At 42.5% G+C, this 52,915-nt stretch overlaps 6 protein-coding genes across 17 annotated transcripts; 2 read left to right on the forward strand and 4 right to left on the reverse strand.

The window, feature by feature from the left end:
* The first annotated feature begins 3,395 nt into the window (after nucleotides 1-3,395).
* Nucleotides 3,396-7,834, forward strand: LOC115691738 (uncharacterized). Of its 2 annotated transcripts, XM_030618448.2 has the most exons (5): nucleotides 3,397-5,061; nucleotides 5,694-5,752; nucleotides 6,025-6,153; nucleotides 6,237-6,372; nucleotides 7,407-7,834. In XM_030618448.2, the coding sequence occupies exons 1-5, from the start codon at nucleotides 4,357-4,359 to the stop codon at nucleotides 7,713-7,715; spliced, it is 1,338 nt and encodes a 445-aa protein (XP_030474308.1). In that variant the 5' UTR covers nucleotides 3,397-4,356; the 3' UTR covers nucleotides 7,716-7,834. The 2 variants fall into 2 exon arrangements, with proteins under 2 accessions (XP_056160389.1, XP_030474308.1); XM_056304414.1 differs by lacking the exon at nucleotides 5,694-5,752 and having other exon boundaries at nucleotides 3,396-5,061; nucleotides 6,059-6,153.
* A 402-nt stretch (nucleotides 7,835-8,236) lies between these two features.
* Nucleotides 8,237-15,433, reverse strand: LOC115691735 (beta-amylase 7). 3 transcript variants are annotated; one of them, XM_030618445.2, is made up of 11 exons: nucleotides 15,154-15,433; nucleotides 13,890-14,549; nucleotides 13,116-13,403; nucleotides 12,663-12,740; nucleotides 12,219-12,422; nucleotides 11,183-11,377; nucleotides 10,902-11,066; nucleotides 10,203-10,463; nucleotides 9,507-9,725; nucleotides 8,711-8,930; nucleotides 8,237-8,479 (listed from the first exon to the last, which is right to left on the reverse strand). In XM_030618445.2, the coding sequence occupies exons 2-11, from the start codon at nucleotides 14,328-14,330 to the stop codon at nucleotides 8,451-8,453; spliced, it is 2,100 nt and encodes a 699-aa protein (XP_030474305.2). In that variant the 5' UTR covers nucleotides 14,331-14,549; nucleotides 15,154-15,433; the 3' UTR covers nucleotides 8,237-8,450. The 3 variants fall into 3 exon arrangements, with proteins under 3 accessions (XP_030474305.2, XP_056160387.1, XP_056160388.1); XM_056304412.1 differs by lacking the exon at nucleotides 12,663-12,740; XM_056304413.1 differs by lacking the exon at nucleotides 8,237-8,479 and having other exon boundaries at nucleotides 8,729-8,930; nucleotides 9,511-9,725.
* Nucleotides 15,434-16,718: 1,285 nt separating this feature from the next.
* On the reverse strand, nucleotides 16,719-20,972 carry LOC115691736 (beta-amylase 2, chloroplastic). Of its 3 annotated transcripts, none has more exons than XM_030618446.2 (8): nucleotides 20,434-20,971; nucleotides 19,817-19,894; nucleotides 19,424-19,627; nucleotides 18,700-18,894; nucleotides 18,031-18,195; nucleotides 17,527-17,787; nucleotides 17,216-17,434; nucleotides 16,719-17,011 (listed from the first exon to the last, which is right to left on the reverse strand). In XM_030618446.2, the coding sequence occupies exons 1-8, from the start codon at nucleotides 20,680-20,682 to the stop codon at nucleotides 16,751-16,753; spliced, it is 1,632 nt and encodes a 543-aa protein (XP_030474306.1). In that variant the 5' UTR covers nucleotides 20,683-20,971; the 3' UTR covers nucleotides 16,719-16,750. The 3 variants fall into 3 exon arrangements, with proteins under 3 accessions (XP_030474306.1, XP_056160629.1, XP_056160628.1); XM_056304654.1 differs by lacking the exon at nucleotides 20,434-20,971 and adding an exon at nucleotides 20,391-20,421; XM_056304653.1 differs by lacking the exon at nucleotides 19,817-19,894 and having other exon boundaries at nucleotides 20,434-20,972.
* A 2,445-nt stretch (nucleotides 20,973-23,417) lies between these two features.
* Nucleotides 23,418-26,702, forward strand: LOC115691737 (rop guanine nucleotide exchange factor 2-like). The gene is made up of 8 exons (XM_056304656.1): nucleotides 23,418-23,968; nucleotides 24,066-24,182; nucleotides 24,293-24,447; nucleotides 24,540-24,614; nucleotides 24,706-24,996; nucleotides 25,121-25,465; nucleotides 25,746-26,027; nucleotides 26,594-26,702. Exons 1-7 carry the CDS (start codon nucleotides 23,665-23,667, stop codon nucleotides 25,848-25,850), a joined length of 1,392 nt encoding a protein of 463 aa, XP_056160631.1. The 5' UTR covers nucleotides 23,418-23,664; the 3' UTR covers nucleotides 25,851-26,027; nucleotides 26,594-26,702.
* Nucleotides 26,703-28,842: 2,140 nt separating this feature from the next.
* On the reverse strand, nucleotides 28,843-42,794 carry LOC115691734 (mediator of RNA polymerase II transcription subunit 12). Of its 4 annotated transcripts, XM_056304604.1 has the most exons (14): nucleotides 42,721-42,794; nucleotides 41,230-41,293; nucleotides 40,708-40,885; nucleotides 40,100-40,159; nucleotides 39,732-39,837; nucleotides 39,015-39,083; nucleotides 38,828-38,881; nucleotides 38,529-38,636; nucleotides 37,240-37,389; nucleotides 36,812-37,156; nucleotides 34,326-36,721; nucleotides 31,094-33,697; nucleotides 30,032-30,368; nucleotides 28,843-29,902 (listed from the first exon to the last, which is right to left on the reverse strand). In XM_056304604.1, the coding sequence occupies exons 3-14, from the start codon at nucleotides 40,827-40,829 to the stop codon at nucleotides 29,447-29,449; spliced, it is 6,807 nt and encodes a 2,268-aa protein (XP_056160579.1). In that variant the 5' UTR covers nucleotides 40,830-40,885; nucleotides 41,230-41,293; nucleotides 42,721-42,794; the 3' UTR covers nucleotides 28,843-29,446. The 4 variants fall into 4 exon arrangements, with proteins under 4 accessions (XP_056160579.1, XP_030474300.2, XP_056160580.1 ...); XM_030618440.2 differs by lacking the exon at nucleotides 41,230-41,293 and having other exon boundaries at nucleotides 42,721-42,791; XM_056304605.1 differs by lacking the exons at nucleotides 41,230-41,293; nucleotides 42,721-42,794 and adding an exon at nucleotides 40,970-41,054.
* Nucleotides 42,795-44,668: 1,874 nt separating this feature from the next.
* LOC115691753 (uncharacterized) lies at nucleotides 44,669-49,452 on the reverse strand. 4 transcript variants are annotated; one of them, XM_030618477.2, is made up of 7 exons: nucleotides 49,311-49,452; nucleotides 48,545-48,720; nucleotides 48,202-48,269; nucleotides 46,615-48,079; nucleotides 46,385-46,518; nucleotides 45,765-45,945; nucleotides 44,669-45,669 (listed from the first exon to the last, which is right to left on the reverse strand). In XM_030618477.2, exons 2-7 carry the CDS (start codon nucleotides 48,684-48,686, stop codon nucleotides 45,038-45,040), a joined length of 2,622 nt encoding a protein of 873 aa, XP_030474337.2. In that variant the 5' UTR covers nucleotides 48,687-48,720; nucleotides 49,311-49,452; the 3' UTR covers nucleotides 44,669-45,037. The 4 variants fall into 4 exon arrangements, with proteins under 4 accessions (XP_030474337.2, XP_056160476.1, XP_056160477.1 ...); XM_056304501.1 differs by having other exon boundaries at nucleotides 48,545-48,780; XM_056304502.1 differs by having other exon boundaries at nucleotides 49,221-49,364.
* Nucleotides 49,453-52,915: the final 3,463 nt, after the last annotated feature.

Raw genomic sequence — 52,915 nt, forward strand, 5'->3', positions numbered from 1 at the left:
CCTCATTAATTAATACTAAGCATAATTAACTTAGTCTAATATAACCCTAAGCAAGATTAACGTACTAATCAAGGGAGAGCGTTAACTCATCCGGAAACGATTCCGACAAAATAAATGCGACGGCGGCGGTGAGGGCTACACGTGGCTCGGTCCGAAACGGCACGGGGTGGCGGCACAGGAAATGGGTCTCACGAGCTGTTGTTGAACAGCAGCAAGGACGACTCGGCAAGGGGTGAGGCGTGGCTCACGGCGGTCCGGCATGAGGCGGACGGTGGCGCACGGCTAGGCATGGCTCGGGGACAGCAAGGGCCCACGGTGGTGGCGGCGGTACAAGAAAAGGCAAGAGGAAAAAGGGAGAGGGAGGGGGCAGTGAAGAGAGAGAGAGAGAGAGAGAGAGAGAGAGAGAGAGAGAGACAAGACCAACTTGTCTTGCAAGACACACCCAAAGATAGATGGCCAAGATCAACACTTGCCCAATAAGCCAAGATTAATGGCTAGAAATTGATCTTGCAAGACAAGCTAATGATGGCTTCTAGAAGACTTATGGGCAAAATGGTAATTTCAACCCTTGTCACTATTCACGGCACTATTCGCATGGGCTTGGGCTTGAATGGGCCCAATTTAAAGAGAAATGGGCTTTAGAAGGTTAATGGGCTTGAAAGGCTTAATGGGTTTTCCTTGGGCTCATTGGGCTTTGGCCTTGGGCATGAGGCCCATCTCGGCCCACTTGTGGGCATTTATTCTTTGTCCAATAATTCTTTTGTTCAAAGTTTCGGGGCCCAAAACTATTCCCAGGGTCTACCTCTACTAACTCGGAAAGGAAAGTCTCTGAACTATCCTTAATCGAAAACCTATAATCGGACGAAGACTCGTGGCTAAACTTCAATGGAAAGTGCTCTTAATACGGCCTATTCGAGTTAGGTGGCCTCTTGGGTGTTGCTAGCATGACTTATGGTTGATTCGTCAATCAATCCATATTCGAGTCTCGTCAATCCATGGATCATTATCGATTGTCATGTAATCGTGCAGAATTAACTTATCTACCTGGGGCACGTGGTCTTGTGAAATTAGCTTAGGATCGTTCGGGTTTAGTATAATGATCGTGCGGAATCACTCGCAATCCAACTACATATACTTCCATCGAATCGATTCCTAACCTTTCACTAATTGACCCGTGACGTCATAAGGTCGTCCCACATCGATCCTTATGGTTGAGCTATTTTTCATGGTCGAGTACTCTAGTCGAGCGTATTTCTCAACCCTTAATTACCCTTCCTAATCGAATAGTTGACCCCTATACGATTCTTGAATCGACCCATGGTCTAATATTGCTATTAGTGCATTGACAGTTTAAGCCACTTCTCTTATCAAAATAGGGTCCGAGCGAGGATGTCACACATACACTTGTTACCATTTTATTGTCAAATATAATGGAACAAGTATGTTCCTCCTGCAATGACTTAATCTGGAATGACCCGCTTTTCCTATTCAGTGCACCATAGATCTTCCACAAACGATTTGGTTGCGAACACTTAACTCTCACAAATTCTTTCGTATTTTTAATAAATTCGACATTCCTTTGTTTAGCAATGGAGTTCTTGACAATAGTTTTTTTAAACAGTTTTGTATTGTCAAATTTCATTCCTACAGACAAAACAGAACATGCAGCAGTCGAATCATAGGAAGGATACTTACTTTTCCTTCTACGGACAGGTACTTCATCATCTTCAAGCTCGTTTTCGAAGCTAGCACTCTCATCTTCATCGCCACTCTATTCATATTCAGTCTAATTACCATCAGCTAAAGCTTTTTCATTCCTATTTACTGGTTGTGGTTCATGTGATTCTCTAAATGATGCTAATTTATTTCTCAGAAAGTCTCTCCGCTTTTGCCTTAATTGTGCAAGTTCTTCATTATCATCGTCATCACTTAGGAAATTTACATTTGCCAAAATATCATCATCCGATTCACTAAATTGAGCAACTTCCCAATTTAATCCGGTCAATTCTTCATCAGGTATTTCTTCACTAGAAACTTGGGGATATCTTCCCATTTGCTCAACTCTCTCTATATGACTTGCCTCCATCTTCGGCTTCAGTTGTTGCCCTTGTCCCCAACCTAAGTACATTCTCCTACTTTTCCTATTTTGGTGCTCTTATCATCTTTATCATCTTCACAGTCACTGTAATACTCAATATAAACTTTAGCTTTCTCACCATGAAGATAATGGTAAATAATGTCCTTAACATCATTATCATCATTAAAGAATCTCAAGCCGTCCTTCAAGCTTTTCTCAGGAACACAATAATGCAATTTATGTACTTTGGATCGTAAATAATGCACTATGCCTCTCATCAATTCAATATATGATGGCCTCCTTACATCGAAAAAGATAGTACCTTCATTTTCACCGGCCTATTCCCATTCCTCGATGCCAATGACAAATTCCCCACCATAGCAAACAATGATGGCGACAACATTGTCCCCTATGCCCAAGCTGCACCGAAAGAAAACAAAATAATCAGCTTTTGGGACTACAACGCACAAAAACCAACAAGTTCACATGGAGGATCCCACAATCGCAATTAAATGATTAAACAAATTACCATTGTCGAAATAAAATAACTTCAGTCTCTATCGTTTAGTAGAAACGAAGTAACACAGCGAGCATCGATGTCCCCACAATCACTATGTCGCAATTCCTTCTCTATTACTGTCATGCCTAATTTATCTTTCCCCCCAAGCCTTAGTTTTGCCCTCGGAGCCATAATTGTGCCCTCGAAGCCCTAATTTTTTTTATCCAATTGAGCCATGAAGAGAATATGAGAAACCTGAATGACTGAGGGTAAGAGTCGACATGCGAGCGGTGGCCAACCACGACGGCGACGGAGCAAGTGACGACGGCGACAAAGCACAGTGTCGACGGGGAGCACAGCGACGACGGCGATGGACGATGGTAACTTTCTTCGCCTGAACGACGACCATATGAGCCCTAATTTCACTCTCAATGTGCGACGTCGTTTAATTAACCAGGGGGAAACGATGTCGCATTGGACGTCCGAGCCACGCAGGCAATGCGACGTCGTTTTTGAAGTCCACGTGGATTTTATTTTTTAAAAAATTTGCCAAGTCATTTACAAGATTTAATTAAAAAAGTCACGTATTATTTTTTATCGGAATATCTGGCCATTGACACTTAAGTGATCGTTTTTCTTCCAAATTTATACTTAAGTGAATCGGCAAAAAATTTTGGCACTAAACCGAGCATCGTATATAAATTGACACTGTTAGTGTTCCCCTCTCACTTTTACCCACATGTTTCGACTCGAACTCGTGATGACAAGGAGCAGAGGCAGGCCAAGACGAGACTCCTCAACCAACCGCTCGCGGCGGTTTTGTCGGACATTTGACTAGGTTGCCGCATTGATCAGCAAGTTAATGATGGCGCAAGCACGGGGAAGCCGCCATTGACGTGAGGTCGACTTCTTGGAATCTAAAGCGCATATTGGCGAGTAGATTCCCGAAGCCGAACAGCTTCGCGAAGGAACGACAATGGTTTTGACTCGTGGGTGCGCACGCAAACTGTTTGCACCCTCTTCTTCGCCATTTCCTCCCTGTATTCGCTGTTGATGAATACATGCAACTTTCCCTTTTCTTTTCTTTTCTTCCTTCTAGAAATTACTGTTCGCTCCCCCTTCTGTGATATGCTCGATCTTCCAGGCCAAGATCAAGAGTTTGGTCGAAAGAAATTCATCCCTCCTCTGTTTCTTTTAATGGGTTCTTCTTCTTCTTCTTCGGGTTCTTGTTGATCGTCTCTACTGATTGCCCTTGCGACATCGCTCGAGATACGCGCGCGGATGGAGTGGAGTTCGTGGGGAAGGCTTTTTTGGCGAGTTTATGGGTTGAGAACTTCGAGCTAGCGTTGCGTGTCTTTGTTGTTGATCGGTTGAATTGTATGTGTTTTGTGGGAAGTCAAGCACGTGGGGATTCCAGTTTCTCTCGATTGCTGGTCTTGGTCAATCCATCGGTCTTCTTCGGCTCCTATCTTTCATGGGTATTGATCAATTAGAGTTTTTTAATTGTTAGACGTCTGCCGTAAGCAACTTCTTTGAAGTCCTTGGACGAAGCTTCGAGCTTTAATTGCTGTTTTTGCGAGCGTCTTCTAGTCAAGGCGCAGCCCCGTTTGGACAGACAGATGTTTCTTGCGCGACGACACTGAGTACTTCCATGTATAAAGAAATTGCATCTTTCCCGAGTCTGTCAGTGAATTTGACCCCATTTCAAGCTTGTAAAGCCCTTTTAGTATGCACTCATGTTAACTCCCGTTGGGTTGTCATGCTTTCTCCATAGTCATCTATGTCGATCACCTGCTGCCTTCCCATTGTCGAATCAGTGTACTGTCTGGCGTGTGCCCGTTGGGTGTGGAAGAAATGCCTCTACTCAGCAGGCCACGAAAGCGAGAACTGGGGGCTTGCTACAGCGGAGGAATTTGCTGCTGTGCCTCGCCTTTGTCGCTATCTTTTAGCTGAATACGAGGATGATCTTCGTAATCCAATATGGGCACCCCCTGGAGGGTATGGAATGAATCCTGATTGGGTCGTACATCGTAAGGACTACGACGAGACACTAGGCCGTGCTCCTCCTTACATGCTGTATATGGATCACAAAAATAGGGATATTGTGTTGATCATTAGGGGACTCAATTTAGCGAAGGAAAGTGATTATGCAGTTTTGCTGGATAATAAACTGGGGCAGACAAAATTAGACGGTGGGTATGTACATAATGGGTTGTTAAAGGCAGCTGGGTGTGTATTCGATGCTGAGTGCGATGTTCTAAAGGAATTACTCGAGAGTTTTCCAGAGTATACCCTGACTTTTGCTGGACACTCCCTTGGGGCAGGGGTGGTGGCCCTGTTGACTATTGTGGCGGTCCAGAATCGAGAGAAGTTGGGAAATTTTGACAGGAAGAGGATTAGATGTTATGCTATTGCTCCTGCTAGGTGCACATCACTGAATTTGGCTGTGAGATATGCAGATGTAATCAATTCCGTTGTTTTGCAGGTATAGTACTACTGCTTAACGTTCTATGTTCTGTCTGAAGTAGTGGATTAGACTGTCATAAGTGTGACCCATATGAAGTGCGGCTCAGTGCCATCAGTTTCAGATAGTATTTGCCTATCTACATTTTGCAATAATATGTAGTTTTCATACCATAATAAACTACTTAACTATTTAGGCACTTTGAAAGTGTGGTCACTTCTTACGGATCTATATATCATTTTCTTTTTCAGGATGCAAGCTAGATATTAATTCCCTTTTAAAGAAGTTACTCTAATGGACAGGTTTCATTGGTAATATATAGTGCATCTGTGGCAATTGTGAGATTATTGTGAAAAGATGCATGCCGTTGATTTTAGCCTACCGAGCATATTAGGATAATAAATGCATGATTCATGACAATGAAGTAGCTTAAAGTGAATGATAGCATAAAAAAGTAGCTAAGAACGAGATATAGGGCTTTACATCAAGTTTGATACATAACGTCTCTGAAAAATGCTTGTTCTTACTTGAAAGACCAGCGTCATGGGTTGGATTAATCTCTTCTGTCTGGATCAAGATTTTTGTCTCTGTAAAGTCCACTGGTGCATTGTTTTATGTTCATATTTATTAATTGATTTACGGCGATGGAACAGGATGATTTTTTGCCTCGGACAACAACTGCCTTGGAGGATGTTTTCAAATCCGTTCTCTGGTAATAGATCTTATGATTATTTACCTCTTCAGTACTATATTATCTTGGATCCAGAATTAGTTATTCAGAGAAGTGCACATGTAGATCCAGTATTAGTTTGTTTCCGATCAGCGAAAGGCCAAATTCCATACTTACGTATCCTAGAAAAGAAAAAAAGTCCAGATGTAGTGTTAGGTGTTGTCACATGGCTAGTCGGATAGGGTGTCCACTAAAATTTAAGTATGAAAGAGAAAATCAAGATACTAACCTTGCTGGCTTTTGCCATTTGACAGTTTGCCATGCTTATTATGCCTTATGTGCTTGAAGGATACGTGCATCCTGGAAGAAAAGATGCTTAGAGATCCGAGGAGATTGTATGCTCCTGGACGACTATATCACATCGTTGAGAGAAAGCCCATGAGGTACAATTACAACTTTTAGCATGCTGCTGGATTCTGCTCAAATTTGGAAAGGGTTATGCAAACCTGTTCTATCTTGATTGTAGGTTAGGAAGGTTTCCTCCTGTTGTGAGGACAGCAGTTCCTGTGGATGGGAGGTTTGAGCATACGGTCCTTTCTTGCAATGCAATTTCTGACCATGCTGTCATTTGGATCGAAAGAGAATCTCAAAGGGCTTTTGATGTACGTATCAGCTTCTAATTTATCGAGCAATACACAAATTATCAATTTTACACTGGCATTAATTTCCTTCTTAGAATCTGGTGATATGTTCTTCATGTTATGGTTGCTATATAAACTATGAGTGCTGCGAAACCATTTCAAAAGCCTGCATTGGCAGCAAGGCATACTGATGAAAACAGTTCGACTTTGTGTAAATTTGTGAGTTATGTGAACTGGTCATAGCATCAATGACCACCATAGTCATCAATTGGGAATCCCATTTAGGGGATGTTGAAATAAAAAACTTCGTCATCTTTTCTAGTCAAAAACAGGGGGGGAGATTTTCATGCTTCCAGGTAAATTTGTGTTCTTTAATATGGTTGGTTGAATGTTTAATCTTTTAATGCACGTTGAACTATATATGACCTAACTACTATTATTATGTTACTAGACACGATCCCTTGGAGTGTTCCTTTTCATGTACTTACTTATTAGGGTTAATACCATAAAAAATCCCAAATTGGTACACTTGAGAGAAATTTACCCTAGACTAATTTTTTGACCACAAAAACCTCAAATTACAACATCTGTGACAAATTTACTCTAAACTAATTTTTTGACCGCCAAAAACCCTAAACTGGTACATTTGTGACAAATTTACCTTCTATTAAATTGGATTGATATCATGAAAAATTACAAACTGGTCTATCTATGACAAACAGAGGATAAAACATCAAACCGGTACACTCGTCAATTGCCACGTGTCATCCAATTCAGAAATATGACGGTAAAATTTAATGGAAACTAGCAAAGGGTAAAATTGTCATAGGTATACTAGTTTGAGGTTTTTTGTGGTTAAAAAATTAGTTTTGGGTAAATTTGCCACAAGTGTACTAGTTTAGAGTTTTTGGGGATATTAACCCTACTTATTAAGCTGGACAAGACTATGATAGTGAATGAAACTCTTGTGGTGACTGTGAATTGAATCATCATGCTTGTAAGGGATTTGAGACGGCAATTTACTCCTACGTCTTCATGTTTTCTCTTAATTTTAGTTAATGCTGGAGAGAGATAAGACCATGGACATCCCAGTGAGCCAGAGAATGGAGCGGCAAGAGTCCGTCGTGCGAGAACACGATGAGGAATATAAAGCCGCACTTCAGAGGGCCATTGATTTGGATATTCCTTTGGCTTACCCACCTACTTATGGCACATTTGATGAAGTTGAAGCAGAGAGTTCCAGTAGATCCAGTGAGGAACCTCCGTTGATGTCATCCAGGAACAGGAGAGAAAGGTGGGACGGTTTTGTAAAGCGCCTCTTTCATGTAAATGACTCTGGCCAAATGGTGTTCAAGATATCATAGTTTTGTACATTCGAATTGCGAGTGTCTCAGACGGCAAAACCCATTCTTTCATTCAAATTGATGTCCCTTTCCTAGGCATTTAGAGAACTGTATGATAGAAGGTTAATTTCGGTCTTTAATCCCACCTGTGCTTATTGCAAATGCAGCTTTAGGTGCTTCAGTAATTGTTTTTTTTCATCCATGAGAATCAAGCAGGCCAGCTACGACTTTGGTACTATTTCTTCAACCAGCCAAAGCTAACCCAACTGTTAGCAAATTTGAATCAATCAGATGCAAGAATGTTAGGATTTCATTTCCTGAAAGAAGTAATGTTGGTGCACAGGCGATGATATTCATGTTGTGCAACTTGCACACTTCTTCCTTCCAAGATTAGGATTGAATTTGATTTTGTGAAGGAGCTAAATTCTAGGAAACAACGGATATTTTATCCTTGTTAAAAAATATTCAATAAAAGACTATGAAACGAAGATGTCGCGTTAAGTGAAGTCTTGACAACGAGCAAGGACCTTGAGCTTAGCAAGTTTGCGAAAGATTGGAGTTGTGATATGACGGATCACTGTTCTTTAATAACCATATAAACTAACCGCTTCTATTTGCGGCTTCATTTACAGGAATACAGTTAAAGCTACAGTAAAATGCTATTTTTCTACAATGCTAGATAGTAATTCCCCGTAATTCTGGGGAAAGAAGAATAATAAACATTCAAGTGCACTAAGCACACTTTCTTCTCTAGTGCTATTGCTGTAGATCGCGAACTGCTTCACCTGCAGCAACAAATAAGAAGTAGAGTTTAATCATATGCTTTAACACACCTCACATTCTTCCAGTAGTTGCACATGGAATCAATCAAGACATCACGATGTATAGCCTTATTTCATTAAGCAACATCTGCTATAGACCCTCTTACAAAATCGCCTTTTTTGTTGCATCAACTGTAATTTAGAGAACATTGCATAATAACGGCAACTTCTATATGGTTAAGGTAAGGGATTTACCATGCATTCTCTTCACAAATCGTTCAAATTCTAATAAGTTCTGTCTTTCCATGAGGATGGAGTTTAGCCTCAGGTAGGTGAAGGATAAAAAGTGCCTCCCATCCGGATCATTCAACAGTTTGGCACCATCCAGCATCTTGTTGTATGCTACACGATTGTGACAAGGAAGAAAATTCTCACTAGTAATTGGGATGCCGTAATCCCAAGCAGCATTCAGCACCTAAAACACAAAACACGGTTCCGTAAGCCACTGGAGGCATGACGTTGTCCTCCAGTTCCACATATAATCCTGATTTAGCAGGAAATATCAGTTAACTTGGGATAGAGCTAGGAGTTCTTTTCAGGGGAAGTGATGAAATACGAGTGCAAATTACTCTTTGCATCCACATATTTGTGAGATTTTTTATCATATAGAAATGCATAAAATAGTGAATACAAGAAGAAAATTATAGAGAAAACCACCATAACTCAGAAGCGCAATTTAGTGAAACATCATCTAATCGTCTCATACTTTTATGTACAATTGTGGACGTTTGGTAATTTTTCTTTTGGCAACTTTGCCTTTTCAAGCTCTAAGAGAGTTAACTTTCTGATGTTGAGAATTCTCATGAGGTCAAAACCCACAAAATAGCAGAACAAAGTCAATACATAGCTAAAAGCTTCTGAGTTAAAACAACAGCATCAAAATTTCAGCAGGTGCTATAGGCCCCACAAAACAAATCCAAGCTTCGTCCCTGCAGTTATCCCTGCCAACTATATATGGTTATACAAAAAGAAGACAGATCTCAGGGCTTACTTGCCAGGCCAAGCCATCAGGATCTGCCAGTGCACTTGAGAAATTCTCCTGTTGGTCTAGCACATGCAGCTGAGCATATGTGAAGTTCAAGGCAGCTCCATGCTTCTTCAGCATTGCTGCAATTGCAGCATAACCATCACGATTGGATGGGTTGTAAAATCCAGCAGTTAATTCAGCAGCATGACTAGCTGTCCTATACCACCAATAAAGACCTGATAGCTGCTCAGCAGTTGAAATAGCACAGTCGATCAAAATAAACTTTTACTGCATTTCAATAACACAATTCCAATTGCAATATCCTCATCATGACATTCCTGCTTAAAATGAATTTTTCAAGGAGAGAAAATATTCCACCAGTATTACATGAATGACACAACACATTGAGGAAATCATTCCTGCATTCCAAGTGATTGAGGGTGCCTGTTTCCCACACTAACTCCATTGACTGTCCAACATTTTACCAATATCGCAAAGTAATTGGAGAATAAAAATCAAACAAAAGGCCTACAATTTTACACCCATATGTCTACTTTGTAATGCATTCCTATCCCTAGTTTAAGTATAGCCATGTTTATGCAAAGACTAACGAGGAGAGAGTAAGGAGAAGCAGATATTGATGGTAATCTTTTCTGATTCTGATTGGAACAGTAAATATGTGTTTGCATCTATCAATATCAATTTAAAAAGTGGACCTACCTTAGCAGCAATGCAAGTACCATCAAAAGCTAATTTTGCCAAGGCAAGTACTCTATCACCATGATCAATCAACACCTGAGAGTACCACTTGAGAAAGAACCTTCCAAAATAGCCATCGTAATCTCCTCCGTCACAGAAGAAACCAGTTTCTTGTGGCTGTGCATTATAAGAACCCGCATTTTCTGGACCTCGAGCCCAAAAGTCCTGTCCCCTTGCCTCTGCTGCCTTTCTAAGATTCTTTAGTAGATACTGATCGTAGCACTTCAAGGAGGGAAAATTATAGCCATTCTCAGGAAAAACTCTTGAACAAAATTCAAAAATATACAAGTATAAAAGAGATAAGTGAAAGTGATTTTGCTTTGTTGTTACTTATTTCGCATCTCTCACCTACCAATTTAACAGTGCCAGAGAGAGCTGTAAAGAGATCAATTAAAAAAGGAAATAGGATTGCTCTCGACAAGCTCCTATATTTCCACAATTTACCCCAGAAAAAAGAACTTGCACAAATATTTCAAACAAATTGACTCAATGCGGCTGTAAAGAAACAGGATGTTTCATCATGCTAAGAAAAAAGACCTTTTTTCTCCAAAAATATCACAAAATCTGAGGAAAATTATATATACACTACAATTCTCCACTCAAAACTGCATAAAAAGAATTCGTTCCAACAAATTCCATCTTAAAGAAAATATTAATTACCTGAAATTCACCTATTCCAGGATATCTCCAACCATTTTTTACAGGGTTTGATGGGTACCGTAACTCCCCACAAGGACCTAGTCCAACCCCAATCATTGATATTAGACCATCCTCAAAGTATTCATTGAACTCTGCACGAAAGCTTCTCATGTAGTCGAAGTAAACCTACACGTAGTAAAAAAGGCGGAACATCTGAGAAATTTCTTCACAAGTTCCCCTTGAATAGAAGAAAAAGGAGGGAGGTGCTTATTCAACTCCTTTTATAAGACTTAAGGACATACCTCAATAGCAGTCCGTCCTCTCAAAACCCGCTCCTTGTCAATACCCCACGAAAGACATTCGGGGTTGCGTCTTCCCTCTCTATCAGTGAAAAATATGTCAGGGTTGCTCCTTCCAATTTCTGCCACCCAGTGGGGCAGTGGGATACAAACATCATCACCGACATTGCCTCCACATTCATGAAATGACATTACGACCTGAGGCAATATCAGCTGGCAATTTGACTATTGAAACTTGATAAACTCAACAAGAATATAGAGAAAAAGGTCAATGGGCACCGTCTAGCATTCTTTTGCATTATTTCACAAAATGTAATGTGTCGCATATAAGAAACCTGCTCCACTGCTAAACACTGAGCCTGCAGTTTGGTCAAGAAGAACTGCATCACGGTGTTTTTTCCTCTTTATAAATCAATGACCTCAATTGATAAGTAGAGCCTGTATACTTTGATGCTTATACACCATGATCTAAAAACTATATCAGCATAAAGTGTGAAGCCCAGGGAGCAGCAAGACCATGGCAAAACCAGAAGTGCCACAATCGTCCAAGATTAGTGCATAAGTTAACAGACATGCCAACCTAAAGTAATGCATGGTGGAGCTCTGCACTTCATCTATGCATAATCAGGGCTTGAAAATGAGTTTAATCAATGGTAACATATGGTAAAAGTGTAGACGGTGACATGATACTATCTCAGGCAAATACAACACTGCGAATAAATTGTAACATAGAAAGACAAAGAAGTGCAATAATCTCCACTTCCATCTCAACATAATTAGGGCTTGAAAGCAAGTGTAGAAAGTGATCAAAGAATTGTGCAAGTGGAACAATGGGTGCATTTGCTATTTCGGATTCATATTATGGTAAATATAAATCTCAAATATTTGTCATAGCTTCTCCAAGATTTTCACTTCAAATGGGGCCACAGGCCCTTAGCTTCCCTAAAAGCAATAATGACTCTCACCTCTACTCCATGCAATGACAGTAATATGCATAGCCACCACCAAAACTTTCAGTTATCAATGTGATGATATTAACCTGTAACTTAAACTGCAGCTCATGTACCATCTGGAATAGCCTCCTGTAACCATTCCAGTTGTACTCCTGTGGAGCATGTGCCTCTACCACTCCCCACCAACAGTCCACCGTGACACCATCGACATTAAGTGACTTCAAAATCCTTAACTGCTTTAGTAAACCATCTGGGTCAACCAGTTCACTCTTTACATTGATGACTCCCAACTGTCAAAAAGGATCACAATGAAAACCATTGTTGAAGCTGAACAAATACCCAATCAACAATTAAGTTGTCTAAGAAGACCTAAACAATCAACTACTGGCGGTCCGCATAAAATTGAAAATGAGGACAGAAATATGCATGTACTCAGCAGGCGCAGCTGACTGAAATAAAAGTATAAAAAGCACATAAAGCAATCTGCAAATATTCGAGATAGCTACTAGGCACAGATATTGTAATCTTACAGGTAGCATCACATAAACAGGAATGTAAGGGGTGCCAGCAAAATCACGCTCTGGTAATTTTGAGGGTACATCAACAATCTGCAGAAGAGACGAAATCAGCTTGAGAAGCATGAGAGACAACAGTAGGAGAACATCAAATCGGAAGAACTGTGTAAGATCTTGTCATTAGAGTTAACTAATGAAACTTCTGTTGAAATACAAAGATCTAGTGTGGATGATAGAGGTGATTGGCTTGTGAAATAAGGAACAAAGACTCATGTAATGTGCATAAGGATCTTTGGTCAAGATTCACACACATGAAGTACTAATCATTTATGTAAAACACACCCACAGCAACACATGGACTATAACCAAGTTCGAACCATTTGATTTGGATGAAGTAAGCATGGCATAGAAACAGAAAGATAGATGTTCATTCCCTCTATCAGTTATCCATGAAATCACCTATACTACCTGCTTGGCATCAACACTTTCAACAGAGCCACCAATAAGTGTTTGGGTATCTAAAGGCTCTCCTCCATCCCCCAATGCAGGTGAAATTTGAGATTGACCTCTTGAAGACGAATCATAAGGAGACGAGTTAGGCACATAGACGCCTTTCATTCGAGATGCATTATAGTCCACTGGACTTCGATAACCAGAAGAGATTCCTCTGAGGGAAGTCAGGGGAGCTTGTTGTGGAACCATTTGGGAAGATGGTGGAGTAACAGCTGCAGAAGTGCCACTAATAGGTTTTGAACCCTGTTAGAGATGAAGAAAAGGATTGGCAGTGGCACCTGGATAATCCTTATCAACTACATAACTTAGGTAACCCATTAGCATATAATTAATATACAAAAACCTAAAAGTGAACAATGCAAACCTCTTCAGGAATATTTTACGTGTGATAAATGGACAACAGACCAGACATATTTAACAGTCACAAGGGCAACACGCGGGTCATTTGGCATAAGAAATAGGAATAACACTGCAGCTAGCCCTTGGCACATTCAGTGAAGGGGGAATGTGGAAGTGTAAACTTCAATATTTCAGTAGGTAATATGTGTTTTTGGGGAACTATTCAAGGCAAAGCGTCACTGCAGAGGACCTCTAACAGTTGATTGAAAACCTTTATGTCACTGCATTGCACTTAAAACTATAAAGGTGTCCGTTGTCACTACATTGCCATGAATACAATAATAAATTAAAGTCATTTAACAAGTACCTTCAACCGTCAAATAGAAGTACCTGAGATCTTGAAGGAAAGGTTGTCCCATCTGGAAGAACAACCCAGCCTGCTTCCCTAGCTAAAGCTGCAATCACATCATTAATATCAGCTCTAACCCTTAGATTGTAGTTCCCATGCCTGCGCAGTCCTGCTAAGATCCTTGCAGTGATTGCTCGCCGGTGCCTCTCCCTCAGCTTCGTTCTCTCCTTCTCTTCAAGTGGCCTACTTCTTCGAACACCACCTCCAGGGATGCTCACTTGTTCGTGAATTTGGGGATGATGAAACCTATTATTATTACTACTTGACCCAATTAGTCCATCAACACCAACTAGTGGAGGAGTTGCAATATGCTTCTCCATGTCATCTTCTTCATCGTCATCCTCTTCCTTCACATCCATCTCCATATCTTCCTCATCATCGTCTTCACTTGTTCCTACTAATCTCTGCATATCGGTTGCCATAGCAGCTCTGCACCTGGCTATCACAATCCTCTGATCTCTTCACCCCAATTGCTAGATGAATGTAGATCTTTTTGTTTCACATGCCATGAAGACAACTTGAGTGCCTACTCCTTACTAACCTCATTCAGAAACAATTCTGGCTAGGCGGGCCAATGAAAAACTGCTGATATGACCAATTCTGCAAGTCCGATAATTGACTCCGAACCGAGCAGCACTCGTCTTGAAGAACAAGATAGCAATCACAAGAAAAAGGTCGAAGACCGAAAATTACTTAATTTCCAAGTCAAACGACATGCTTCACTTATTTATAACACCAGGAAGCAGAAAATCCGCTGTATAGACTACTTGGACAGCCTCACCATGGAAAGAAAAACAGGAAACTATGAAAGTTTTACGCTAATAAATTCATAAACTGTTTTCGCCGAGCTAGCTCCAGAAGCAGAAAGATGCTCGGGAGACGCAAACTCCCAAAGGAAGCTCAAAGACGAGTAGTGATTATCGCATTTTCCGGCAGTTCAGTCACCGACAACCTATGCCTCTTTTTTCTTCAGAATATCACCATTCAACAGAAAACATCAGCCATATCCAATGACATTAAATACTAAGTCTCCACTCAGGAATTAACCATGGACAAAGTCCTGCATGTGAAGCTAAACTTCATCATTTATGTAATTCCCACCAGCCAAGGTAAAATTCAGCAGAGGAAAGCAGACGCGCGCATCCTATTGAGCTGCAATCTAGCACTTCATCGGATCAACATGAACACATCATAGTTTCTCGGAGCTGAAATTGCTATTCAAACCCACCCGCGAGCTAATCTTACCTTCGGTCATCATAGTTAAGCACTACGAACGCGCCCGCAAGTACCGATTTTGTGCACCGACTTCATCTTCCGATCACGCGAGCGTCCCCCAGGCGACGGATCCCGACCGTTTCGTCGACCTACGCGCGGAGGCCGACCGCGCTCCGGCGACCGGAAAACGCCGGCGCGAGCGGCAGCGAGACACCGGGGCTCCGCCGGGAGCGGAACCGGGGAAGGGGGACGCCGAGCCGAGCCGCTCCGGCGAGGGTGGCGGGAGGAGGAGGGGGGGGGCGGGGGTGGGTGGTGGGTGGTGGGTGGTGGGGGGAGGGGGGCGCGTGAGCGCGTGGGGGATGCGCCGGCCTAGGGTTTTTTTTTTTCTTCGTCACGCGTGCGGAGGACTGGCGAGTGTGCGAGGCGAGCTGGATTGGCACGGATGGGGCGTGTGTGGTTTAACACGGAGGGCACGTGCGGGGCGCGCGCGGTGGGGTCCACGTGTACCGCGAGGCGCGTGCGGCGCGTGGGGGCGGGGCGGGACGGGGCGGGGTGGGGGGTGGGTCACGAGATCTGCGTGCCGCCCGCTGTCTCCCTCCCGAGGGGAATCACGTGACCCCGAGATTCACGGTGGCGACCGTTGCGCCATCAAACACGCTTTGGTTAGGAAGGAAGCACGGCTCGCGTGAGTCCGAGCTAAGGTGTTCGCGGCGTGTGGATATGGCGAAACTCTTTCGATGCACACATCTCGTGTGGTGAGTGCTTGTCGCACCTAATTTGTCTCTTATCTTCTCGTTTCACGTGTAAGAACACAATCGAGTTACAAAATAGACAAGACAGCCCCGATAATTAGATAAGATATAATTTGATCGTGAATAATAACGTTTTTCGTTTAGCAACAGTACTCGAAATGAGTTGTTGTCAGTTTTTGAGGTTCAATTGTGCTTTGAAAATCCTAATCCACATCAAACGATGTCTGAAAGCTATTGCTCTGTTTTTAGCCTTTAGGTTATGACTCAAGCTACACTTTGCAAATCTTAACTGTTTGCCAGAAACTATTCCCCCCTCTCTTTCTGTCCTTTTACACGCGAAAAACTTCGTATTGGGCCTCAAGCACAATAAGCGTTTTTCGACCGCGAGTTTACAAGCTTCATTTTTTTTTTATGCGCGGGTTTGAGCCTGTCGATAAGACGGATTGGAATCCGTTTAGCATCGTCCGACAAATTATTTACCAATTACCAAAGCCTAGCATAGAAGAATCACGGCTAGATCTACGCGGCATCAAGAAAAAGCAACTGCTTATAGGGAAATAAAGAGAGGAACCGAGACTGCAAATAACTTGTTTAGCTTTATTGATTTGGATAATACTTCTTATTACACGGAGGTCTACATGATTTTCTACACATCAAATGCTCTCATCACTTCTTATGTTAAAACTCTTACCTGCATAATCCAAGAATGACCATATTTCTTAACTCTCTACAGGATTCCACCATTCAGTTTTTTAAGGGTAAGTAGTGAGTACTGCTAGTGCTTCTTAACCTGTTCCCAAAATCTGCATGCATGTTTTTCCACCATCGACTGTGTTTTATGCATTGTGGAAAAGAATGCTGACAATTTGCTCATATCATATATTATCTCTTGTAAGTTTATCAAGAACGGTCTCGCCATGCATTCTCTTAACAAAGCGCTCAAACTCCATCAGGTTATTTCCCTCAGTCAGAGTTGGGCTGAGCCTGAGATATGTAAAAGCAGATAAATGTCTTCCGTCGGGATCATCGCGAGGCTTCGCGTTCTCTAGTATTTTGTTGAAGCCTTCTCCATCATAGCAAGGTAAGGCATTCTCACTCGCGACGGGTATTTGCACATCCCATGCAGCATTCAACACCTGAAGGGTGAAATAGATAGGCTCTTCAAATAGGCAAATCACAAAAAAATTTGAACTATAAACCGGATGTTGCGTCATTTGAAGTAGGCTCCAAAGTACCGACACAACAGCAATGCTTGTTTTGGCAGAAGGAATTTGACTTTTCTTGTTAAAAACGACGAAAAGTGGACACTATGCATTATTAACGTTATTAAAGGGTGTTACCTGCCAAACTAATCCCTCGGGATCGGCCATTGCCTCTGGGAAGTCCTCATATTGATCCAATGTGCGTAATTCAACACATGTAAAGTTCATTGCTGTCTCGTGCTTCTTTAACATTGATGCAATTGTAGCATAACCATCGCGATTGCATGGGTTGTAGAACCCAGCAGTCAATTCAGCAGCATGGCTGGCTGTCTTGTACCACCAATGAATTCCGGATAACTGCTTCAGACAGGAGATAGCAATCATTGGATGCAAGTTGGTTCAATTGGCAAAATGATCTATACAGCATGATTACCACAATGGTGACTCACCTTCGCAGCTATGCAACATCCTTCGAAAGCCAAATTGGCTAAAGCAAGCACACGATCTCCATGATCTATTAAAACCTGAGAATACCAATTGAGAAAGAATCTCCCGTAGTAACTGTCATATTCACCTCCGTCGCGAAAAAAGCCAGTCTCATGTGGCCGAGAATTATAGCAACCCGCATTATCTGGTGCTCTACCCCAAAAGGAGTGCCCCCTCACTTCTGCTGCCTTTTTCAAACTCTTCATCAAGTACTGATCATAACACTGTACTGAACCCAAAAAGCATTAGTGCCTATAACTTTTGAAAAATCATATCAATCACAAAGTTTCCTTAGCATGGTAGGTTCTCGGGGGCCTAACAACTAAAGATTACTCTAGATGCAACAAGAAGAATGAGGGCTCCTCCAATATGGAGAAAGAACAACAGCTTATCGTTAATATCTTCCACCTCTTCCCATATGTAAACGAGACACAAATAAAATAAAAGGACCAACAACTGGGAGGTACCTGAAATTCACCAATGCCAGGATATTCCCAACCATGTTTGGCAGGATAAGAAGGATACCGTAGCTCCCCACATGGGCCTAGGCCAATTTCAATCTCTGAGATGATTCCATCCTCAAAGAACTCATTGAATTCCACGCGAAAGCTTCTCATATAGTCAAAATAAACCTGCATCGTTGTCATGTTGCAGTATTTAAGGTCCAAACATCATGATTGCTTGTAGAAAATTAGCAGCATCAGAACCTGAGTGGTCTTGTAAGTTCCTTTCTGGGGACTTATATGACATCATATATGTTATATCACTTGGCCAGGAATGGTTTGGTAACTTCAGAATGTCTATCCCTCAGGATAGAGGACTTTGGTTAATTAGGAATACTTCATTGTTTCTTGCAAAACGTCCTCACGGTGGGTGATCAAGGCTGGTGAGTTGGGATTACTTTCAAGGTGGAGTCCAAAGTATCAAATGGACATGACTTTTTAGATAATTGACTTGAATGGTTGCGGCAAAGGTATTATATTAAAGCGCTACAATCTCACAAATAACTGACAAACTATGGCTAGCATGCCCTTGATATAGAGGAAGGTATTCTTTCTTAGTTGCTTTCTTCAATAAGAATGTTCAACACATGAAGCCTAGCATAGCAATCAACAAAACTATTTCCCAGCAGATACCTCAACAGCAGTACGGCCTCTCAAAACTCTTTCCTTATCAATTCCCCATGTGAGGCATTCCGTATTGTGTCTCCCTTCTCTGTCGGTAAAATAGATATTGGGGTTCTTTTGACCGATTTCCATCACCCAGGATGGCAGTGGAATATGTACATCATCACCAACATTGCCTCCACATTCGTGGAACGACATGACGACCTGTATGAAATGCCAAGTCAAATAGGATTGCTCTTCAAGGATGTTAATTCTTTCACTGTGTTATGTGAATTAACTGGGTTGAGATCCAGCAAGTCCTTCATAACATAGGTTTGTCCATCAATCAATTGAAGAAAATTTAATCCACAAAAAAAAAAGCAGAGCATGTGACAGCAGTAAGAAAAAAATTGCCCTGAGAAAAGCCGTTACATTAGCAAATGATCCAACAGCAAAAAGATAGAGCCCCCTGATATAATACAAAATAAATAAATAAAACATTTATTTCTAGCTTCACATGGAATCCTAATTATGCAGAACGCATGATAAGAGAGTGCAGGTCTAAAATTTCAGCAAGCAAAGGTATGATCCATTGGTTAAGATATTACTCTTCATATGCCAGGAGATAATTGGTTCAACTTCCTTTCATTGGAATGAGGGAAAAAAGTACCTCTCGGAAACTTGTGGGCAATATTAACAACTTCATCCTAAGCATTGATATTAGGACTTAAAAGTTGGTAGCTACTCCACTCACCTGTAACTTAAGCTTGAGGTCACGCACCATCTGAAATAGCTTCTTGTAGCCGCTCCAATTATATGCTTGTGGTGCATCTGCCTCGACTATTCCCCACCAACAGTCAATCATGACACCATCAACATTAACTGACTTCAATATCTTTAACTGCTCTAGCAGACCTTCGGGATCAACTAATTCGCATTCCAAGTTCACAACACTCAGCTGCAATCCCAAAAGAAACAAAATTATAACTATTCAGATGAATAACAACACTACATGTTATTTTGGAAAGGCAACGAGACATGCAGTAGGATAACATCACTGCTTCTTAATTCTAGTTAAAACTCCGAACATGTCTCAAGGGAAGCAATCCGTCACAAGATTGATGCATAACAGTACGGGAGAACTCACCGGCAGCATCACATAGACAGGAACATATGGTGTGCCAGCAAAGTCACGCTCTGGAAGCTTAATAGGCAGGTCTGCAACCTGTTAAATGGAAAAATAAGACTATGGTCATGCCTCTCGTCGAAATACATCCAAATCAGTACTTCATCAGATAATGTACAACATCGCGAGACTCCAGATCCTCTAGAGCCGGTTCTAATTTTCCAGTTCTTTTAGCCTAAGCGGAGACTCCAACACTTGATTTGTTAGTCGACTGGTCTCATCCTCCACCCCCCCCACCCCCCCGCCCGGTTTCTTGTTTCGACAATTGGATCGTCCTTCACCACCACTTGAACTTCCCACTTCCTCAACACCCAAACTCAAAATATACCACCAAATATCCTCCTTACCTCAAATTAAACCATTTCTTATTCAAATTGCAGAGACTGTGTAGTAAGATAGTGGCATCGCAACACCGACAGGCCACGAAACACGAATGCTAAATCACACATTGTCCTCAACGTAGCCATGATCACTGAAGTAGCACCTTTTTTAGCAACAAATTAGCAGAAAAATTCCAGGCGAGAAAAATCCTCACCATACTAGCACAGAACAAGTTTCTGCGAACCGACGGCATTTACCTGTTTGTCCTCGGGAGCGCCCGCAGAATCGCCGGCAACCCGGCCGCCTTCGCTCTCGGCGACCACGGCTCGCGTCCTCGACCGCGCGGCCGCGACCAAACGCGCGTCCCCCCAGCGACAGGGAGAGCACCGGACCGAGCTCCGGCGCCGGCCCGCGGCACCGACCCGCGAAGGAAGCGGAACCCTCCACGCCGGAGCGTCCGAGCACGGCGTGCCCATCTTCCCGAGCCGAACGGAAGACACCGCCATGGTTTCTTGGCTCCCGAGGAAGCAGCCAAGTGGGGGCGGCGGTGGTCGTGGTTTTGATGAGAAGGGGGGGCGAAGCTAGGGAGATAGCAGAAGCTGCGAGAGAAGATGAGCTTCTTGGCCGAGCTTTATCAGCTTCTGCATCGTTGAATGATGGCAGACTTTCTCGGGAAGAAGAAGAGGAAGAAGACGGAGGGAGAGAGCGTAGGAACGACGACGAGGGTGGGGGTGAGGAGCGGGAGAAAATGGTTTGCTGGATCCAAGGCTAGATCCATGCGTACAATCTAAATAAAGGTCGTCCCTTTTTTCTTTCAAGATTACGTTTTTAAGGCTAATTAAAAAAACAGCTTTGGCTTTGTCGATTATACCGAACTTTTTGTCTCAAGAAAAGCCTAAACTTTCTAAAGTCCAATCTCCACTGTTATAAGCTACTGTCCAATTAACGTCGAAAAAAAAAAAAAAAAAAAAAAAAAAAAAAAAAGCGAGCACGGTGCGGCGTAGCCAAGCTTCGCAGGTGGCCGCCGCCACGCCGCCGGGAAGGAGCGGCGGCCCTCGCTGGGCCTTCCGAAGGCGGCGACCCTCGCCCGCCCGGCGAGTCGCCGGCGAGGGCCTGCGCTCCCGATCGGGGCGGGGTCGCGCCTCCCCGGACGGGGCTTGCGGGCCCTCGGCGACTTGCCGGGGCCGGCGAGGGTCGCCGGCCTCGGGAGGCCCGGGCGAGGCCTCGCCTGGGTCGGCGGCCTCGCTCGGGCCTTCCCAGGTCGGCGACCTCGCCGGCCGGGCAGAGTCGCCGGCGAGGGGCTGCAAGCCCCGTATGGGGAGGCGCGACCCTCGCCCGGATCGGGGCACGATCCCTCGCCGGCGAGGGTCGTCGGCCTTCGGGAGGCCCGGGGCGAGGCCTCGCCAGGGGGCTCCGGCCGCCTCGCTGGGCCTTCCCGAAGGCCGGCGACCCTCGCCGCCCGGCGAGTCGCCGGCGAGGGCTCGCAAGCCCCGATCCGGGGAGGGCGCGACCTCGCCCCAGATCGGGCCGCAAAGCCCTCGCCGGCGAGGGTCGTCTACGGGAGGCCCAGCGACGCTCGCTGGGTCGGCGGCTGCCTCTGGGCCTTCTCGAAGGCGACCTCGCCGGCCGGCGAGCGAGTCGGCCGGGCCTGGCCTCAGCCTCGATCCGGGGCGAGGGTCGCGCCCGCCCCCGGATCCGGGGGCCGCAGCCCGCCGGCGACTCGCCCGGGGCGGCGAGGTCGCCGCCTTCCGAGAAGGCCCAAAGCGAGGCCGCCGCTCCTTCCCGATGGCGGCTGTGGCGCGGCCACGGCGAAGGCTTGGCCACGCCGCACCGGCTGCTTTTTTTTTTTTTTTTTTTTTTCCCGACGTTAATTGGACTGAGTTATAACTAGAGGTAGATTTGGGACTCAGAAGAAAGTTTGAGGTTTTTCTGGAACAAAAAAGTTCGGGTATAATGGGACGTGTAAAGTTTGGGTTTTTTTTGGAATTGGGCCCCGTTTTTAATGAGTGATGATGTTTTTCTCTTTCAAAGTTACTATCGAATTGCATTGTTTTTTTCCAACGTTATGAGTATACTCATGTTTTTTTTTAAGGGATATTTTTCGGGTCGCGTTCAAAAATTCATTTTTCACTTGTCGTATTCCTTCGATCCAACGTTGATCGAATTCTCAAAAGAGTACTTGATGCAATGGGGTGAATGGCGCAAAGGGCTTGTCCAGGCTTGGACGGGCAGCCCGAAGAACAAAATAGACTGGTCTGGGCAACCGATTCCTTTCGGGACCTAAGTAGGCAATTCCTTTCTTGGGCGCAATTTGACTCGGTCTAAACCCTTGCCGTACAGGCGAGCAATGGCTGTTAGGCCCTTTATTGAGCTCAGCTTGCCAATTCACGAAGTATAATTTTCAAGAATGGCCTTAAGACGAGTCGCCTATTTATGAATCACTAAAAGGCTTTCTCATGCACAGCACAGATGTGCACTCTTTGGCATTGTTTCATATCATCCTGCATTACACCCTTATTCGATGCGTAATTTCGTCATAATATTCTTTTATGAGCCCTGATTACCGGAGCCCTCTCTACCTCACAGTTCTCACATGCCATCGTCCAGTTTTTGCAGGCTAGGGAGGGAAGTTTGGATGACCGACTTCACTTTTGTCCCCTTTACCTCTGTGGACAACTTATTCGTGCCGGATCAAGACAAGAAGTCCATGTCTGAATTAGGAGATTCGTATAAAGTCATCACTGCTTTTCAACTCTAGCCAAAAAAAGGAAATTTGACTTGAAATTAGGTTCTTAATTTCTGATTCTTTAGTGAACCGCAAAAGATTTAAAAAGGGCGAGTCTTTGAGCAGGCAATGCAATGCCCACCAACTCAAAAGTCAAGCCTGAGAAGGATAAATGGGACGCACGTCTTTGGGAGTGTGCCTTGAATATGGCTCAGTTCTCTCATAGTTTCCCTTCAACTGCACAATATCAAAATCATGTTGAAACCAACGAGATGATATGATAAATGCTTAGAGGGAAGGTCGTCTTCTTGACAGAAAATAAGCGAGTGCCTGGTTAGGGAGCTGGATCAAACGGTCTTCTGCTAGCTCAAGGATACATTTCAACAGTTTCGAATTCGAAAATGGCCACCAAAAAAGGTAACTTTACGAACGTCAAGTTCTTTCCATTTCCATAAGAGTGAACCCACATTTTCTTTCGACCTTCGCTCACACAATTCTTGGTACTGCAAATTTCATCCCATTATTAACAGGCGACATGATAAACCTACTCCCTTTTCGCAACTCCCAAAAAAGTACACTCTTTTGTCTTTTCCCTTTTCCACAGCGGAATGTTCATTCAGATGCAGGCCTAAATTCCCATTTTTGCAGATTGTGTATATCGCAGTCATGATCCATGAAGTCCTGAGAATCTCCACGTTGACTTGAATTGCTTGCAGGTTAATATATTGGCCAATTTGAGGTGGCTTCAGGACTTCATTCTGAGATGGAGCATTTGTCGAAGTCTGACGATACTTTGGTGGATCAGAATGATCAACCGTCCACGGAAACTCCAGCGTATTCGACTATGAGTACTGATTCAGCCGCAGCATTTTTTCGTACTAACTCCGACACTTCAGCATTTTCGGAGACTGTAGATGATAGTAGCTACTCTAGCGAACCTTCTCCTTTGCACTGGCCGGTTGTGAAATCCGGACGTCAAAACAATCTCGTCCTTGGCAGGGTAGGCATGAAGCAACACAAGCATGACATGAACGAAAACGATGACGACTTAGAGTGTGTAGATCCAGGTGGGCACGGTACATCTTTTCAAAATAACTGAGCTTTTGTGGGTTAGGAAGACAAACAAAGTTTAGTGACCTTGAGTGCACATTTTTCCATTTCAAGAACTCGAGATGATGAAGGAGCGGTTCGCAAAGATTTTGCTCGGTGAAGACATGTCTGGGGGAGGGAAAGGCGTATGCACTGCTGTTACAATCTCCAATGCCATCACAAACCTTTACGGTAGTTCTTTTTTTGTATCAAAAGGAAATTACAATTGTCAAGAGGATATTTGTTGTGCATTGCCTGAGACTAAGGGGTTTGGCGTTTTGCATCTGTGCAACCTTCTGCAGCTACCGTATTTGGGCAGAAATTGAGATTAGAGCCCCTGAATCAAGAGAACAAGGCAATGTGGAAAAGAGAAATGAATTGTCTACTCTCGGTTTGTGATTATATGTTAGAAGTCACCGCTTCCACACAGGAACTACGAGACGGGACATCGGTTCAGGTGAATGAAATAACAATTTGAAACTGCCTTCTCAGAAAGATTACAATTTGCCCATCTTTTTTCTCTAACACAATTTGGTTAATGCCCTTCAGGTGATGACAAGTACACCAAGACCAGACATTTATGTTAATCTCCCCGCATTGCAGAAGCTCAATGCGATGCTTTTGGTAATGCGATTCTTTAGGTGATAGCAGTAGAGCAGTTCGGTTCACATTGTCCGCGGACTTGAATTACAGGAAAGAAACAATTTTTTGACAGGACATATTGGATAGCTTCCAGGAGACGGAATTCTGGTACGTAGAAAAAGGAAGCATGTCATCAAATTCGATCGGTTCAGGGTCATTTGGGAGAGTTGCTCAGCTGAATGAGGAGAAATGGTGGCTGCCGGTTCCATGTGTGCCTCCTGACGGCCTCTCTGAAGAATCGAGAATGAACCTGAGGCACAAGCGTGACTGCGCCAATCAGATTCATAAAGCAGCCATGGCAATCAATAGCAATATTCTTGCCGAGATGGATATCCCAGAAGGCTACATGGCTAGTCTTCCAAAAGTTGGTGAATTAGTCTTTCGTGTTTTCACGATTAGTTTGGTATTGTCATCCTTTTTCATCCTCACCGCTGAAGTGATTATGTGTAACTCTATATTGGTACCGAAACAATTTCTTTCACTTGCAGACTGGCAGAGAAAGCCTTGGAGACACAATTTACCGCTATATATGCACACCAGAGAAATTCTCCCCTGATTACCTCCTTGACCGCCTAAGCATAACATCTGAACACGAAGCGCTTGATCTTGCAAACAGAGTCGAGGCTTCCATGTACACGTGGAGGCGTAAATCGTGCATAAACCATTCAAAATCATCGTGGAACTTGGTAAAGGACTTCATGGCTGACACTGAGCGGAGCGACAAGAATCACAACTTGGCAGAGAGAGCTGAGAGCTTACTCTTTTGCCTGAAGCAAAGGTACCCTGGGCTTTCACAGACAAGCTTGGACACATGGAAGATTCAATATAACCAGGTAAAGTGCATTATTATGCCTTACGGAATAAAAGCGGCAAATTATGCTGCATTCTCCTTCATGTAGATAGTTTACGCTAGCTTATAAGACATCATGACTATGAATCATTTATCTATCAAAAGAAAATATAGATTAGACTTGCTGCAATAATATCTAGCTGACTGCTCTCTCTCTCTCTCTCTCTCTCTCTCTCTCTCTCTCTCTCTCTCTCTCTCTCTCCAAATTCTGTTGTGTCCCCTGCAAGAGATTGGACTGAAAGTGAGAAAGTCATGCCTTGCAGGATGTGGGGCAAGCAATTTTAGAGAGCTACTCAAGAGTGCTTGAAGGTCTAGCATTCAACATTGTTGCTCGGATTGAGGATGTACACAATGCAGATGGTGCTTGACTGTCGAGCGTCCTACACTGTTGCTCTGATCGACAATATACTCAGTGGCATACAGATAGCTTGTTAGAACTCATCAACAGTAGAGATGTTTGCGAAGAGTTTGACATCAAGGTTGATAGATGGGAACTTGCTAGTTGCTACCCGGCTGCAAATTTCTGCAGAAGCATTATGTTTTCTGTAGTAAATGACCCAGAATATGGCTCAGTTTGAGAAGCTCAGATGAATCACAGAAATCACAATGCAGGTGTTCCTGTATGCATCATTATATCCACCAATCACCTTATAAGGTACCGTTCAGGAAAATAACATCTTTATGGAAGCACCTTTGTTGATAGAATGAGATGAGTAATTGCATGGTTTCACTTTGTAAGGAGAAAGCCATAGGGCTTTTCTTTCATACACTACTTACAAAAATATCGGATTACACATATAGTACTAGATGCACGAATTTTGCTTTTCCATGGACTAACATATACTTTAATTAAGTTAAATGTGTACGGAATGTGAAAATTCATCTTTTCACTGGTTGTGCAGAATGAAATCTTAATAAATTTTCGCTCTTGTAAGGGAGAGGGGAATACATGTTGCGAAGACAAAATCGGACACTAAATTCCGCACAGAGTAACATACATTCATATAGTCATATCAGGTGAGCAATGTGAATGTACTACATAAGCTTGCAGAGGAAGAATATCAACCTTAAACATCAACAGGTTTCTTATATCCTCGGACATCTGTCAAAGAACTACTCCTCAGCATTAAAGGACCAAAGGGTTTCTTTTCGCATTCTTGGATGACAAGAATATTTCACATTCGTGCCTGCATTTTGATAATCTCGGTCGTTTCCCTCCAGGCATTTGTTTATAAAGAGCTAAAAAACTTTGGATGTTGCCTCCACTTTATTAGCAGCGGGAGTGTTTCGCTTCTTCTCATCCTACATTGCACAAGAAACCATTTTAAGAAGGATAAGAAAACACTCTTAATGAACGCAAAGAGATCGAACTTTACAGGGAAATTACAAAAATGAGCTGAACTCCACATGGTGTAAGCGAAAACTTGACCGATAGGAATCTGAATCTGACATGATTAACTAAAAATTGACACGGCTCGACGCGTTTTAACTTGGTATTTTCAAAAACCACAACTTCATCATGCTAGGCAAAATTCAGCTATCTTAATCGACACAAAATGATAAGAACATGACAACAGCACAGAGATACATTGGCATTTCCAATTCTTGAATGGGTAACCGAGTGTTGAGGTGTTTGCCTGCACAAGCCACGGAGAGAGACAGAGACAGAGACGTCTCACAAAAGGCAGTTGCAATTACCAACTCCCTATAAGCTGAGTTGTTGTTGTTATCATCATTATTGTTGTTGTTATATTTGCAAGCTTCCATTCTCAAGTTCTAGCAAAAAAAAAAAAAGCTTCCATTCTCAAGATATATATACATATTAGTAGAGTTGGTGATCACCTATTTGTTAACCATCCACAATCAAAACAAATATGAATGATTTTCGAGTGCAGTTACTATTGCATAATAAACAAAAACAAATTTACTCCATGTTGGTTTGTCAATAATATCATATAGCCGCTATTGTAAGTTGTTAACGTAAAGTCAGCGCATCCTATGGAGGGAAAAGTGTCAAAAAAGTCCTAAACCTCTTGCGTTGGTACCAATTTAGTCATAAATCTTTTTTTGGTGCCAATTCAGTCATAAACCTTTTGCATTGGTACCAATTCAGTCCTAAACCTTTTTATATTGGTACCAATTCAATCCTAAATTTTTTGTTTTTGTGCCAATTTAGTCCTTACGGCCAATTTTAACCGGATTTTGCTGACGTGGACAACTTTAATAATATTTTAATATTTTTTTTAAAAAAAAATTTTCTTTTTTTCTTTTTTCCCCTCCCCTCTCTCCTTCTTCCAGCCGGTCGCCGGTCCGGCCATTGGCGAGGGCGGCCTCGCCCTCGCCAGTGACAGCGAAGGCGAGCCTTACCAGTGGCTAGCGAGGGCGAACCTTGCCGGCGCCGGCCTCTGGCCTCTGGCCGGTCGCCGGTCCGGTGTCTGGCAACCGGAAGGAGGGAGGGGAGGGGGAAAAAAAAAGAAAAAAATTAATAAAAATTCAATAAAATATTAAAATATTATTAAAGTTGTCCACGTCAGCGCCAGTGACCGGCCACCCGCCGGCCGACATCCACGTCAGCAAAATTCAGCCAAAATTGGCCGGAAGGACTAAATTGGCATAAAAACAAAACGTTTAGAATTAAATTGGCATCAATGCAAAAGGTTTAGGACTGAATTGGCACCAAAAAAAGATTTAGGACTAAATTGGCACAAATGCAAAAGGTTTAGGACTTTTTTGACATTTTTCCCTCCTACGGGAATTGCTAGATCGATCTACTAGAGAAACACTTTCTTGTGACATGCTACGCCCAATATGCAAGGCCGTGAGAAGTTCCATCTAAGAACTCGATATATATATCTTAGGGAGAATTGGGTAATAATCGAAAGCAAGAATCATCTTCATTATTGCAAACTACTATGTGGCCAAGTCTTTTGAAATGTGTCGGCACACGATTCTTGACTTCTTGATGTTACTTATTACAAACTCATCATCCTCTTGATGTTACTTATTACAAACTCATTATCCTTTTGGCAAAGAAAGTACAGTCAGATACTGCCACAAAAGACGGACCACTTGTTAAACCACATTAATGGTGCGATATGTCACAATACCGACAAATTCCTACCATCGGTACACTTGTTAAACGTACTTTTGGCTCGTTTGTTTCGGTTTAAGCAAAAATAAAAGGTAAGAATCAATCCAAATCTACCCTTTAAAAAGAAATATTTCATAACACTAATTACACATAACACGAGAAGAAAAACAATGTAATGAAGATCGTGAACTTTATTTATTTGGTTAACCAGATGCTATTGAAATGAATCTAACATGAAGAGGAAAGATGTGAACCGACATTCTTGCAAATGAGGAAAAACCATGAGGCGAGACAGATTATTTCAGTTACTACCACCGTCATTTACCACATAAATATCCTGCATTTCCCAGTTTTACAGCTTCGAAATCTCCCTATGGACAGCTTTGATCTAGAACAGCTGAAGTAACAAGGACCTGGTGACAAAATATTAAGGAGACAAAGCGAAGGAGGAGATACAACAAAGGGATCTAAGAGCATGAAGCAGCTCAAAACACTGTTTTGATTTACTCGGCTCAGCTAAAAATAAGTGAAACAATTAATCTCTATATATACAACAAGCCTCTGAACTGCACCTGCAAAGTGCTCCATCCAGACGGGAAGTAATCAAAGGGTTAGTAGAACGAAATCAGTCTCAAGACCCGATATGATGGGGGCTGCATGTGCAGAATTTCCTCACTTCTTCCATCTTTTACCAGTAAAGCATGCGCCAAAAAATCATTTACCTCTCAACAGCCTCCGCGCGACGGCCGAGGTGCCGGTTTTCCAAGGTAATCTCGACTTAGATTGAGCGAGAAGCCATGCATTTGCAAGACTACCTTCTGATGGGCTTTGCCCTGACTAGATCCATCCCAAGAATATTTTCCTTGAGCTTAATCAGCTGTCATCGTCCACAGCACCAACATACATGAGATCTGCTCTCCTCACCCTCATGGCCCCCTTCAGCCAGCTGGCAGCTCGAAGATTAGCATTGTCAGCGCCGCCTATACCAGCGGTGCCGCTTGAAGATGGGCCCCCGCCTACACCATCTTCAAGGAGTGTCCACGCGTCAACTTCTACGTTGTGGTCCTGCTGCAAAGCCACCAGCCTGGACTTCCCACTTATGGTAGTCGAAGATCTAGCAGAAGAAACCGGATTCCTCTGCGATGGGTTCGAATTTCCTAATGATGCTCCTGGAAGTGAGATGGTCGATTGCACTGTAGCAAGAGCAGCAGCTGGTACAGAAGGGGGTTGGCATGAGACAGAGCACCGGACAGAAGGAAGGAGGAAAGGCATTGCAGCTTGGATTCGCCAGCGAATTTTGTCAGGAAGTTGCATATTCTCCAATTCATTCTGCATTAGTTTCAGTAAGTGAGATACATCCCAGAACAATTGGCTTTAAAGAAGTCATTATACTACACGTAGCAAGGATTTTAAGGGCTCATGAAGCAACATACGCACTCTAAGGAGCAATGAACCTACCAGCAAATTTTCAGCAGCTTCCTCATCTATTCCAGTGAAGTCCTTGATATATTCAGGAGCTGACTTTGAGGTGAGCTTTGGCTTCAGCCAACTGGGCTGAGAGCTGCTCAACAACCCATGCAAGACTAGCAGTAATCTATCAAAAAGCGTTTCGCCCAAAAAGTTTGAAGGAGCATTATGACCAGGAGCTTGCGCTGGCAACTCTCCCTCTCTTTTGCATGAAGAAGTCTGCAGAGGATGGATAGCCAAGTCTGCATAATCATAAACAAGTTGATTCCCAAGGAGGCGAAGTATTACAGAGGCAAGCATGTGCCTCATGTTCCGTCCTAATGGCTCCCTGTATGCAATTGGAGTAACTGTTGTTTACCATCATCAAGAAAAAATAAAAAAATAAAAAAAAACACTCTCACTACAACTACATAAAAGAAATAGGTAACAACATTTCAATAAAAATGCTCATGAATGTCACCTATCATTCACTAGCCTATTGTTCTTCAATAGTTATGGTAATTCGAGCAAATCGGAAATGCAAAAAGTTTCTAATATTAAATGGTGGATGGCAGGTGAAAGCTACTGAATAATTGGAATAGATACCTCACTGGGCTTGAGCAATATATGCATATTGATGTCAATTTTCATGACTGACGTTAAGAACATGCTTAACCAATTGATTTGACAGGAAGTCGGAGGGAGTATCAGCATTGTTTACTTGTCAATGATGAGACAGTGCATAGTATAAGTCCAACATTGCTCGAGAAGCCACTATGGAAGGTGAATCCTACTCCCAGACAAAATAATACAGATGGCTGAAGATGCAGCTTTGGCTAAATAGTCTTACTACAGAGAACATGGCCAAATGATGCCAGAAAATGAAACATTCTGAGTGTAGAAAGTAGATTTAGGAATTTGGAATCTGAAAATGAAGCTGACATATATTTATGAGAAGAGAAGTATTGAAGACAACTCAATAGCACCATCAACCCATCTATACAAAGCAATAGACATGCATGGTAATCTTGAAAGAGAAAAGTTTCAGAGCATTGCAATGTCAAGGTAAATTACCTGTCTGCACAAATAATGGGAAGCAATTTCAGAAGGAAATGCAACCGCAACGAAATGGATGCTCGCAAAGCAGCAGGAGGAGGAGGGGCAGAATCCACTGCTGCTGCAGCTGCCGCTGCTTGTCTTCTGGCTAAACCAGGACTACCACCTCTCATACCTTTCCGGTTAGTGCTCTTGCCAGCAGGACCTTCCGTTCCAGGAGTAGCTGTTCCAGTGTTTTTACTTGTCACACGAGCAATTAAACTTATATGTTGTTCAATAGCATTCAACTGCTTGATTAAATCACTAGCAAAAGCATTGCGTGATTCATCAGAACTTTGTTCAATACAAGGGAGAACAAGTTCTATAAGGGCCTTTTCAGTCGCAAACTGCTGCATGCTCCTAGCACTATAACCTTCAGCATCAAGCTGCACTTGTAACGACCCTTTACTGAACTTCTTTGGATCCAAACCCTCTTCAACGACTTCTCCTTCCTCAATAGAGGCAACTTCGTGCTTCTTCTTATCTAAATTGTTGGCTATGGTAACAACACCTGAGGTTGACCAACCCCAATGCTTCCAAATCTGGGGCTTGGTTGAAAAACCTCTACTATCAGCAATGTTCATAAGACGTTGCCTAATTGTCTTCCGTCCAAAAAGAACATCATGGCCCTCAAGAAACCACTTTGTGAGCAACAGCATGGAGTCCTGCAATGATCTCCCAAAAAGATGAACCACCTCAGAGAAAAGGGGAGCAGCATCTGGTCTCACAAGTAACCTTGTAAGAATGATCTCGATGAAATTATTCTCGTTCTCAGAGACACAACCTCTTTCAGAGCTAGGAGCCAGAGAGCGTATAGCATCCGCTAAAGTCACATCATGGACCTCCAGTTTATCTATTAAAATCTGTTCATTCAAAAGAAGCCTCAGCTCCAGCCATTGCCAATGAAATTTGGCAGGTTGCAGGGTATTCACGACATGAACAATCCTATCCAAAAGTTTGGTTTTGCTTTCAGCAAATCGATCTTTGAGATCCCCATGTCCAGTTATCCGACTCCTATCATCCTGGGTAACAAGAGCAGGTATTCGACAACTAATAATCGCATCAAGAAAGAGCCTAGCACGAAGAGGGACAACCGCAATTGATTTCAAATGCAAGTCGGTTCCATTCAACTCCAGCATGGATGCAAATTCAGAATCACTTGTATCTGCAGATACTAGATCATACAGACCCACAGAATCTCTCAAACAAACATCCCTGAAAGGAAGGTGTTTTAGTGCATCACTCATAGCCACTGACAGGGATTGATACAACTGATGTATGTCTTCACGCACAGCAAGATTCGAATTCAGAATGAAAGGCCTCCACATAAGGAATGCCATTATCGAGTAGGCAGGTGGAAAGACCAGGCCAACAGGGAGTGTCTGTTGCATTCTCGAAAGAGCAACAATAGAGGGCTCCCCTAAAAGTTCAACAATTAATCCATCAGAAACTGTTCTGCAGTTCCCAACCAACAGTCGAAACCAATGAACATGAACTTCAATTGGACTCTCTACTTTGAAAGTCCCAGGAGACCGGATACTACCATTCAAATTTGATCTTATGCTCCTCATAAATTGAACCACATCAATGCCCTCCTTCAGTCTGAAGACGGAGACCATCCTCTCCAGGCTAGTAATCCCTTGAATGACAGCTCCAATGATAAGAGCTGATACAGCAGCAATGACTTTTGTGGCTCTACCAACTACACTAGAAGTGCTTGAATTGGAATCATGAGCTTCAGGAGACAACTGATATTGGTTTCGAGATGACTTCCCAGGATTGAAAGCTCCAGCAAGAGCAGAAGATGCTTCTGTTGCAAGAGCTATCTCAAACACTCTGCTCTGACGCTCACCAAGAGCTTCCCTAAGGAGACATAGGCATGTTATATTGATGCGCAAAATTTGCCTCGCAACATTGAGTGAGCTTGTGGAAGACGGAGAGTTTGTATAGCTACCACCTGCGGTAAAATCAGGTATTTTGGCTAGAGTTGGCCCAATACTGCCAACAATAGCAGAAATAGCAGAAGACACCAAAGACGGGTCACCCTCCTGAGCAGCACCTCCAGTTTGCCTCATGCATTCCATGAGCGCCACAACAATCTGTTCAGATATCTGAAATCCGTCATCCCCTTTTTCCAACAAAGGCCCTTTAGGCACACCAGCAGCAAATACCTTTTTCTCCTTCCCAGAGAAAAAGTGAAAAGCCTCTTCAACACGTCTCTGCACAATCTCTCTCATACTCATACCGACTCTGGACAGCCTACCGATACTCATTTTCTGACGGAAAAAATCGTCAAGATCATCAACTCCTGTTGGGACCCCTAGAGGAAATCCAAACTCACCATCTGATGGTCGCCCAGATTCAAGTTCTGCAAGGAGTCTTTTGTCACGATTTGCCTTAGATGTCTTGCGCCACTCCAAAACACTGGTCACATTCCCATACTTCTTCAATAAATATCGAGCATAAGCCAACGCTGATGTACCTGACACCCTTCCGTTAGAGGTAACAACTGTGGCAACCAGATCCATTGAAGCAGATAAGGCTTGCGGAATAAGATCTGCAGCAATAAGTGTGCTTTCATACCTGACCAGTTCACAAGCAAAAATTGTCAGAACTAATCGTTCTGCTTCCTACAGGCAGACAAAAAGAGGAAATGGAAAAGCATGAGAAGAAAGATATGTGCGCATTCATTTATGAAGAATATCCCAGTAAAACACTTATAATTGTGCAGCTTATCATGAGAGAGGTTAATTGGAAATATAACCAGTGAAAACATGCTTGTTGTGAAAGGCATAAATCTTTCATTCTCTTCTCTATAATTGGAGAGAAAGTATCCCTCTGTTTTTGCACTAAATCTGATTAGGTGAGTAAAAACTCTGCTAGTTTCAGAATCTTAGCTTGACGAAAAAGTTAATCGACATGATGGGTAACCATGAAACCAAAAAGACACACACATGAATCCATATCAAGAGGAAAGATTCATTTGTTAACACAGTCTGCATCTGAAGATGCAACAGCAATATTAACTGTTATCCCTCCCTTTGAGAGGGAAAAAGAATGCGGTATGGCATGATGATCATCATGATGAAAAGATAAATTCCACACAAATTTTCGAAGACCGAAACGAAAAGAATTCTCAACCTACATGTAATCAATCAAGCAAACATATCTCCAGACAAAAGAGCAACGAGTTTAGCTATCAATACTGCACCTTCTAAGGGATGATAAAAGAAATGTCTCCCTTATTTCACAAACATGGCTTTCGGCCTGCCTTTGCAGCATCAGCACATTTCTTCCACTATGAATAGCCGAACTGGATGTACGAATAGCCTTTGGCAATAACCAAAGGACAAATTTGACTGCTGATACTAAATCATCAGATACATCTAATAGATACAGTATATTTGATAACTCATCCTCAGTCAGCTTCCATCTCAAGGGGCTACGATCATTAAGAGAGGTAAAAGTCCTATTAAACTGCCCAACCTGAGCTGAAGTTTTTTCAGCTTCTTCAATCAGCTGCTTAACTACCTCTAACAACCAAACTGTAACAACCCTCCTCTTTGCAATACGCAGCTGCTTTAAAGCTTTTCCAACAGTAATAACATCACACGAGTGAGTAACTCTGATCCCATCCACTGATTTGGGAATTTCTCCATCCACACCAGTTCCATGATGAGAGCAGCTTGTTCTACTATCACATACATGACTAGTAGAAGCTCCTTGGCTGCCCTCAATTCTAGCAGCTGCCAACTGAGCAAGACTTTGCGTTTTACGCACAACTTTCTGTCTACCTCTAGATGCTTGCTTGGTTGATTTTAGTGGAGGATCAACTTTCAATGACTCAGAAGATTTTGGCCCTTTCTTCACCCACCATAAATCCTCATCGTCTGAAGGTATTGGAGAGTGCACCTGTATGTATGCGCTCCTCTCCTCAGTTAATTTCTGCTTTTTGACTCTTCTGCATTCTTCACATCCAGGACTGCTGTCTGTGAAATCCAACTTATTGCATATTGACCCAGCAGTTCTCTTAATGCTCCCATCAGACTCATCGGTCCCCATGCATAATGGGACAGAGATTTTGTTCGGGAACTGCATGAGATTTGAAATTAAAGTATTCACTTCTTCAATGTCAGCTTTCTTGGGAGAAAAAGAGCTGGATGGTGACTCTACAGATTTCCACTGGTCAACTGATGTAGGGGACGGACCGCTCCTAAAATAGTGCTTCTTCTTGTGAGTTGAAGTATACGCGTCGTCTAAATTTCTGCGTTCACCACAAAGCTCTTGAAGCACTAGGCGGCGTTCACTTAAATAAACATGCATAGTCTCCAGAAACTGTCTCCCGTCAGCCATTCTTGCCTCTTCCAGAGCATCACGAATCAAGATTCCTGGAAGCTGCTTCAAGATACGATAATGTCGCATTTGTCTATCCCTGTCAGCAAGATGTCCACTCGAACCCATAATTCCACTGATAAGTAGCTGCCTTACATATGCGGGTGGGTTGAAGATGCCACAACGTGTGAGTTCCACTATCAGCAGTTGAAGACGCTCAAAACCTTCTCCTTTAGGCACTTCATGTTGATCGATCCAGCACACCAATATATCATGTAAAGGACCTGGACTGTTAAAGCCACCAGACAACCTTATATTTTTCTTATCCACATTTTCTGAATTATTGCCATTTTCAAATACGTTTACCATGGAAGTCCTCCCAACGTTATTCTCCTGGCCTAGACCTTTATGACTAGTGACACCACCGACATTGTCATTCCTCCGTCGCGATTGGTTCTCTAGATCTCTTTTTTTCAGCTTCAAAAACAAAACTGCAACATACACTTGAGAAAAGTCTTTTCTACCAGAGAACTTCACATCAGCCAGAGGAGCAGTACGGGAATTCCTAAAATCGCATGTAGCCCACTCGCATAGAAAGAATACCGAGTAAATGAATGACAACTTCAGGCTCCCAATCCACTTCAAAGATGACCTTAAGCATGGACTGACTTCTGCAATCCAGCCTCCATCAACAGCTTCTTCACAAACATCTTCAAAAAGGAACTTGTAAGTCCCCTTCAGGTCGCCATGCACAAGAGCTTTATCCAAGGCTTGAACAGCTCTAGCGTAACCACAAGAAGGGTTACCAGAACAAACAACCTTTGCCAGTTTGTCTGCATGTCTTTGTATAGATGAAACAACGTGCCCAAATGACACAGCCTGGTAAAAGGCATCAAAACCTTTTCTTCTGAACAAAAAAGCTACTTCTGCAGAACCCATTTCCATCTTTGCTATATCTTCAGATGCCTTGGATAAATAACCCCCATCATTCACCGTGTGAGAAAAAACATTAGGAGGTAATGGAAAGCAATCCAAAGCAACAAACGTGTCAGGAACAGCAAGTATCAGATACCGAAGCATCTCAACTACTGCAGAGCAGGTGTACTCCCGCCGTGAGTTATCAACTAAATCAGATCCGCCTGGAGAAGGTTCACAGATAAAACGAACAGCCACTTCAACAAGGGTTCGTACATACGACTGAGACAGAACAATAGCCTCAATAACAGCATATATGATAGGCAGGAGCAATTGTAAAGTCTCGAACAACTCTTTATCCTGAAAAGACAAAAAAAATAAAACCATTAGCTTGAACAACCAAATCGGTCCATAGGTGACAGAAAAAGAAAGAAAGAGAAAAAAGCAGACCTGTAGTTGACTAAGAACCCAATCAATGATAGGAGAAGGAAGAACCAGCCCTTCTGTGTGGTGCCACTGCAAAAGTCGCACCATATACCACCACCTAAAATGTAGGGAGGGCTCATCTCCATCGAGAGCGGAGGATGCCGCTTCACCTTTTTGTTGTGTTGGCCCAGTATAAAGCATCTGTGGAGATCGTTCTCTAAGGTGAGAATTCGAATTATAATTGTTTCTGCGAAATTCATCCAAGAGGTTCTGCAAGTAATCAATAACATCCTTCGTCCACAGCTCTGCACGTGATAAATGACTTCTGTCGGTAGCTCCAGAAGAAATGCCAGCAGAGGCTGGGCGGACCTGCATATTATATGATGGTATTAAAGTATACATTATGCATTTGGGATAAGCAAAAGTAGCAGTAGAGTACAAGCGTCCTGTACCTGATTAAGGTAAGTTACTTTGATGAACCAAGTAGCTCTCAGAATAGGCACATTATTCTTGATGAGAACTTCAAAAAGAGACTTCTTCCTATAACCATGAGGAACATGCTCACCCAAAGAACGCAGTCTTTTGTGAGGTTGTGACAAAGCCTGAAGTGAAAGACAGCGATAAATGTCAGATTTGTCATAAAGTCTCATCTGGAAGTTTTGCAGGCAAACTCAGCTTAAGCATCCCACCCTGTATGTTAACATATATACGAGATCTGATATATGATTTCTATTTCATCTGCATCAATACAAATGTTTTAAACATTGACCTGCTCATTCAGCTAGATTAAACAGGAACTGCAGACATAGGTATGAGTTAAGCACCACATTATTAAGGCAAAATTTCCTTGCAAATCGAAAGACAGCAATCTTGTTACCCCTTTTCAGTAATTTCCATTTCACGTGTCATTAAAACTCACTTGATGTTTTCATTTAGATCCAAGCTCAACCTGGATGAATGTTTATTCTCGACCCTCAGGCTTATCAGGTAAGACCACTCCTATTCTGATAAAGCATATCTTTACCATACATACACATTCTGATTCAGGTTGACTAGGAAGAGGAACCTAGATGGATGACTGCAGCCAAGAGATCTTTTCCATTTCAAGTAATCAAATATTGTATTAATAGCTATATATCTTGTTAATTACTAAATTCTATCTTCCAGAGAACATTATTACAAGAACACATAAATCGACATTCCCAGTATCACTCAGCGACCGGCTGAGTGACGCAAATTCAATCAACTTCAAGTAAATACACCACAATGATAGCCACTAACTTCTGTAGGCCAGCATCGTGCCTCCAAACATTTTAATAGTGACAGACTCTCAAAATTCAATACTCTAGCGATGGTTCAGAAGAAGTATAAAGATATAGATTTGTTATTATCTCACTGAGATATCTTACTGTCCAATTTCTCCATGCTCGTTATCAACTGTGAGAAATGATCTGTTAGAGATTTGCTGTTTCAGCACATTTGAGTTCCCATTGTCAAAAATGAATGAAGCAATCGATATATCCTAGATCAACTTCTGAATCCCTTCCATGACAGGTAAAAAATTCAATTGTTGCAAGCACCACAGAAAAAGTGCTTTTAAGTTTTGACATAGTGCCCACCAAATTTTTTGAATCTCTGCTTATATCTTGTTAAAGACAGGTAACAGAAGTAGGGCTCGACATCATAAGCTGAATATGCAGCACTTGCCTGTATTCAGTAGATAATACAGTAGGAAGCATACCTCGATCCATCTTTTCCTGAAGTCTTCACTGCATGGCCTTTGTTCAGGAAAAGCAGCGGACTTATTCAATAAGGAATTAGACAGAGGTACGCCATATACTTGACCAGCCTGTCAAGAAGTGGTTTCAAGTACTGAATTTAAGTGCCACCTCGCATTGCAATACAAAAAGACTCCTCAAAGAGCCAATGACTCAAACTAAAGCCGTCTATCATGCAAAAGATTGTATGAAATACTACTTAGATATTGCTGTTTGCCAGATAAAATCAAGTACGAGTAAGGAGAAACAGGGAAACAAATACCTTCCTCTTCTGAGCTCGAGACTCATTAATAGCCCTTAATCGTTTTCTTATTGCCTAAAAGAATTGCACCAAACAGCCAACTGATCAGCTCCAGTCAAAGATGCAGTCACCACACATGGAAATTTTGATAGCAGAAAATATAAATTAGCCAAGGCTGATAACAGCCTAGCAAGATAAAGAGATTAACCTCCTTGCACTTCAGAACAACAGGCTTTGCAAACACCGATACTTGAGATAGTGGAATTTCTCTGGCTTCCTGACATAATCGAATTCATAATAAACTTATCTATCACAAAATCACAATCCTAAGCTACTTCGCATTATAGTAACTCCAAAGAATATAAAATGACTATTATGGCTCTTCTACGATGGATAGAGAAATAAAACGAGCTATTTCAGTTCTATTGTATACTACGATAGGTCATCACAATCTTCATTTACAGTTTGATAAAGAAAGCATACCGAGACTTAACTCTGGAGCATATAAAACAATTTAGAGCAAAAAAGCACATTCAGTGATAGCTGGTTGGGAGGTTAAATATTCAATGTGTGTTTAAGAAAAAAGAATACCATAACATAGAGAAAGCACATATTGCCCTTCTAAACCGCTGTCAGGTAGCGTTTCAGATCCAAGATTAAAATGGGTTTTCTTCCATAGTTAGGAGGATAAATCACTATAAAGTACTCTTTCAGTAGAAACACCCCAGAGAGAGCTCGATAGCCCATTATACAGGCATGTGAGATAACAAGCAGATTAAGTGCCCAGCCAAATTTTAGCAAATTAATGAGGGAAAATTGGCAAACGCAAGACAAGAGAAGAAATTGACAGTGTGTACAAATACTACACACGAATTGCCTTATCCAGACTTAAATGAAAGGTAAAAGTTTTGATTGCTAAAGCTACCTCAAGTCCTTCAACAGTTTCCTTATATCCAGACTGAACATAATCTTTTGTGAGGGTCTCCTCAGGGCAATCAGTAGTCTGAGGATGGTAATCGGGAGGCCCGAGTCTGTCATCGTAATGCAACAAAAGAAGACACAGCAACATAAGCTAAAACAAGAGTGCAAGGAAGTAGTAAAAGCTGTAAAATGACCAACAAACAGCACCATCCCAAGTACCTGACCAAATCTAATTTTGCTGTAAATTGCAAATGAGAAACAAAATCTATTAACCACACCGATACGCTTATCGAAATCAACGAAAGGAACAATTCCTGCTCAGACCATTGTCAAAGGAACAACAAAAGCATCCTACTTCATTGCAACAATTACCTGGAGTTCAGAAGTTCTTTTTCACACTTCAATTTGTAAGGTGAGAGTTGATATTGCCGCCTGCGTAATGGAGATCGTTTTTAAAGTTTCAAAGAAAGAGGAAAAAAAGCCCTCGGTAGATAAGAAATGACAGTGAAAAGTTAACAAATCAAGTGATTCTTCAAAACAAAAACCTAGTCTCAACAATGTCAAGGTCTTGTGTAAGCAAAAGGAAAATGGGATGTCATTAACAGGAAGATGTGGAGATCAAAGAAACTCCAACAACCGTAATATGCATTTGCTCCTCAAAAAGCCTCTTCTTTTTTGAAAGAACAGACTGGTTGTTGAACCCATGGAGCTTATCCCACCCTAGCCTCTCTTACCACCAGGCTTTGATGGGTTCTCAGAAAGCTAAATACTGGAGAACAATCCACATTATTTCTTTTCTTGTCACATGCTCAGGTCAAGGAAATTGTAAAAACAAGAGGAAATAATTGGCAAATGCTTCTCACCATATTACTGTACAAAATACCGAAGGGAATAGTGTTATGTGAAATTGTACGTACCAACATAATAAAGGCTTTGCTCCGGGTAATCATACCAGCCTAGTGCATAATAATAGCATTTACCTTGAAGGAAAGTTAGAAGCTAAAGCAGGCGATTCAGCACGAGCAGTATCTCTAGATGACGGCCCGCCAATGTTACTGTTATTTACTGCACTACCGCAGTTGGCAACATGATACCTTTGCATCTCTCCCAACTACCATCAGCATACTGCCCCTAGCATAGATCACAGCAAGCCTTGAACTGCAATTAAAGACATCCTGCCCGAGTTAGCAAACTAAGTTGTAGAAAGAATGTCATTAAAAATAAACCAAGGGCCACTCATACACAATTTGGAAAAACAGATGCAAATATCACGAACATGCCCGAGTCGCCAGTGTTGTCTGTTCTAGTGACGATGTCAAAGGACTTCCTGTCAATTGGAGGAACTTAAGTATCCTACGTATTTTTATGTTTAATCATGCCCTTAAAGAACTATGCTCTCGAAACTTTTTTCCCCTTGATCAGAACTTCATGATATTGGACAGAGGAGGACGCGCAAAGATCTAAAAGTCACAATGACGGGTAGAAACAAAACCATAGCTTACAATAGCTCTCGGCTGATCAGTTCTATTAAGATCAAAGTAGGTCATAGTGCAGCATATCTGATATCTGCGACAGAAAAACCATATTACACGACTCTACAAATAATCACTCGATTCGAAGTCCCATAAACAATAGATAGTAAGGATGTCAAGAATCACGGCACAAAAGAAAAGGAATGTCAAAAATCACACTAGATGAAAAATAATACAAGAAAATAAGTTTACAAAGCTCTAATAATGGTAGTATTAAATCACATGCAAAGAAATATGGAGGGGGTTACGAGTTATCAGCACAAAATCAACCACGTCATAGCACAAAAGCCACCTATATAACAGCATGACTTTGCAATTTTGACCATAATTTCCTCTATGCCATTCCCTTGACTTCCGTCCTTTCCTTCAACTTCCCTCAAAATGCAGTTGACGCACCTCAATTCTACTGTAGTTTACCTTCTATGGAACATAGCAGAGACTACTTCTCTAAGTGTTAAACAATACCGCGACTGACATAGTACAGGAAATGTACTGATCAGCTGACCAAACACTTTTGCTTTTTCTACTCTTGAATAAAACCATGACCATAACATTCGACAAAGCCCAATGCATGAGCTATCGTAAGCAATACGCTTGTCATTTCCGCAGCCATATCCCGAGACATTCATGCTTATGCTACTTATGCTTGAGCAGGCTCCTCGATGCCACATATGGAAACGACACGAATTGATCATAAGCAGCTCCCTAGAAGGACCAAATCATTATAACTAGAACTTCTCAGTAACCGCTCTAGCGATATCCAAACCGTAGAAGAACAACAAGTCCCACTAGGAGAGAGCGCAATTGCAATAACCGTATCCCAAGACATTCCACATTCACATTGGCACCCAATGTGCTCCACCGAAATCCCGTCCCTCAGAAGCAGCACAACGCCCGTGACCAAAGGTGTCACCATGATCCGCACCACCCCGCTCAGCTATCAAGCCTCACCCTCCACACAAGAGCTCGGTACCAGCTAAAACCAACCCGAAACACTACTAAAAAAAACATCCCCGAAACGAGCAAACGAAACGCCCCAACACTACGCTCAGTCAGCACCGCACTCCAAAACCGCGAAATCACACTGAATCAAGCTACGCGCGGGAGCTAACTTCAGGACCCCGCAGCTTCCGCACGCGCGCCCATCCTCGGCGCCGGAGAAGTCAAATCTGACTCCTCCTCCTCCTCCGCCCTCCTCCCCCCCACCCCACCCGCAGCTACAGGCGAGCTAGGGTTTGGGCCAAAACCCGATTCGAGGGCTCGACCGCGGCGCGGCGGATCGGATTCCGGAGCAGCGAGTGGGAGCTAGGGTTCCGATGGCAATTCCGTTAAAAAGAGGGAAAAAAAAAATCAGAAGAACAAAACCGCGAGCGACGGGACTCGACGGACCGAGGAACCGGGCCGGCGGCCGGGGGAGGGGGGAAGGGAATCGGAGGCGCGAGGAGCGGGGAGGAGCCGTACCTTCGCCGGCGGCGGGAGATTCGAAGAGCGAGGAGCAGCAGCAATCTTAGAGAGAGAAAGGGGGAGGGGAGGGGGGGAGCGAGGAGAGAGAAATTGCGAGCGAGGAGGGAGGAAAGGAGGAAGGAAGGAAGGAGAAGAAGAGTCTTGGGGTTTGAAAGTCGCAAGCTTTCCTCTCTCTCTCTCTCTCTCTCTCTCTTTTTTATTATTATTTTTTTTTTCCCCTCTCTCTCTCTCTCTCTCGCGTGCTGTTGTGGATTTTTTTCTTTTTTTGTAATTTTCTTCTTCTTTTTTTCCGCCCTCTGCTGATGATGACGATGGTGCCTCCCCTGTTGCTGCTTCCTTCGCTAGGAGAAGGGCGATCTAGCGAGAAAAATAAATAAATAAATAAACAATTAAAATGACGATACCTTTATTTATTTTTTTAGTTTTTTTATTTTTTATTTACGGGCGCGTGTGTCCGACGTGAATTTCCGGATCTGTATCTCCGGAGGAACGGGTAAAAGTCCGCCAGCTCGGATTTGGCACCCCGACGTGGGCGAGGGGCAAAACGGTAAATTCCCTCCCCGCTGGTGCGGTGTGCTCGGCATTTGCGATTTTCAACCCCCTCGAAGAAGAGAGAGAGCCTGTCGCAACCGTCGATAGTAACAAAACAAAAAAGAAGGGGGCACGTAACGTGTAATGAAAAAGGGGGAAAGTTTCAATGAAGGGTGACGGCTGATGAGGACGAGCAAAACAGAGCAAGAATGCGATAGGCCGATGGTGCATCTTTGCTTTTCTTCCTTCGCAAGGTGTTTTTTTTTTTAAATTGTCGTCACGATCACACGGGTACGGACACGGCGGCCTCCGAGTAGCGAGTCATCGTCACGGGGGGCAAGTGAATTTTTATGGAGTTCGAAAAACACGCGCTCGGATCATCGATTGAATTTTGTGAGCTGTATGTAATTTATTTTCTCTCGATCGTATATGTTAGAGAGCTATATTAAATTCCTGTTTCATAGCAACATTTCCATAGTCGAAATACTCTTCGAGGTGCTTCATAGCTTTCTCTAGAGTCAGCCTTAGAGCAAAGTTTTCATGTCAAATGAGGCCTTCTCTAGAGTCAGCCTTAAAGCAGAACGAGCTCTGCAAAGAACAGAGTAATTACTTTCCCAAGTCAACCCTTGGAGGATTTGACTCTCTTTAGGTCGTCAAAAGGGCAAACATTGTATACTTGGCCAATTACACGATGGTTTGCAACAGCTATGTCAACTTGCCGATGAGGGCGTTCATCGACGATCGATCGACCACGTTTTAGTTTGCAGGGATCGAAATGCGATGCGGGATAACTTTAGTTCCCGCAGACCACCACAAGGCAGGTCCGCTTATTCGATGAGTTTCCGGAGGGTTAGCCAAGTTTGGCTCGATGCTGCGGCCAGTCACGGTTGCAATCTTGGTTTTTCTTATTTTTTGTACGTCATGTTATGCATGTTGCTCTGTTGTTAACCGGACAAACGAGGGCTCTATGGATCGTCAGTGGAGAAGAGCCGAGGCAAATTGACCTTTCGCTTGCTGAAAGTCCGAAACGAAAATGGTCTTTTCGCTCTATTGCTTGTCAACCTCTGTGAGATAAAATATAGTGCAGCAGAAAAAGAGGAAACAAAAAGGAAAAAACAGTGGCTCCTGTGCGACAATGACATACACTATCGGATTGCTTTCATAGACGACAGACTAGGTGGCCATCTCTCTCTGTCTCATGATTGCCTTGAATTTCAATCCTTACTCTTCCAACTCACTTTTCAAACTTCCCATTATGTCCCGACATTGGGGTAATATTGAGGTCGAGCTTATGTAAGCAAATTTTACTCGGCATAAGATGGACTCAATCCAGTGGACACGAGGTCCCAGCCAGAAAATCCCCTCCTTGGGGCCCTTGCAAAGCATTAGTGAAGAAGAGTCGTACACTAAAGAGAGCATAAAGATAACAACTTGCAACTAGCATTTGTTATTGGCAACTCCCGCTGTTTCCTTTGATATTTACAACGACAGGGTCTAAATCTGCGTGACTCCAGATTGACCATAGTACAACAGAAAAGGCGCGGGTAAACTAACAGCGAAAAACAAAAGAGTCATATGGACAAGCTGCAACAGACGAATACCCTCTTAGCCTCAAATAACACCGTAAATGCCTCATGTGCAGGGATCGGTAAGGTAGGAGCTTGACCAAATGTCGCATTAGCAGGAATGCAGTCGCCATCGCAACTGGTCAGGCTTCTTTCTGTGAAGGGACACAACAGAAGAACACCATCTGATCATATTTGTTATGAGCAAGTGATCATGCTTATGCTTCCATTTTCATATGACCCAGCAAAACCGATTGGAGGGCATTTGCTCTCTGAACTCTCTCATTCACACGGCTCGACATGATCTCGTCCATCAATTCTGCAATAATAGCTTCACTCATTTCGACGCCAATATTTTCCACGTCGAAGCGCAGGTCCATCCAAGCTCCCGCTCTACTCATGTCCTTTCGGACGATCTGTTCCAAAGATCGCGGCAGAGGAAGAGGGAGGAGATGCCAATGAACTCCTCTGCATACTTCGAGGACGGCATATTTCATGTTTGGGATCGACCTAATTCTCCGCTTCACAAAAGACAAGCAGGGGTAGCAGATGTTGTAGTACTCAAAAACGTCCAAGAGAACCTCATTGATGCAATCGAAGAGAAGCTTCTGATCATAATGTAGGTGGTCACCAAAGAAATCAACCTTATCCAAGACTGACAGTTCAATTAACTGGTCTGAAGATTGCGACTTCAAGTAGAGATCATCACAGTTCAGGTTAGAGGCCTCCAGTACTTTCTTTACATATTCGAGAACTAATTCCTTTTCCACCTCAAAGTTTCTTAAATAGATCGCCTCATCTGTGGTTGAAAAGTCATCTTCAAATTCAACTTGTAGAGATTGTAGCTCAACTGAGAAGCATTAGAAGTTTCAAATTAGGAAGAAGTTTCGCTGGTAATATACCAATCACATCAGAAACCATAACCTCAATAATTTGCTGGCTTACCAGGAGCAGGACTTGAAGGACTAATGTCATCCTCTGTGAACAGTGGCTCCAGAACAGATACGGGACTAGGTCGGTCCGATCTATCAATGACAAGTTCCAGATCTTCAACTTTTTCTATAGTTAAAGCACTCGGAGGAGACGAAAACAAAGAAAGTGGCTGCTGCTCCATGCCATAAGATTTCTGGAGAAAACGAGAAAATTGCACTGAGAATGACGAGGCGTAATCAATCCAAGGTGTTCACACACACATGCACATGCACACAAAAGCATTATCAATTGAGTTCGTGATGTGATTCAAATTTTGGTTTAGATGGATATTTGTTCCTTTTGTTTCTCCCCAAGGAAGAGAAGATCCCCAATAAGTGGTGAAAAGAATGGAGTGATAGCCATCCAAAATTCAGTTGCTACGGCAGAATGTGATCTCCCGTGCTTGATCCTCGATCACTTAATAGGAACTTTAGTGTGAAAATCAACGCTGCAGACATGGTGCAATAATGGGGCATATTCTTCCTGAGGTGGCAATGTTCAGTCTTTTTGACTATTTTGATTAGCAAATAAAATTGAAGTGCAACGAAGGCAGTATATCTGGCGTGTGACACAAGCAAGCAGTATTAATTCACCTTTTTCATGGGTTTGGAACATTCATCTTCGGGTATAGACTCAACTGACACGCCGAGTGATTTGACTGGTTCTGAAGGAGGACCAAAGATGTGGCGGTCTCCCTGGATTGCCAGTCTAGTAGCTCCACAAATATCTGCATTATTTGCTTAGAGTACATAATTCTGGAAAACTTACCCCAAAAATAAATACAAGTTTTCCTGGGCACAGTTTGTTTTAAAAGGGTTTGTACCTTCGGAAATCATCTCCTCTCTAGCAGCGGCATCAGTGGTTTCTACTTTATCACTTGAAAGAACCATCTCTGAGATATTTAGGTCAGTCTCCAGAGTTTGAACACTTCTAGTGAAACTCTTGGGAATGCATGACTCTATAGTTCTCCGGGTCGAACTGTGCGGATGGTTTAGGATGCCATGCTTTGAATCCCTTCGAGGACTTACAGTCGGAAAACAGTTTAACTCGGGATTGGAGAGAATCCTCCCTAGGGTTTCTGGATACTGTCTGCTCAAAGGAACTGCATCTGCATCCCCACGGTTGAGCATCTCGAAGAGATGCTTCTTGGCCTCGACGTAAATGTTTGATAACCTACGCTCGTGATTGTCAGCGGCTTCACTTTTAGTGCTCACTTGAATACCTCCTGGTTTACTTGCAGAACATTTTCCTACATTTTCCCCGGCACTTCCTAAGATTTGCTGCCCCTTTCGGTGCTGTTTCTTAGGACCATCTACAGTACTTCCCGGATGCTCCTTCACAACCATATTCTTCAACTTTCTCTTAATATCACTAATGAAATAGTGGGCACTTGCTCTTGTGCTCTTCCTCTTAGTGGTGTACAGGATTTGAGGTGATGAGCATGGTTTGCACCCCCTCTCAAGCTGCAGTGGATCTGGCATCCCAGGCTTCAAGATAACAATCCGGTTAGAAACTGGAGATTTCTCAATCCAATTCAAAGACTCCTCTTCCTGAGACTCGGCTCTTCTTCCGAACTTGTTGAGTTGTCCACGATGAAGAGAGTCTTCGTACTGCCTCAATGCATCTTCCTCTCCTGATAAGTTTAATTCCTCGAGTGTCTCCAGATGAGAATCTTGCAAGCTCTGAATATACTGCATTACTGTTTTGTTAGGATCTCGTATAAGATCTAAAAGAGAAAACTCGGCTGAAGTCAGAAATTGGAGCATCTTCACATCTGTGGAGCGCTGAATATTTCCATACCCTTTGACATCTTCCTCGCCCGAAGACAGCTGTTTATTGAGAAACTCGTTTATCAGTTCAAACAGTTTTTCCTCGGTGTCTGAATGCTTTGGATTTAGCTGCGCACTAACTTGACCATAGGGATCACACTTTTTGCAACCACTACTTTTTCGATTAATTTGCCGGCAGAGATCCTCCACTATTTCATTTTCATTGTGATTGGCTGCTAGCAGTTGATATGTGTTCTGAGCACAGGAGCACTCGAGTTCTGAGCCTTCCGTGGGCCCAAAATTATCCCCGTCCAAATCGCAGCTTTTCTTCGAACTTCTCTTACTTCTTTTACGGTTCTTTTTCCTTTGACTCTCCTGTACTAAACTAGATCTTTTGTGCTCAATTCCAGTTTTGCTCGCTCCCGTCTTCACTTCCTCGATGACCATTTCTTTTTCTATGAGTGTTTTCACGCTAGTCTTTCCATCTTCACTAATCATTTCCATTCCTTCTTCACGATCCTGGAAAGTTCATCAGCCGGTCATGAATAATTTACCTATTATCAATAGAAGGCCATCTGGGCTACAGCAGTTTTGGGGAAAATTGCAGATATAATCTTCAAAACTATTCTGACAATGCTTACCAGTATGCCTTTAAGAACTTCATCGCAACTTTTTAACAATTCAAGTTTATTTCTTGGGTTTGCAGCACCTGCAGAAGGAAAAAAGCACAATTCAGGATATGTGCACTCTGCCCCATTATTAAACTAGTTTGCATGAGTTCGTTAATAAGAGACGATGGCATAACTTTCTGTATACACGTAACATTTTTGCTGAAGAAAATTGATAAAGGAAAAACAGTGCATAGCAAATGATATTAGCAAAAGCCTTTAGTTTTATCATAAGTAAATTCAGGACAAAGAGCTAAAATCTTATGCATATGTGCCATACTGAAGAAATATTGATTGCTATAAAAGAAATACTCACCAGCAACGAGGCGATTTTGCCTCCTTGGATCTGTTAGCAGCTTCCTAGAGGAACGAAAATCCAATATTCTAATCAGACCCCACATAAAGCTTGCCGGACTTTTCTCATGCTGCACGGGCCGCCTTTGCGACTTCTCCGCCATCGCAAATTGTTAGAATTGCTTGCGGTGTTGATTGCTGTACCAGGAAGATGCAGCGCTTGAGGGAAATTTGCGCAAGGCAATCAATGTCTATGATCTAAAGCAAAGAATGTACGTGTCAAACTACCACTGTAGCGAAATCACAAGAACAGCCCGATGACTCGATCACAATCTCATCAAATTCAGTCGCAGCAAAATAGATGCCTAAAAGACTTTTGGAATCTTGAGACAACATGCTTTAGATAAATAAATATTCTGACTCAATCAATTGACAATGCAGGAATTTTCAGCACAGAAACTTGAATTCCCAGCAACTCTTTTGAAAAAAAAAAAATTTCCTATTTATGCAGCAACACAATTTTCGCATGGAGTCGCGCACAAACAAAGCTGTGCCTCAATTCAGGCGAATCAACAAACAGTTTAATTAACAAAACAGTTTGAAAAACACTGCTCTGTTCTGATGATGACTTTCATTACCATACATGCAGATTGATTTGATGATGAAAAAGCAATAAAGCAAAGCATTGAATGACTTACCTCCCACTCGGACTGCGTTAATTAATTAATCGGATGAAATCAAATAGAGCAACAAGATGATTCTCGAGAGATAATGCAATAAAGACTTGCTCGGATCGCTCAATCTCTCAAATGGGTAAAGCCCGGGATGAACTTTGGTTGTGGAAGCAGCAGTCAAAGCCTCGCCTTTTTTCACTCCCAAGCCTCGATCACTTCACGGGTACTTCTCGATCTTCCCTTCAAAGAAACACAGAGCCAGAAAGAAAAAAGAGGGTCGCCCCAAATTCTGCAGAAAGTCATCGATCCTTAGCCAATCAGCGACCCCGCCATGCAAATTATAAAAAAGAAACGGAAAAAAATCTCTCCAATTCACCATGCAAGCCCAACAAAGAGCGGAACAGGTTTCAGCTGTTTTTAGCGACGAGCGGAGGAGCCGTACCAGACCAAAGAGCCTCTTCGAGGCAACCTTCCTCGGAGCGTCCGCGAGCTCCGAAGCTTTTGGGAAAACTCCTGCGAGTTGAGTACCGAGAGCGCTAGCTACAACTACAAGCGGAGGAATCTCGAGACACCCAGAAGAGGAGAGGCTCCAATGCTCCTCTTAAATTGACCCGCGGGGTCGCTCGGCGTGACGACCGCCATGCGCGAGAGCGACGGAGAGAGAGAGAGGGGGAAGGAGGGAAGGAAGGAAGGATGGAACGAAGGAAGGAAGGAGGAGAGCTTCTTCGCAAGCGTCGCTGCCGCTGCCGCTGCTGTTGGGGTGCTACGCGAAGGAGTAGTAGAGACTCTAGAGAGAGAGAGTGCGTGACGGTTGGGGGCAGCATGAGCGGGGCCCACCCCACCCGGGTCAATGTTTTTCTCTTTCCCCCTTTATTTTACTTGGTAATTTTCCCGACATGGTAGAACACGAAATCCATCTCTCTCTTTCCCATGTTAAGATTACCAAGGAAGTGGTCCGACGGTTTTTCGAGTGGCTTAACTTTAATAAATCTCCATTTTACCTAACGACATTTTGTTAATCTATCTCCGTTCGATGCGGCCATCCATATATTTGCACGCACCGCACGCACTAAGTAATTATGACGGGCATCAATGGTTCAGTTCGGGTTTTTTTTAAAATTCTAACCGAATTGTTAGAGTGTACGTCTGAACCAAATCGAATCGATAGATTCAGTTCGGTTCGGATGAGAAAATCGAATATTAGGGTATCTCGTGGTGATTTTCAGAGGGGGCGAAAAGGAGCATTCGGTTTTTATTGAGAATTTTAATTTGGTTTAGTAGCACCAAACCAAATTGAAATAACCCGAATTGGAAGAAAAGAACGGTTATTTTTTTTATTATTTGAACCGAAACCCGAACCGAACCGAAACCCGAACTGAAAATGTACGAAATTTCAGTTCGATTCGGTTCAGTTTCGATTTAGTTTTTGACGATCCTAAGATGCATATATGTGACATACATGATCTCGACAGAACAAGTACAATGGTTCTGATCTCGTTCGTTGAGATGTTGTATTAAAGGGAAATAGCCTACTTTTGATGTCCAAGGTGCGGTTCCTTCTAAGAATGATCATATATCACTAATTTTTTGCCGTTCATGATAATTAAGGAGATAGAAAACGCACAGTGAAATGTAAACCTACGATGAAATTGCGTGGCAATTATATATTCCGACGCGTGCCATCTTGGGATGAGCTAAATTTTTGTTTCCAAGTGCTGCAAGGTTCTTAGCCCTTTTCATTATTCACGCGAAGGAAAACTCGAAAAATTACTCATTCTTCTATTGTACTTGAAAGGAAAAGGAAGTGGTGTTGTTATGGGTTAATCTAGCTCGAAGCACTTATTAAGTACTTAAGCAGAGAAAAAGGTTCGATTTTGACTATGCTCTGCCTTTTGGTCCTAAGACTAGTAGTTAATAAGTCATTCACAATAGGAAATTTTCTTATCATATAAAATGATTAAAAAAACACCAACTAAAATAACATAAAAGAAAGAACCAAAACGTCAAAAGTCAACACCATCCTATCGAGGACGAGAACTTTCACAAAATCACAGCAAGAGAAGTTAAAAACACGCCAAATGGAGATAGATCGTCGTGTGTTTTGTCATTTCATGGAAAAATAAATGGTTCCTCGAGATTGGCAATTACAGGTGTGTTTGGTAATCATTCTGTCCTTGGGAATAATTTATACTTGGAAATGTTTGTTTTTTAATTCTGTTCCCGAGAATAATTTCTGTGCATTTAAAAGCATTTTGTAACTGCCTAAAATTTCTATTCCTGGAATAGAAAAAGAACAGAAATACGTTTGATAATTATCCGAAATTTTTAATAATATTTCGAAATTTTTTAATATTTCTTTCTTTACCACATGCCAAGGAAGGAGAAGAAGAGAAAAAATTTGTTTCTAGTTTGATCCTTTTCTTTGCTCTCGGGAACAAGAAGCAACTTTTTTCTACTTCTCGTTTCTGTTCCAAATTTATTTTCGGGAACAAAAAATTTATCAAACGGATTTCTATTCTTTTTTTATTCCCGGGAACAAAAGAATAGAATCATGCACTATTTAGCTGATTACCAAACAGAGCCTACATCACTCGATTTTACATAATAGAAACTCGTGGAAGAAAATAAATCGATAAGTTTCAACTCACGGTTCACCATAAGTAATGCTAAATCTGAACGGATAATTGTTTATTGGTTATTCTGATGAGTTAGGATATCAATTCGATGGTCTCACAAGCATCTCTTTCCACCATATTCAACAATGGTTCCTTTTACTGTTATTATTATTATTGTTATTATTTTGAAATTTAATTTTCCTCCTTCTTACTTTATGTCTCGTTTAATTTTCCCACTTCTCTATTGGTGATAACTAGTCGATGCCTTGGAGACATAGATGAGACTCTAAGACCCCCTGAATTTACTGTTCCCTAACTCCGAAACACCAATTGAATAAAACCCCACATCTCCAATTTCCACAAAATTCCACTCCATAAATAAAACGAATTATTAAAAAAAAAAACCTCAGGTTCTTTACCCTATGTTTGATGTCCAATTCTGTAGTTTCTTACATGAAACCCTCACATCTCCAATTCCCACAAAATTCCACTTCATAAATAAACGAATTAATTAAAAAAAATTCAGAGGAAGCATTGAATTCATCGTTCTTTACACTATGTCTGATGTCCAATTCTGTAGTTTCTTACATGAAATCGTTACATCTCCAATTCCCACAAAATCCCACTTCATCAATAAACGAATTAATGAAAAAAAAAAAAAAAACTCAGTGGGAAGCACTGAATTCATTGTTCTTTATCCCATGTTTGATGTCCCATTCTGTAGTTTCTGACATGAAATCTTGGGATCCCAAATGCACGTGAGGAGTAGTTGGGCCTAAACACCATTCGCTTGGGGGGGCCCCACTAGGGTCAAAAAAAAGGTTGGGCCCACCCTCTCTTTTACTGTTTTACAAGCTCCAATCATAATTTCTTATGCCATGAGAAAAATTGGAATTACTGACACATTTTCTTAATCATGGGTACACCCGACTCTTGAAGTCCTCGATCAATCTCCACAGTACGTCACAATAGTGGAGGCCCCCACGGTCATGGACTCCTTCAGTGGCCCTAATCGAATGTGCTAAGTACAGTGACTTGGAGCGACGGCGACGACATGTTTATTATCCGAGCAACCCCTTATACTTACTCGCAATGGAAGGGCCG

This window comes from Syzygium oleosum, unplaced genomic scaffold, assembly GCF_021117445.2.
Source record: "Syzygium oleosum isolate NSW1041296 unplaced genomic scaffold, Sole_v2.1 Sole_v2.32, whole genome shotgun sequence".
In the NCBI taxonomy this organism is placed as follows: domain Eukaryota; kingdom Viridiplantae; phylum Streptophyta; class Magnoliopsida; order Myrtales; family Myrtaceae; genus Syzygium; species Syzygium oleosum.

Coding starts and splice junctions, on each gene's coding strand:
- LOC115691753 (XM_030618477.2), bottom strand. CDS start 48,686: ATGGCGGAGAAGTCGCAAAGGCGGCCCGTGCAGCATGAGAAAAGTCCG. Junction 48,270..48,544: donor GCAAAATCGCCTCGTTGCTG/GTGAGTATTTCT, acceptor TTCCTTCTGCAG/GTGCTGCAAACCCAAGAAAT. Junction 45,670..45,764: donor TCCTTCAAGTCCTGCTCCTG/GTAAGCCAGCAA, acceptor AATGCTTCTCAG/TTGAGCTACAATCTCTACAA.
- LOC115691734 (XM_056304604.1), bottom strand. CDS start 40,829: ATGCAAAGGTATCATGTTGCCAACTGCGGTAGTGCAGTAAATAACAGT. Junction 39,084..39,731: donor AAACTGTTGAAGGACTTGAG/GTAGCTTTAGCA, acceptor CGATTATGTCAG/GAAGCCAGAGAAATTCCACT. Junction 38,882..39,014: donor TTGTTCTGAAGTGCAAGGAG/GTTAATCTCTTT, acceptor CAATTCTTTTAG/GCAATAAGAAAACGATTAAG.
- LOC115691735 (XM_030618445.2), bottom strand. CDS start 14,330: ATGGCAACCGATATGCAGAGATTAGTAGGAACAAGTGAAGACGATGAT. Junction 12,741..13,115: donor AAAGTGTTGATGCCAAGCAG/GTAGTATAGGTG, acceptor TCTCTTCTGCAG/ATTGTTGATGTACCCTCAAA. Junction 8,480..8,710: donor ATTTGTGAAGAGAATGCATG/GTAAATCCCTTA, acceptor TTGTTGCTGCAG/GTGAAGCAGTTCGCGATCTA.
- LOC115691737 (XM_056304656.1), top strand. CDS start 23,665: ATGGAGCATTTGTCGAAGTCTGACGATACTTTGGTGGATCAGAATGAT. Junction 23,969..24,065: donor CTTAGAGTGTGTAGATCCAG/GTGGGCACGGTA, acceptor TTCCATTTCAAG/AACTCGAGATGATGAAGGAG. Junction 24,448..24,539: donor GAGACGGGACATCGGTTCAG/GTGAATGAAATA, acceptor AATGCCCTTCAG/GTGATGACAAGTACACCAAG.
- LOC115691736 (XM_030618446.2), bottom strand. CDS start 20,682: ATGGCGGTGTCTTCCGTTCGGCTCGGGAAGATGGGCACGCCGTGCTCG. Junction 18,196..18,699: donor GAGGCCGTACTGCTGTTGAG/GTATCTGCTGGG, acceptor ACAACGATGCAG/GTTTATTTTGACTATATGAG. Junction 17,435..17,526: donor GATGTTGCATAGCTGCGAAG/GTGAGTCACCAT, acceptor TGTCTGAAGCAG/TTATCCGGAATTCATTGGTG.
- LOC115691738 (XM_030618448.2), top strand. CDS start 4,357: ATGTCGATCACCTGCTGCCTTCCCATTGTCGAATCAGTGTACTGTCTG. Junction 5,753..6,024: donor GTTTTCAAATCCGTTCTCTG/GTAATAGATCTT, acceptor GCCATTTGACAG/TTTGCCATGCTTATTATGCC. Junction 6,373..7,406: donor AATCTCAAAGGGCTTTTGAT/GTACGTATCAGC, acceptor TCTTAATTTTAG/TTAATGCTGGAGAGAGATAA.